Source organism: Phocoena phocoena, chromosome 1, assembly GCF_963924675.1.
Source record: "Phocoena phocoena chromosome 1, mPhoPho1.1, whole genome shotgun sequence".
Taxonomy (NCBI): domain Eukaryota; kingdom Metazoa; phylum Chordata; class Mammalia; order Artiodactyla; family Phocoenidae; genus Phocoena; species Phocoena phocoena.
The window spans coordinates 107,938,176-108,000,599 of NC_089219.1; the positions used below are offsets into that span (position 1 = coordinate 107,938,176).

General features: G+C 42.0%; 1 protein-coding gene and 6 non-coding genes across 7 annotated transcripts; 3 read left to right on the top strand and 4 right to left on the bottom strand.

Moving 5' to 3' along the window:
* Positions 1 to 7,215: 7,215 nt before the first annotated feature.
* HJV (hemojuvelin BMP co-receptor) lies at positions 7,216 to 11,574 on the bottom strand. The gene is made up of 4 exons (XM_065892626.1): positions 11,429 to 11,574; positions 9,953 to 10,157; positions 8,976 to 9,538; positions 7,216 to 8,475 (listed from the first exon to the last, which is right to left on the bottom strand). The coding sequence occupies exons 2-4, from the start codon at positions 10,047 to 10,049 to the stop codon at positions 7,852 to 7,854; spliced, it is 1,284 nt and encodes a 427-aa protein (XP_065748698.1). The 5' UTR covers positions 10,050 to 10,157; positions 11,429 to 11,574; the 3' UTR covers positions 7,216 to 7,851.
* A 16,176-nt stretch (positions 11,575 to 27,750) lies between these two features.
* Positions 27,751 to 27,822, top strand: TRNAE-CUC (transfer RNA glutamic acid (anticodon CUC)). Its single transcript has one exon. It is a non-coding gene; the product is annotated as a tRNA-Glu (tRNA).
* Positions 27,823 to 30,094: 2,272 nt separating this feature from the next.
* Positions 30,095 to 30,166, top strand: TRNAG-UCC (transfer RNA glycine (anticodon UCC)). The gene has a single exon. It is a non-coding gene; the product is annotated as a tRNA-Gly (tRNA).
* Positions 30,167 to 32,068: 1,902 nt separating this feature from the next.
* Positions 32,069 to 32,141, top strand: TRNAK-CUU (transfer RNA lysine (anticodon CUU)). The gene has a single exon. It is a non-coding gene; the product is annotated as a tRNA-Lys (tRNA).
* Positions 32,142 to 39,171: 7,030 nt separating this feature from the next.
* On the bottom strand, positions 39,172 to 39,245 carry TRNAN-GUU (transfer RNA asparagine (anticodon GUU)). Its single transcript has one exon. It is a non-coding gene; the product is annotated as a tRNA-Asn (tRNA).
* A 6,356-nt stretch (positions 39,246 to 45,601) lies between these two features.
* Positions 45,602 to 45,765, bottom strand: LOC136140857 (U1 spliceosomal RNA). Its single transcript, XR_010657673.1, has one exon. It is a non-coding gene; the product is annotated as a U1 spliceosomal RNA (small nuclear RNA).
* A 12,040-nt stretch (positions 45,766 to 57,805) lies between these two features.
* Positions 57,806 to 57,878, bottom strand: TRNAV-CAC (transfer RNA valine (anticodon CAC)). Its single transcript has one exon. It is a non-coding gene; the product is annotated as a tRNA-Val (tRNA).
* Between the last annotated feature and the right edge of the window lie 4,546 nt (positions 57,879 to 62,424).

Below are 62,424 nucleotides of genomic sequence, written 5' to 3' on the forward strand. Positions count from 1 at the left end.
ATTATGTTGTACACTTGAAACTAATATAATGTTGTATGGCAATTATACCTCAATTAAAAAAAAACCCTCATCTGGAAGCCCACATTTTGTGTTTATTGGGGTCTATTTTTCTACTATGTTGAGGAAGGAATGGAGATGTAGAAGTTGTCCAACTTCAGGGAAAGATGGGGAGAGGAGGTAAATTAATTTGTTCAGAACTACTGCAGACATATTTCTTAAGGTTGCCTTATTATATAAAAAAAATTGTTTCCCCCTCTCATGCTATCACCCATATATTTTCTTTCCTTTACTGTCAAATTTCTTAAGAGAGTAACTTATACCAGCTTTCTCTGTTGGCTAAACTTGTCCCTTTGTAGTCTCGCTTCTGCTAACACTGAAATGCTTTTCTTAAAGTTTTCCAGAGGAAACCAGAGTAGTTTCTTAGGCCTTATTTCCCTTGACTCCTATATAATTTGAAAACTGCCATCTTTTTAAATTTAAACGTTCATCTTGACTTTTGGATTTTATCCTTTTTCTCCCTTGCTAGCAATTCCTTTTTTCTCTACCCGCCCCCCCCCCCCCCCCACCGAAAGCTTTTCTCCTTGGCCCTCTCCTTTTCTGTCTTCAAGCTTTGCTGTTCAGTTTGCCCATCTGTACATCACTCAAGGAAACCTCTAGCCCGTCTTGAGATTTCCAGTTGGCATCTCAAATTCAACTTGTCTAGTACGGAGCTCATAATCTTCCCCCGTGCTCAACCTCAGTTCTTACCCTTGTTTCTTTTAATGGGACCATTATATATTCCCCTGGTTATCAAGGCATAAAGTCCTGAAATTGTCTTCAATTCCTTCCTCTCTGACATTCCCCACGTTCAATCAACTGCCAAATTCTGAACAGGCCATCTTTCCAGTGTTTCTAGAATTTCTTATTTCTTACTCCACTGTATTCACTCTGGTTCATGTCCTTGTTACTTTTGCCTAGATTATTTTAATAGCTTTTAGCTGATCTTTCTGCTATAATCTATAGACCATGACTAGTTTAATCTAACACAATTGAGTTCCTATCTGTTCCTGTGATGCTCCAAAATCCACCACTTACTGAATCAAATTCAAATGCTTCAACCTGGTATTTAAAGCCTTCACAAATTGACCTAAACCAAACTTTCCAGTCTCATTTCTCTCTACTTCCTCAGAAATGTACCCTACACATCAGCCAAACCTGAGTACTCAGTATTCCTCTAATATATCATTCTCTGCATTTGTTTATACTTTTCTTTCTGCCTGGAATGCCTGACTTTCCTCCCCATCTCTACTTTTTGAAATCCTACCCACTATTCAGTAGACAGCCAAATGACTTTTCCTGTATGAAATGTTTCCTGATTCCCAAATCCCCTCATCTCTTACCTTGTAACCAGATAGGATTTCATTCTCTTTGAATACTCCATTCCACATTGTTTATATTTCTCATATGGAACTTACATGTAAAGTTTCTTTTCTCTCCTAGGTAATGAATTCCTAGAGAGCAGGATCTGTGTCTTTTTAATTTTTTTATTCTTCATAGCATCTAGCAGAGTACATTTCATAGAGAAAATATGTTATTAACTATAAACTGCATTTGTAGACTGGGATATGTCTCTGGAGTAGAATATGTTACTAATTCAGAACCTAGTATAGTTTCTTATCAACAATAAGAAATTCAATCTCAGTTCCTTCTGCTATACTTGAACATAACCAGTCCCTCCTCAAGGCCTGTGGCCCAATTATGTATAGAGCAAGGGTGGTGAGGGTGGTGAGGTGGTGAGGGGTGATGGTTTATTTCTCTATGAGGGAAATTTGGACTGTGTTAATGTTTATAAACATGAGAGAGATGGGACATTTTGTGCTTAAACCAACTTCCCCTTTTCTGAGAAATTCTTTCTTACACAATTCAGTAATCCAGTTGGCTCAGCCCTGCCACCCAGTGGATAAATTAAAGTACTATTGAGATCCTTAGTCCATACAGAAGCTTTTCTGAGACCTGAAACTTGACCCAGACCACTCCACTGAGTGACACAGATGATTCTTTGATCCTGAGAAAGGAGCAGAGGAGGGAATATGGTGTTCGTGACTGAGAGGAAGAAATTACATATTAAAACAGTTTTCTGTTTTTTATTCATTTAACAGTACTTTCTATGTTAATAGCATTTTACAAATGTACATAGAGCTAAATATACATGTGCATTATAAAGCAATTGCACAAGCATTAGATTCTCACTAGATAGGCAGGCAGATATTTTGTAGAAAGGAATATTGCAATGTAGAGAGCTCAAGTGACTTTAACTTCATGCAGTTAGGACAAAATTCATCTAATTTATGGCTCAAAAATCTTTCCACTAGAGCATCTCTTATCCTTTAAAAAAGAAAAGAGTCATCTCCTTTGTAACGATTTCTCTGATTTCTACAAGCAGATTTAATTGTCACTTTCTTTGTATTCCTAACAGCATATTGGACATACTTATATATATTATGAATATTGATCATTTATCTGTTTATTTGTCTATTCCTTCCCACTAAACTGAGTTTCCCAAAGACAGGAACCATGTTGTCTTATGGCCTAGCATAGTTTTGGTGCTTCAAAAATTCTAGATAAGGGTAAAAGTCAGTCCGTAGAGGATTATTTTAGCCTGATCAGCTAATGTGTAACATATTTAGCCCATCCCATTGCTCATCCTTCTGGTTTTGGCTTCTTCTCGAGCACTGATGGTATTCTCCCCAGGCTTGGTCGTGGTAGATGCAGGACAGTGATCTCCATAAAGAGAAAATTAAACCGTGGCAGAACATTTTCTGTTCCAGGTGCTACAGTTTCAGCAAAGGACCTTTCGATTCTTCACTGGGGTGAGGCAGGGTTGGAGGGCAGGATGAAGAGACTGATTAATTTTTTTAAAAAATCCAGCTTAACTAGTTCCTCATAGGTAGAAGTAGAAATGCTGTATCAAAGGCCAATTACACAAAACCTTTGATATTAAAAATATTGAACCAGTAGCAAAGAATGATTCCATAATAGACCTGCAGTGGAGGCAGAATCCAGTTATCTTTCCTGATTTCTCTTTCACTTTCTCAAAGCCCACCCTCCATTCACACACAAATTTTACCTCAGAAAACATATGTAACTTATTTCTTCTTATTAACTATTAGGAGGATGATGAATAATTTGGTGTGGGAGTAGGCAGAAAAATTGAGGAAGGCCTATTATTTTCTAATGTTCTATCTTCCTTCCTTTCCTTAGTGCTGGTACAGTTTGTTGGCACTGATTTTGAGAACATGTAATTACTGGACCATGGAAATTATCTGTTTCCTTGAGAAGAAATGTGGGAAGGAACTTGCCATGAAGTATACAAGGTGGAGTGAAGTGGGTAAGAAGGGGCTTGGGTAGACCTGAGAAATGGTTGAGGTGTCCACAAGTATAAGAAGCTAAGGGGAAATGCTCAGGACGGGCCAAGGTGGAAATGCCCTCTCTTTTTAAAATCAAAATAATGTAACATAATGTAGTTAAAAATCACATAATATTTGATGCTTATGCAAAAACCCAGCAGTCCTCAGTTCACTCCACTGAGATAGTCTCTTTCAATTATTTCAGCTTTTTCATATGGTATTTACTTCATATTTCTAAATTATATGTTTCTTCTTTTGTTTCTTAACTTAGAAATATTAGACATATCTGCTCTCCTTTTTTTTTTTTTTTTTTTTTTTTTTTGCGGTACGCGGGCCTCTCACTGTTGTGGCCTCTCCCGTTGCGGAGCACAGGCACAGGCTCCGGACGCGCAGGCTCAGTGGCCATGGCTCACGGACCCAGCCACTCCGCGGCATGTGGGATCTTCCTGAACCGGGGCACGAACCCGTGTCCCCTGCATCGGCAGGCGGACTCTCAACCACTGCGCCACCAGGGAAGCCCTCTGCTCTCTTTTTGTTATACTATTTGAAATTTTAAGCATCTTACATCACATTGTATCCCTACCTTCCTGTTCCTCCTACCTCATCCTCCTTATAGAGTTATATAACAGTTTGGGCCAAATCAGTAGTCATTGTTTACATTATTATCACTGTGTAAATAGCATCAATTGTGGAGCTAAGTAGTGTATTTTGATTGTTTTGTGTCCTGAACTACCCTTTGTTTGTTATGAAGTTATAATTATTTAAGCAATTTATTTAGTTTATTATGCACCTATCCTCAGTTTATGTCTGAAATGCCAATTCTGTCAAATACTTATTAATATTTTCTCTCAAATGGTCAACCGATCAGATAATCTAAGAAATTAATTTTCTTTTTCCTGAAGGCTTGCTCCATCCCCACTGGGTAATTCTTTTTAGTCATCCGTACTATCTGCTGCCTGTGAAGTGAAGTGGAAAGACAAAACTGAGGCACAGGGTTGATGTTTTTAAACCAGAAAATGTCCTTTCTGTGATCTCCGACCTGGAGAAAGACAATCTGGAGGAAGGAATATGGTCCTTGTGATAGGAGTAGAAGAGAGAGTGTACAATATTTAAATATTCTCTTTCCTTTCCCCATCATCCTCCTCTTTTCTGTGTTTTCCTAGAAGAAGGAAATTCTGTTCTAATCTTCCTTTTTATACTGTGGTCATACTAAGCCTTCGACTGATCCACCAAAGGAAGAGGGAAATGCAGGCTACCTATTTTTTTAAATTACATATTTATTGGGTATACTGGATGTCTGATGAACTGCACATACTTGAAGTGTATATTTTCATGGCTTTTGAAATGAAATCACTGCCACAATCAAGATAATGAACATGTTACTCCAAAAAAGTTCTTCATGTGTCTTTGTAAACCATCCCTCCCTCCCTCCCCCTGACCATCGCCAGGCAACCATTGATCTTTTTCCTGTCACTATATATTAGTTTACACTTTCAATAATTTTATATGAATGGAAGTATAGAGTATGTAGTCTTTTTTGTTGTTGTTTGGCTTTTTTCACTTCCATTCTTATTTTGAAATTCATCATATTGTTGTGTGTATCAGTAGTTTATTTCATTCTATTGCTGAGTGATACTGTATGCAAGTCATTGTGCAGACACATGTTATCATTTCTCTTCTTTCAATACTTAGAAGTGGAATGTTTAGATTGTAAGGTAAGTATATGCTTTAAAAGAAACTGCCAAACCATTTTACAAAGTAGTTGTACTATTTTACATTCCCACCAGTAATATGTGAGAGCTTCACAATTTGCCAACACTTGATATGGTCAGTCTTTTAAATTTTAGCCATTCTGGTGGGTGTGTAGTGTTTTCTTATTGTTTTTTTAAAATTTGATTTGCATTTCCATAATGAGTAATGATGTTGAGCATCTTTTCATGTGCTTATTTTGAGCTACCCATTTTTAAATACTCCATTGGTAATAGGGTTAACCTAAGTTTGGGCAAAGGAAGCAGTGTTGCATGACAGGTGCCATAAAAGAATCTCACTCACCAATTCGCTATGAAATTCTTCTTAACTTACTTGAAATTCCCACACCTGAGGGACAAAGTTGTGTACTCTTTTGAGTTAAGAGAACCAATATAAGGAGCAGTTTCTAAAAAAGATGTTTTGAGTTAAAATGCCTAAGTTATCTGTAAGTGAAGACAGCAATGGATATGTTTCCTCCAATTTTCTTCCATTAGAAAAGATTGTTTTCTAGATTAGCTAAAGGTCATATAGGGACTTCCTTGGCGGTCCAGTGGTTAAGACTCCTGCTTCCACTGCAGGGGGCGTGGGTGCCATCCCTGGTCAGGGAACTAAGACCCCACATGCCTCGTGGTATGGCCAAAAAAAAATAGAAAAAAGTTACAGAGACTGTGCTTTGTGGGAATGGCAGAGTGGCTATGGTCCTTAGAGAAGGTGGAGAGACCGGAATAGAGGATGAAGAATTGCAAAAGAATTTTGAAATGGCAGCCCAGATAGGACCCCCTGTCTGGTAAGCAAGACTGGTGTGTATGTGTATCCTGGGGGAGTTTGGTCAGGTGGGTGAGACTGAGAGAAGAGGGAGGAGACAGGGTGAATACACAATTATGTTAGGGAGGGCAGGCCCTAGATAATGGAGTGCCTAAAGGGGAGACTGAGACCAGAAGCAGGGGGACAACGCTGAATGTTAATGTTCTCTCCTTCATAGTTTTGTTCAGAACAGAACTGTTACTTTCGAACATCCTGAACTAGAACAGCTTCTATTTTCAGTCTTTTCTTCTCCAAACTAGATTCCTTCAATTTGGGGCCTTTCCCACCCTTTTCCAGCTCTCCCTTTTGGGTTTCATATGATAGAAGAAGAGAATAGTTTTTGTGGTGGCAGCCACTGCCTGCAGCTCCCCTTCCCTGCCAAGCTCCACAACCGAAATCTTTAATGGCTGTTTCCTTGACAGCATAGTTTTGTGGTTTAGCGTTCGTTAGGTCTCTGGAGCCAAATTGCCTGGGTTCAGTCTCTAGCTCTACCATTTATTAGCTGTATTACTGTGGGCAAGTTGCTTAATCTTCCTGTACCTCAGTTTCCTTGTATAAAAATAGAGATAAGAATATTACCTTCCTTAGAGAGTTGTGAGGATTAAATGAATTAATAATTTTAAAGTGTTTAGGGAACCACTGGTGGTCCAGTGGTTAAGACTTGGCGCTTTCACTGCCATGGGCCCAGGTTCAATCCCTGGTTGGGGAACTAAGCCATGCCACATGGCCGAAAAAAACCAAAAAAGTGTTTAGAACATTACCTGGCAAGTTTTAAGCTCTCAATAAATGTTAGCTGTTAATTGAATTTAAACTCTTTGGCCCCACTTTCAAGGCATTTCATAATCTGGCCTCTGTCCATCTACCCTTCTATCCCATTACTTCTTGTCTACTTCATTTGAGTTTTGCTGATTTCCTCACTGAATCATGAATCTATGTATAAATCCAGATGGTGTCCATTGCCTGGGAGGTCCTTAATTCAAATCCTACCCAATCTTCAAAGATCACTTCAAATCCCATCTCCTCTACTACCTCTTATTATATCTTGAGTTCTCATCAACCGTCTTCCCGTTTGGATTCATAGTACCATAGAATTTAGTGAATAATTACACTCTCATCACTCCTTCACGTGAATCAGCTTTGTCTCCCTAATAGCCTGTAAACTTCCTGAGGGCAGAAACAATACCTGATACTTCTGAGCCCTCTTTCAGTGAAGTGAACACATTGTCTTTATGCCATCTTAAGCGTCTGTAAAGAAATTCAACATAGGCAATAAATGTGAAGAATTCATAACTTTAATAACAGATTAGTTAGGGGTGGGGATGATAGCTTCTTTCCTATCTGTGCTATTCTCCAAAGACAGAGATTCCCTTCACCAAAAATCCAGACAACCCCCACTTCATCTCTGAACCAAGAAAGCAGAACACATCTTACCCACATATTCTTATCAAATAGACTCTTCTCCTTATCATTTCCTCCTCTTTCCACCTTCCAAGAGAAAATATCATTAGATTTTGAGTTTCTGATGGGTAATGATCACCTCTTTCTCTTTCAGTTCTTCTCTATTAAAAGTCTGAACCCTTAAGTTTTCTACTGATGGTCAGGACCCCATAACCTCTAAGCTTGTAGGGGTGATCTCAGGAGTAGATGGACTGGAACAATTTGCTTACTATAAACAAGACTGGGAAAATTAGTGACAAGCCCTTATTGAGGTCTGGAATGCAGAAACCTTGCCCAGAATCCTCCCTCTGTGATCATTTCAACCCTGGACTGCAGCCTCTCTCACTCTGGATAAATGTCATTGTTTCACGTGTCTCTTAGTCCCCACTGTTTCCTTCAGTGATTCTTTACGTTCTTCCTTGCCAATCTCTATCCACAAATCACTTCTAAACCAGTCATGAGATTGCTGGCCTAGTTATTGAATGCAAAGCCACAGAACAAAGACCCCAGAAAGGAGTGGGGCTAGGAGGGTTGCTGAGGAAAGAGGAACCCCAGCATCCGAGGGGAAGAGGTGAAGTTTTTCCAAGTCCGGCAGGAAGGCTCGGGCATCCTCCAGAGCTGCCTGTGCTGCCACAGTAAAGTTGGGGTCACCAGAGATTAAAACATCAAAGACACAGGAATGGAAGTAAGCGTCTTCAACTGGCAGCCCTTCCTTGCACAGCTGTCTGGCAGTATCAATGGTTATAGCTCCCCGACGACTGCGCTCTGAGCGTGAGAGTCGCTGACTTGGAGGGCATCCCCCAACGCAGAGCTGCAAGTCCTGCTCAGCTGAGAAGGCCCTGGCCACATCCTCTGCTGCTTTGATGGAGAAGGAGAGCTGCCCAGCTGTCTGCCGAATGATTATAGTTGTGCCAATGTAGGCAGCTCGGATCTCCACATGGCTCCCAGGGTTAGCAGTTCGAATGGATAAACTTGAGCCCCCAGGTCGGTCACCTCCATTGATAGAACCATCTTCAAAGGCTGCGGGAAGATTGTCCACCTCAGCCTGGTAGACCTTCTGATCAATGCATTCCTGCATGTTCTTAAATATAATGGTGAGCTGTGAGGGCAAGAGGGAAAACAGTTTATTTTGGGCTCAGTGCATCCTACCCGCTTCCACCAGTCAGGCCTCATTACATAGTTAGGGATCTGATCCCAGCAGAGATGAAAGGCTTATCATGGTTCTCACTCCTTGATCCCTTCTTTATGTTCCAATATTGCTTTATCCCTGCTCAACCCCTCTCTTTCTTATTTGGTCTCAACCTCGGAAACTCCCACAGGAGAAGGAAAAGTTTCCTTTCTGTAACTCCTCAACCCAGGGCTCCTCAACTTTCCTCTTTCCAAATTTCTCTTCAGTGTTTTCTGCATTGGCGTGAAATTCCCACTGAGGGAAAGTGATTTACAGGAGCGAGTGTTTGGTAGGAGGGAGTGATTCAAGATGTGAGAGCGGTTGAGGAGGAGAGGGAATAGGGAGCATTGCTGAGAAATAGTGGGAACGGCATGGGAGTGGTACCCTGAGGTGACCCTGGGAGGATCTGGAGGAGCAATTGAGTCCCTGACCTTCCGGGTGGTGGTGGCGTTGGCCCCCGATGCCACGGGGGAGCTGGTGGCCTGGACAAAAAGGAAGTCATTATCCAGCAAGGGCCAAGCTCCTTGAACACGGCACGTGTGAAAGTGGTGATGGAAGCTGCGCACGTGAGGGTCCCCGAAGGAGGCGCAATGCAAGAAGCCTGGGGGCTGACCGTTCAGCCGGAAAAACCGGCCTTCATAGTCACAGGGGTCCGGGGCTGGGGGACCAGAGGAGCGCACCGGGCCTGCGCCTGGAAGGGCTGGGCCCCGGGGTGGGGGAGGGGCCGTGGGGCCCTGGCGGGAGCAGTTGTGCTGAATCATCAGGTCTTCGATGCCGTGCACAGCAGAATGGAAGGCGAGGTCCCCGCGGCAGGTGCGGGCCGTGCGCCGAGTGCAGAGCGCGTAGGAGCGGAGGGCTCGGCAGAGGCCGCTGGAGCCCACCCCTCCACCCCGGCCTCCTCCTCGAAGGGCTCCTGGTGAACCCCCACCTCTAAGGCTCAGAGTGGAAGATACATACTCAGCATTGCAGCGGAGGATCTTGCACTGAGAATGAGCTGAGGACGGAAGGGAGAGAGGATTGTGAGATGGTCCCCAGATCCCCGCTCAACCATAACTCTCCCAAACCTCATCAGGGGATTCCAGCCGGTCCTAAAACCCAACTGAGAGCCTTCCACAGTCCCCAGTGCGCAGCCGCGAGCCCCCAGCCCCCCAGCTTTCTAGTCTTGTCCTCTTTCAATCTTGCTAAGCATGTGTAAGCCCTGCTAGATCTGTTCTCCCTGTGGATCAAGGGCTTTCGCAGTGCCCTTCCCCAAGTTGAATGGAGAATAAAATATACCTATCTGAGAGTGGGGCGAGTGACTGGAATTCCTCAGCACCCATCTCTTCTCACTCACCCAAGCTCACATGCCCACCCCTACATAGCAGCCTACCCCCTAGATTCCCCAAACCCTTATCTAACCCTTCCTTACCATGTCCACAGAGGAGCAGCAGGAGAGTGAGAATGCTTAGAGTTGGGGGACTGCCATGGGGGCACCAGGGACTAGGGGACTGGCCTGGATCCCCCATACCTATCCAGCCAGGTCCCCCCAGGTTCCGGTTCTTTCCAGCTGGTGACCCTCCTACCTAGTGAATTTTGACCGGACGTCCTGTAAGGGACTGAAAAAAGAGATTTGGCTGGGCATGGGGAAAGAGAAGAGTTGAAGATTGTTCAGAATCGTGTGAAGAGAATCTCGGGAGATCAGGAAAAAGATGAGCAGACTGGAGTTTGGGGAGAATGGGGCTCCCTGAACTAAAAGCGAGGCTGTTAAGCCTCTGTGCCCTGCTCTTGTGGCCACTTTCAGGTCCCTTATGCAATACCCCTAGGTGGGGGTGGAAGAAAGGTTGAGTGAACTCAGGGGGGCAGAGTCCACTGTATTGCCCCATTCTGAGCTACCAAACAGCAGAAATGTCAAAAAAGGAGGAATCATGTGGATAGATCAGATCTCAACCATACTAGTGGGCTCCCCAACAGAATTAGGATCTGAAAATGCTTCAGAAACATACCTCTTATTTGCCCTTCCCTATCAGGAGGGGACACCCTCCAGAGGTCATTCATTTATTTCCCTCCTTTGTGTCAGAATTTTCAGCGAGAAGGGGTAAGGGTGGTATAACCATCCCTGTTCTCTGGAACGTCAGTATTCAAATGAAAAGGGAACCAGTCTCTTTCATCTACTCTAGAGAGCAAAAATTATAATCCCTCTCTCTCAGGGGATAATGGGATGCAAGCCAAGCATGCAAATAAATATTTGTTTGTAAGTCAACATTTCTTCTTGTATTTTTCCAAACCTCACTGAAGAACCACTCTTTCCATTAACCTTACCTTGCAAGTTTAGAAGTTCTCAATCTTTTGATGAGAACAGAGCTTGGGGAGGGGCTAACTCCCTTTTGCCAAACTACCCTCTCCTGGGATAAGGATACGATTGAGGGAGAGTCATGCAGGAGGAAGAACAGGATGATGGGACTAGAGTTGTGGGGAGAAATCATTTACAACGAGGAGTAACCCCCAGCCTTGGAAGCCCAATGTGAAGGGCACTGCTAAGTAGGAGCAGAATAGAAGGGTATCAGTGGCTAATCATCTCAGGCTAAATTTGGCCTTGGTGAGAAAACCACAGAATGGGAAATGTGGGACACATATTAAAGAAGGAGACCTCATCAGAAGTCTTGAGGTAACAAGATAAGAAGAGAGCTGACTCTCAGAGGAGAGACGGAGGTTTAAATTTCTAATGGCCAGAGGCCAGAAAGAAATAAGACAGAAGGAGAAATGGAGATTGGGGCACCTTGGTATGGGAGAGATCCTAGCTTTTGGACCAGAGACATCCAAGTAGATGTCATAATTTTATGAAATTCTAACTTCAATTCTAACTCCAAAAGCTTATTAGAGGAATTGCAGTTTCATTTTGACTTACTGTTTCCAGAGGTCAAACATTAGTCTGATATCCAATTCTCCAGCCATGACTGTCTACTGTCAGTCAGCTCCAGCCAGGGGATCCCCCGTCTCTTTCTCCATGTCTCCCCTAGGTCCCCAGACCGGCTGCAATCTCACTGAGGTCAGGGAACCAGAGAAGGTCTGGTGTGGGGGGAAGGGGGAGTATATGGCTGGCTGGAGTACTGGACAGCTGAGCAGGGGAGGGAGGTGGCTACTGAGTTGACTGTTTTAAAAATAGCTAAGTCCAAGATTCCAGGAGCATTGGTGGGGGTAGGGTGTTGGAGTTGGGGGAGTGGGGAGGGTAGGATTAGAAACAGTATGGAGTATAGGGTGCCAGGTGCGGGTGGGAGGACAGAAATATGACAAGCAAGTCAGATATCCAGTTCAAGCTTATATGATTCTAGTCACTGCCTACTGCAGGCAGCCCTTCAGCATTGTCAGTAATGAGCTCCTGGCCTTTAAAAATTAGAGTGGACAGCTGTATGCATTTCATTCACCACCCTCATCCCTGCTGTACTGAATATTGCGTTTAGTTTCTACAGAACATATCTAGGAGGTAGCTGACTTTAAATAAGGTGCATAGCAGAGGTAGTTCACAGCCCCTCCCCCATTTTTGTAGAGATTTCAGGACTTAAAAAGCCAGCTGTCTAAAGAAGAAATCTGAGCTCTGAGTGGTTTAGGATGAGGGTTTGTTTCAGTCTACCAGCTCAGATCCTTGCAGCTGTCTATCCCCCTACCTCCTCCATTCTCACTCCCTAGTTTATGTAGCAATTCCTCTTCCCAAGTATACACACAAACATACAAGCTCCTGAGTTTCTGGGGAGGAAGCTAGCAAAGGCAAAGAGAAGAAGGAATGGGGACAGAATTTTCTGAAGGTTAATAATCCACAGGGAAGAAGAACTTGGAGAGATAAACTGAGAGAAAAAGAGATTCAGAAAGATACTTTTGTGAAGTAGCATAATCTAGTGACCTTTTAAGATATTGCAACCAAGGAATTTAGCCATGTTGTATTTTTGCAGCCATAGGCACCAGGGATCATCATCTCTTAGTACTTGCCAAGTGAAATTAACAGAAGGACTGATTCCAAATACTGTCATTAAAGCATCTTAAGTTACTCTACATTTAATTCAGAATTTAGAAGTCCACAGAGTACTGTTCTCTTTTTTATACATATAGATCTGAAAAATTTTCTCTCCACCACATGAAGCCATATCACAAGGGCTTTTATTATAAAAATGTAAAATGACCCCAACCAAACTATCCAAATGATTTTTTTTTTTGCGGTACGCGGGCCTCTCACTGCTGTGGCCTCTCCCGTTGCAGAGCACAGGCTCCGGACGCGCAGGCTTAGCTGCCATGGCTCACAGGCCCAGCTGCTCCGCACCATGTGGGATCTCCCTGGACCGGGGCATGAACCCGTGTCCCTTTCATCGGCAGGCGGACTCTCAACCACTGCGCCACCAGGGAAGCCCCTATCCAAATGATTTTAAAACACAATAATTTGACTATGACATCCCAAGTGGGGTATACTCTAAGAAGTTAAGTAAAAACTCTATATTCTGAATTTAAATTGGAAGTATAACTCATAGTTATACTCTTATACATGGTATATACTCATAGTTATACAGAGCTCATGGTGTATTTTATCCTAAAACATATTCTAACTTTATCCTGAAAAGGCCTAGAAACAATAACCCAGTAGCAATGAACACCCCTGGTGTCCAATCTGAGGTATCTCAATACCATTTCACACTAAAAGGAACTCCTTGGAGAAATGGCTAATTTCAGGTATGGGGCAGGAATTGTCCAAGATAAGCAAGGAAGTTTTCAAAAACTGTTAGGATTCTATCAAAAGGACTCAGAAGCAACTAGAACAGTTCCCACTGGCCAAAGATGGGACAATTTGAGTGTCAAAATGGATACTATATGCAATGGATCTAAACATATCAGGTTTGTTTAAATCTACGAGTTTACAGTGATTCTTAAACATACAAACTCATTGGTCATTGTTGGAGAATGCTAGGGGAACAACTAATTCATTATGTTGAAACTGGAAAGCTGTAAGCATTTATCCTATTTTTTCTGTGGGAACACAAGATGAGGGGAAATTTTCTCTTTATAGAAGTTTTCTAGCAAATGAATGAAGAAGGAATGGCATTTTACAATATCAGCATTTTGTAACTCCTAATGAATTAATGTATCTAGTCAATGATCAATGATAGCTGTTATCCATCACAAAAGGAGAGACAAGCATGCCCTTCTGATCATAGGTGGAGTACACAATTCCACCCATGAAGTAGTCCTGCAAAAAAAAAACCAACCCCTTTGGTCTGAATCTGATCAACCGGTAGTTAGCTTACTACTTATTTAGAAGGAATACAGGAGACATAAAATGATACCTCAGAGGTGCAAATCCAGACTATGGGCATACTCTTCAGAACAAATGACCTGGGTTCTTCAACAAATAAATTGGGAAAAAAAAAAAAGACAAAGATGGAGAGAAAACCTATAGCCTAAAAGAGAATTAAGAGACATCAAGCAGTTGCAGAGTATGGACTTTATTGTATTCTAATTCAAGAAAAAATATTATGAGATATTTGGAGAAACTTGATGAACACTTACTGGATACTTAATGATTTATAAGGAATTATTATTAAAGTTGTTGATGTGATACTTTTTTAAAAGTGCTTATCTTTTAGCGATACATCTTGAAATAGTTGCAGGTGAAAAGATATGATAGCTGGGGTTTGCTTCCAAATAATCCAAGATGCGGGAGAAGTGGGTGAGGGTAAAATAAGATTGAAACATGAAGTGATCATTGTTAAAACTGGGCGATGGATACACAGGGATTTGTTATACTAGTCTCTTTCTTTTTGTAAATGTTTGAAATTTTCCATAATAAAATTTTAAAGTCAGAAGTCATCTGTGGGCCCTTTGAGATTATTGGAGAATTTTTACCAACATCCTTGTCAAAGCCCATTGACCAAAGACCACTGGGAACAAACCTGAAGTCAAAAAATTGGGTTTCTTGGGCTTACCTGGTGGCGCAGTGGTTGAGAGTCCTCCTGCCGATGCAGGGGATATGGGTTCGTGCCCCGGTCCTGGGAGATCCCACATGACACGGAGCGGCTAGGCCCGTGAGCCATGGCCGCTGAGCTTTCGCGTCCGGAATCTGTGCTCCGCAACGGGAGAGGCCACAACAGTGAGAGGCCCGCGTAACGCAAAAAAAAAAAAAAAAAAAAAAAAATTGGGTTTCTTGCTGCAGCAAGGAAGAGAATGCTGCAGTGGGACTGTGGAATCAGTTCGGTAAGGGGAAGTTAGGAGGAGCCTCTTGTAGAGACTGGGCTGCTGTTGGATGATTCTCAACTAGAGTTTAGAATAGTAAGGGCCAGTTCTGGACTGAATATTGTCAAGAAGCAGGGGTATTTCAATGGTTAGGTATCTAAATTTTTATCTAGGAGATGGAAGGATTAAAGAGGGATTGGAGCTAAAATCGGTTAAAACAACAACAAAAAGTAGCAAATATGCATGTTAAGAGGGGATGTTTGCACATTTTTGTAATTGCAGAGTGGTCTTGTCTCTGTTTTATTCCAAACAAAGTTGCAATGTGGGTCCGATAAGCTGAGAGATAATAATTGCCAACCTTGACTTCTATACTCAGCTAAAATATTATTCCAGAATCAAAAATAAGTAAAACATTTCAAACAAATTGAAACCTGAAGGAATTTACCACTAATACATCCTTGTCAAAAGAACTGTTAAAAAAAAAAAAAAAAGAACTGTTAAAAAGATTTACTACAGAAAGGATGATTTGAGCAAAGAGGATGGATTAGATGTGAGAAGAACTGGTAAACCAAGAAATGTGTGGCTAAATCTAAACAAATAATTACTGCATTTAAAAAACAACTGCTTTTGGGCTTCCCTGGTGGCACAGTGGTTGAGAGTCCGCCTGCCAATGCAGGGGACACGGGTTCGTGCCCCGGCCTGGGAAGATCCCACATGCCGCGGAGTGGCTGGGCCCGTGAGCCATGGCCGCTGAGCCTGCGCGTCTGGAGCCTGTGCTCTGCAACGGGAGAGGCCACAGCAGTGAAAGGCCCACGTACCGCAAAAAAAAACCACACACACACACACACAAAAAAACAAAAAAAAAACAAACAAAAAAAACTGCTTCTGAAAGTAGGCATAGAGGGAACTTTCCTCAACATAATAAAGGCCATATATGACAAGCCCACAGCCAACATCATCCTCAATGGTGAAAAACTGAAAGCATTTCCACTAAGATCAAGAACAAGACAAGGTTGCCCACTCTCACCACTCTTATTCAACATAGTTTTGGAAGTTTTAGCCACAGTAATCAAAGAAAAGGAAATAAAAGGAATCCAAATCGGAAAAGAAGAAGTAAAGCTGTCACTGTTTGCAGATGACATGATACTATACATAGAGAATCCTAAAGATGCTACCAGAAAACTACTAGAGCTAATCAATGAATTTAGTAAAGTAGCAGGATACAAAATTAATGCACAGAAATCTCTGGCATTCCTATATACTAATGATGAAAAATCTGAAAGTGAAATCAAGAAAACACTCCCATTTACCATTGCAACAAAAAGAATAAAATATCTAGGAATAAACCTACCTAAGGAGACAAAAGACCTGTATGCAGAACATTATAAGACACTGATGAAAGAAATTAAAGATGATACAAATAGATGGAGAGATATACCATGTTCATGGATTGGAAGAATCAACATTGTGAAAATGACTCTACTACCCAAAGCAATCTATAGATTCAATGCAATCCCTATCAAACTACCACTGGCATTTTTCACAGAACTAGAACAAAAATTTCACAATTTGTATGGAAATACAAAAGACCCCGAATAGCTAAAGCAATCTTGAGAACAAAAAACGGAGATGGAGGAATCAGGCTCCCTGACTTCAGACTATACTACAAAGCTACAGTAATCAAGACAGTATGGTACTGGCACAAAAACAGAAAGATAGATCAATGGAGCAGGATAGAAAGCCCAGAGATAAACCCACGCACATATGGACACCTTATCTTTGATAAAGGTGGCAGGAATGTACAATGGAGAAAGGACAGCCTCTTCAATAAGTGGTGCTGGGAAAACTGGACAGGTACATGTAAAAGTATGAGATTAGATCACTCCCTGACACCATACACAAAAATAAGCTCAAAATGGATTAAAGACCTAAATGTAAGGCCAGAAACTATCAAACTCTTAGAGGAAAACATAGGCAGAACACTCTATGACATAAATCACAGCAAGATCCTTTCTGACCCACCTCCTAGAGAAATGGAAATTAAAACAAAAATAAACAAATGGGACCTAATGAAACTTCAAAGCTTTTGCACAGCAAAGGAAACCATAAACAAGACCAAAAGACAACCCTCAGAATGGGAGAAAATATTTGCAAATGAAGCAACTGACAAAGGATTAATCTCCAAAATTTACAAGCAGCTCATGCAGCTTAATAACAAAAAAACAACCAACCCAATCCAAAAATGGGCAGAAGACCTAAATAGACATTTCTCCAAAGAAGATATACAGACTGCCAACAAACACATGAAAGAATGCTCAACATTATTAATCATTAGAGAAATGCAAATCAAAACTACAATGAGATATCATCTCACACCAGTCAGAATGGCCATCATCAAAAAATCTAGAAACAATAAATGCTGGAGAGGGTGTGGAGAAAAGGGAACACTCTTGCACTGCTGGTAGGAATGTGAATTGGTTCAGTCACTATGGAGAACAGTATGGAGGTTCCTTAAAAAACTACAAATAGAACTACCATATGACCCAACAATCCCACTACTGGGCATATACCCTGAGAAAAGCAAAATTCAAAAAGAGTCATGTACCAAAATGTTCATTGCAGCTCTATTTACAATAGCCCGGAGATGGAAACAACCTAAGTGCCCATCATCGGATGAATGGATAATGAAGATGTGGCACATATATACAGTGGAATATTACTCAGCCATAAAAAGAAACGAAATTGAGCTATTTGTAATGAGGTGGATAGACCTAGAGTCTGTCATACAGAGTGAAGTAAGTCAGAAAGAAAAAGACAAATACCGTATGCTAACACATATATATGGAATTTAAGAAGAAAAAAATGTCATGAAGAGCCTAGGGGTAAGACAGGAGTAAAGACACAGACCTACTGGAGAACGGACTTGAGGATATGGGGAGGGGGAAGGGTGAGCTGTGACAGGGCGGGAGAGAGGCATGGACATATATACACTAGCAAACGTAAGGTAGATAGCTGGTGGGAAGCAGCTGCGTGGCACAGGGATATCGGCTTGGTGCTTTGTGACCGCCTGGAGGGGTGGGATAGGGAGGGTGGGAGGGAGGGAGACGCAAGAGGGAGGAGATATGGGAACATGTGTATGTGTATAGCTGATTCACTTTGTTATGGAGCAGAAACTAACACACCATTGTAAAGCAATTATACCCCAATAAAGATGTTAAAAAAATAAAATAAAATAAAATTACATCAAAAAAAAAAACCGGGACTTCCCTGGTGGTCCAGCGGTTAGGAATCTACCTTCCAATGCAGGGGACGTGGGTTCGATCCCTGGTGGGGGAACTGGGATCCCACGTGCTGCAGGGCAACTAAGCCCGTGCGCCGCAACTAAGACCCGACGCACCCAAATAATAAAATTTAAAAAAAAAAAAAGAAAAAAAACCAACAACTGCTTCTGGCAGTAAAAAAACACAATAGTAACACATAAAGCAGGAGAGGAATTGTAATTAAAGCTGTCATATTGTTTGTCAAGATTTATTGGATTTATGCTTTAATTAATTATTTTAATTAATGAATATTTAAGTATGTATTGTAAGGATAGGTACCAAAATAATAGGAAAAAATAGAGCATGTTATTTCTTTTTTTTTTTTTTTGCGGTATGTGGGCCTCTCCCTGTTGTGGCCTCTCCCGTTGCGGAGCACAGGCTCACGGACACACAGGCTCAGCAGCCATGGCTCATGGGCTCAGCTGCTCAGCATGTGGAATCTTCCCGGACCGGGGCGCGAACCCGTGTCCCCTACATCAGCAGGCGGACTCTCAACCACTGCGCCACTAGGGAAGCCCGTAGAGTGTGTTATTTCTGAACCAAGAGGAGAAAAAGGGGAATTAAAATAACAAAATAAGACTAAAACTTGATTAATTCAAAAGAAGATAAGAAAGAGGAGGAAAAAAGTATAAATCAAAACACCATAATAATATCATAAGCCAAATTTTAAAATCAGGTAATTCTCACTGATCTGTAGAAAATGATTTTGGAAGTGGGGGAAGAGTGGAAGCAGGGTCAGCCATTCAGAACTATGACTGTGGCCAAGGAAACAATGAGAAGTGGCCAGTCTTAGGATATATTTTGCAGGTAAAGCTATAGGACTTACTGATGCTCAGATATTGTTCTTGAGACTAATTTTTACTACTTTTGACAATGTCTATGTTTAAAGGTAGATCATTTCTCTCATGATTCTGTTCCTTATAAAGCTTTAAACTAGTCTATTTTCTCTAAATCCATGGCTTTTGATAGGAAAAGTTTCCCTTCTCTCCTAGAAGATGGTCACTAACTCATTGTTGCCCCAGGATGATTTGGAGCATGGTTCAGGTCCTTTAGATCTTTCCCATCCCATTTACAGACCTTTCTCCTTTACCCCTTTGGATTCATTTATATTGTAGTTGTAAGTTACTACATGTTCATTCAGTGTTAGGAAGCTGTAAAGAAGCTGCAACAGGAAAAGTAGTGGAATGAACTGGATAACAGCTACTAATTTGTGTCTCTTTGTGCTAGGATAAAAAACATCCCAGCTGTGGCTGAGGGTAGTGGTACCTTTGAAAGTATAGACAAGGTTAAATGATAGGAGAAACACAGCAGAGAGTATTATGTTGCTTTTACAATAGGGGAGTAGGCTTAGAAATGGGTAGGGAGAATTGTCATGTGACACAGTAAAGCAGACCGACCTGGACAAGGGTAATTATCATAATAAAAGTAGTTTAAATAATAGCGTTGCTGAATATCTGCTGGTGCCATATGCTATGCTGAGTGATTTGCATGATAATATTTCTAATCCTTACAACAACCCCGAAAGGTAGATTTTATTCCCATTTTACAGATATGGAAGCTGAAGTTCAAAGGACCATCTTGCCCAAGGTTTACCTAATTCAAGCCCAGATTTACCTGACTCAGGTGCCAATACTCTTTGCATTATAATGTCTTTTATAGGTTCAAAGGTGGCTGAGTTTAAAGGATGAAAGGGAAAACAGAAAAGATACAGATTTAGACAGGGATGTGAGAGACAGTATTGGCAGAACAGAAAGAACAATCCCTAGATCTTCAAATTAGAATGCTGGCTCGGAGAATGGGCCTATCATTAGTAAATAAGAATAGAGACAGGCTGGCATCCAGCTTTTATATACCTAAGGAGTTCAACAAAATTTGTGTTTTGACTCATTTAAACTATGTTACAACCCTTAACTTATAGCAGTATGCTAAAAAAAAAAAGAAGATAATCATTTGATAGCCTCTTTATTTTGTGTCAAATGAAAAAACAAAAACAAGAAAACAAGATACAACAAGGGGTTGTTTTTTTTTTTTTTTGTGGTACACGGGCCTCTCACTGCTGCAGCCTCTCCTGCCGCACAGGCTCCGGACATGCAGGCCCAGCCGCCCCGCCACATGCCGGATGCAGGCTTCTCGCGGACCGGGTCACAAACCCGCGACCCCCGCATCAGCAGGCAGACGCCCAACCACTGCGCCACCAGGGAAACCCACAAGACACTTTTTCAAATTCATTTCAGATAAAGGCAGTGATGGTTATGGTGTTCAGTTGTTATGGGTATAAGGGCCTACTTGATAAATTCACCTTGTAATAAAAGTTTGCGGGACTTCCCTGGCGGCGCGGTGGTTGAGAATCTGCCTGTCAGTGCGAGGGGACATGGGTTTGATCCCTGGTGCGAGAGGGTCCCACGTGCCACGGAGCAGCTGGGCCGGTGTGCCACAACTACTGAGCCCGCGTGCTGCAACAACTGAAGCCCGCGGCCCTAGATCCGATGCTCCACAACAAAAGAAGCCACCGCAATGAGAAGCCCACACAGCGCAACGAAGAGTAGCCCCCACTCGCAGCAACTAGAGAAAGCCCGCGTGCAGCAACGAAGACCCAAAGCAGCCAAAACAAAACAAAAGTTTGCCTCTTTTGGCAGCTTGATGTGTTTCCTTTTAAGAAGCGATGGGAATTATATAACTCATTTTCTTTTTCTTTTTTACTGTTCATAAATCCAGAGGTAAATATAATGCTCAATTATAGTATTTATATTAGCTCAGGTTTTTGCTCTATAGTTTGTGTTTTCTAAAGCTTTTGAATCTTCTATTTTTATGTTAGCTGTTTGTTGTATTTGGTTACAAGTGAGGTGTTTACTTTTAACACCTCACTTCAAATCTCTTTTGGGAAAAACGTTCCCCAAATGTAAAAGTAAATCAAATATCTTTGGAAGTGTGAGTTTAAATTTAAATTAAATTAAAAAGCATTCATTTTTTCATAGCTTGGAATTTTGCCATTTTACTCATTTGGAGCTATTATATAAAGACGTATTGTTTGTGCCACCTTTACCCACACATTTGATGTTTTTATCAATTCCTGCAAAGGTGAAGAAAGCGGTGCTTACATTTCCCTGTATGAAGGTGAGAGTTCCAAAAATAAAATGTTTCTAAAATCTAAGACTGCCAACACAGTAAAAGATAAGTTTCCTCTTGTTGAACTGATTAGGAGGTTGGCCGTGTGAGATTACTTGGGATTGAGAGTTTATAAATTAATGGTTCTGAACTTTTGGGGTCACAAACTCCTTTTGAAAACCTAATGAGAGATATGGGCCCTGTCCTCAGAAGAATGCTCAAGTACAAGTACTTGACATTTCAACCACAATTTCTCGGGGATATATATGCCTCTTACTAGAAGGCTAGAATAGATAAGACGTGACTCCTCTTTACTGTGATAGCACAGATTCTTAGTCACCACCTAGGCAGGGAGCCTTTATTGTGGATAGCAGTAAGAGCAAGGTAGACACTTGCTAAATCAACCTTGAGTAAGTCAGTCGACACGTAGCTCAAAGCAATAATAGAATCATAGGCAAACAGATTCTGCTCTTCCTGCTCCAAGAGTATTTTGCATTCTCTTTGAAGCAATTCTATTATGGTCATCAAGTAGTTCTAAAAAATACCCAAGTTGCTGAAGAATATCCCCTACAGTATATGCCCTCATAGATTTTGTTTTGTTTATTTGGGTTTATATTAATTTCTATCTTGAGGTCTTATAGAAGGGGAACTCTCTATTAACTATTTGGGTAGAAAATTCTGTCATGTTGCCATAAAGTGTTTTTATGTTTCATGTTTCTTTTGTGGTGTGTGCAAAGTCCTGACCACTAGCACACTATTAAAAAGACATTATTTATTTTTTATGGAGCCAACCACCAGAGGCTCCTGGACTCTATGGAAGCCGCAGATCTTCTAACATCTGAAAAAAGGATTATCCTTTTGAATGTGAAGGTGAATGTGAGTAACTGAGAAAAGGTAGAGCAGGCTGTGAAAGTAATGAAAAAAGAGAGATTAGGGTTCAAAACATATTGAGGTGTGTCTTAGGGACCTTGAGGGTAAAGCTGCCTTCAGTGTTTCTCAGTGGGGCCTTAATGACATTATGGGAGGGACAATTTTTTGTGTGTGTGGAGCTGTCCTGCCCAGTGCAGTACATTTAGCATTCTTGTCTCCCATCCCCTGTCAAATGCCATCTGCATCCCCAGTCATTGTAAATTTTTAATGCCCCTACATATTTCCAAAGGCCTCCCAGGAGGTGGTACCACTCTGGTTGAGGGATACTACTAGATATTCTTAATCCTAGGTGGTCTCACACTACCATGACCTAAACTGGTTTAGCAGAAGTCTTTTCACTGTATGGACTATCCTTGCTTTAGCAAGATACAGGACATTTCCATCACAAGGATCCCCCACGTAGCCACACTCACTTCCCTCCAATCTCCATCTCCACATTAACATCTAGCAACAACTAATCCATTCTCCATTTCTAAAATTTTGTTATTTTAAGAATGTTATATAAACAGGTTACAGTATGTAACGTTTGGGGATTAGCTTTTTTTACTCAGCATAATTCTCTGCGGATTCATCCAAGTTGTGTGTATATCAGTAGTTTGTTCCTTTTTATTGCTGAGTAGTATTCCATGCTATAGATGTACCACAGTTTCTTTAACCATTCACCTGCTGAAGGACATCTGCCTTGTTTCCAGTTTTTGGCTTTCATTAATAAATTTGCTATAAACATTTGTGCATAGGTTTTTTTTGTAACATCTTTATTGGAGTATAATTGCTTTACACTGCTTTGTGCATAGGTTTTTATGTAAACATTAGTTTTTATTTCTCTGGGATAAATGCCCAGGAGTGCAAATTCTGGTTCCTATGAAAATTGCATATTTAGGGGTTTTTTTAATAAACTTTTTTAAAAAAAAATAAACTGTTTTCCAGAGTGGTTGTACCATTCTACATTCCCACAAGCAATGTATGAGTGATTGTTTCCCTGCATTATTCTCACCAGCATTTGAGGTTGTCATTATTTCTAATTTTAGCCATTCTGATAGGTACGTAGTGATATCTAATTGTGGTTTTAATTTGTATTTCTCCAGTGGCTAATGATGCTGAACATCTTTTCATGTGCTTATTGCTGTCTGTATATCCTCTTGGGGAAATGTTCCTTCTTGACTTTTGACCGTTTCCTCACTGGACTGTTTTTTATACTGTTGAGTTAGAGAGTTCTTATATATTCTAGACAATAGTCCTTTGTTGGGTATGTGGTTTACACATATTTTCTCCCAGCTAGCAGCTTGTTTTTCACTCTCATAATAGGGTCTTTTGCAGAGCAAACATTTAATTTTGATGAAGTCTACTTTATTGATTTTTCCTTTTACGGATTGCTTTTGGTGTCAAAACTTTGTCTAGCCTTAGGCCATGAAGAGTTTCTCCTATGTTTTTTCTAAATGTTTTATACTTCACATTTAAGCTCTTGATCCACTTTGGAGTTAGTTTTCGTATAAGGTATGAGACTTAGGTTGAGGGTTTTGTTTATTTGTTTGCTTTTTGTTTATTTGTTTGCCTATGGATGTCCAATTTCTTCAGCAATATATATTGAAAAAGCTATTTTTTCTCCACGGAATTGCTTTTTCACCTTTGTAAAAAACAACATGAGTTGGCATACTTGTATGGGTCAACTGCTGGGCTCTCTATTCTGTTTCATTGATCTGTATATTTATTTTTCTGCCAGTACCATACCATCTTTACTACTGTAGCCTTTTAATAAGTCTTGAAAATGGATAAGCTGATTCCTCCCACTTAATTCTTTTTCAAAACGTGTTTTAGCTATTCTAGTTGCTTTGCCTTTCCATACAAGTTTTAGAAGAATTTTGTCTATATCTACAAAAAAATCTTGCTAGGATTTCCCCTTTACTAAGTTTTAAATTGTGGTAAAATACATAAAACATAAAGTTCACAATTTTAACCATTTTAAAGTGTACAATTCAGTGGCATTTAGTACCTTCGAAACGTTGTACAACCATCCCACTATCTAGTTCTGGAATGTTTTCCTCACCCCAAAAGGAAGCCCTGTTCCCACTGTGAAGTCAGTCCCCAACCTCCGGCAATGACTGATCTGCTTTCTGTCTCTGTGGATTGGCCATTCTGTACATTTCATATAAACGGAATCATACGATATGTTACCTTTTGTGTCTGGCTTATTTCATTTAGCATAATGTTTTCGAGGTTCATCCAACTTGTAGCATGTCAGTACTTCTTTGTTATGTCCAAATAATATGCCATTGTATGTATATACAACAGTTTGTTTATCCATTCATTCATCCATGGGCATTTGGGTTGTTTCTAACTTTGGGCTATTATGAATATCATGCTGCTATGAGTATGCACGTACAAGTATTTGTATGAGTACCTGCTTTTAGTTCTTTGGGATCTACCTAGAGTGAAATTACTGGACTGTATTCTATGTTTAACATATTGAGGAGCCTCCAAACTGTGTTCCACAGCAGTTGCAACATTTTACATTCCTGCCACCAGTGTATTAGAGTTTCAATTTCACCTCATCCTCACCACACTTGTTATTTTCCATTTTTAAAAATTACAGCCATTCTGGAAAGTGTGAAGTGGTATCTTACTGTGGTATTGATTTGCATTTCCCTAATGACTAATGGCATTGAGCATCTTTCCATGTGCTTGCTGACCATTTAGATATCTTCTTGGGAGAAATTCTATTCAAATCTCTTGCTCACTTTTTAATTGAGTTGTTTGTCTTTTTTGTTGTTGAGTGGTAGCCCCTTCATTCTTAAAGGATATTTTTGCTGGATATAGGAATCTGGGTTGACAGTCTTCTTTCAGTGCTTGAAAAATTTGTGCCACTTCTCTGGCCTCCATGGTCTCTAATGAGAAATGTGCTGTCATTCAAATTGTTTATCCATGGTGTGTAAGGTGTCATTTTTCACGGATTTCAAGATTTTTTTCTTTGTTTTTAGTTTTCTGCAATTTGACTATGATGTGTCTTGGCATGAATTTGTTTGGGTTTATCTTCTTTGGGGTTTGCTCAGCTTCTTGAATCTGTAGGTTTATCATCTGCTAAATTTGGGGAGTTTTACTCATTATTTCTTTTAGTACGTTTTTCAGTCCTGTTCTTTTTCTCTTCTCCTTCTGGGAATCTGATGACACAAATGTTAGGTCTTTTGTTATAATCTGACAAGTCTGTGTGACTCTGTTCTTTTTTTTTTTTTTCATTCTATTTTCTCTGTTGTTCAAATTGAGTAATTTCCATTGTTTTATCTTTCAAGTCGCTGATTCTTTCCTCTGTCCCCTCCACTCTGCTGTTGAGCCCATCCATTGAGGGGTTTTGTTGTTATTGTATTTTTTAGTTATAAAATTTCCATTCAGTTCTTCTATTTCTTTGCTGAAACTTTTCTTTGCTGGGACTTTCTATTTTTTTGTTTGTTTCAAGTATCTTCATAGTTGCTTGTTGAAACATTTTTATGATGACTGTTTTAAAATCTTTGTCAGATAATTCTACCGCGTTGATCATCTAGGTATTGTCTGTTTTCATTCAGTTCAAGATCTTTCTCATTCTTGATATGATGAGTGCTTTTTTATTAAAGCCTGGACATTTAGGACTCTGGATCATATTTAAACCTTCTGTTTCAGTTGGCTTCTTCTGATACTAATCAAGTAGAGGAAGTGGGGGTAAGGTACCTTGTTACAGCCAGGTAGGTGTAGGAATCCAGGTTCCCCACTTAGTCTCCATTAACACCTGAGAAGAGGGGCTCCTCATTACTGATGGGCAGGGGTAGGAGTTCCACCTCCCTATATGGCCTCCACTGATACTGGGAAATAGGAGTAACCTTGTTATCACCAGGTGTTGGTGAAAGTACGATTCTCTACCATGTTTCCTCTGATACCAATCCAGCAGTGAAGAGGAGACCGCTTCTTTACTGGCCTGCTGAGAGGAAGTCTAGGTACCCCATATACCTAGACTTTACTAGGTATGGGTAGAGGTGAGCCACAATTCTTTCTGTGACATTTGGCTGGAGTAGAGCAGTTATTATCTAAAAGTTTTCTATTTTGCTAGGCTACCTCTTCCCTGGTCCTTTGGCTAGAGAGAGCAGGTTTTGTTGTTGTTAATGCTATTGATACTTCCTAGTTTCTCATGTTACTGAAAATTACCGGCAGGTGGCAGAATAGCTGATGAAAATGGACTGTTCACCAAAACATAAGAAGGCTGATTTCCTTTGTGACATAGGGAAATAAAATCTATTACCTTGCACCCACCCTGGATACAATCCCAAGATTTTGTTCTGAGGGTTAGATACTCTTTATCAGCCTTTGAGTACAGGTAGCTGCCCAGTGGGAATAGAGCTGGAGTAAAAGGAATGGGCTTTGTTAGGCTCCTTGGTGACATATGACACCAGGATTACTTGGGTTTTGTGAAAATAAATGTCTAGCATTTAGTTACTCTTCTCCCTAGGAAGGTGGAGATTGGATGACTGGAGAATTAATACTTTCTTTAAACAACATTGATACTTTGAAAGCGCAACAAAACCCCCAGAAACACCCCATATCCTATCACTCATTTTTTCTATCAGGCCCTGCTGATATGTCCACATATATGATTCAATTTTTTAATTCTCGTTTTCACTTATTGTCAAAGGTGTTTTCTGATGTTAGTGCATGGGGGTGGCTTTTTAAAATTTATATTTGAACTCATGTGCAAAGAATTAATCACACTGCAGTCATCTGACCAAAAAAGGTCTGAGGGGAGGCTTTTGTTTGTTTCATTTTTGGTTTTCTCAAATTTTTATTTTGAAAAATTTCAAACCTACAGAGAAGTTAAAAGAATAAAATATTGAACATTCAATTACCCTTCACCTAGATTCATTGTTAACATTTTGCCATATTTGCTTTCTTTTCTGTCTCATATAAAGCTAATTTGCAGACATTGATGGGTATGGCTTTCAAGGTTCCTTTAGTCTAGGTATGCACCCCAGTTTTCTTTTCTTTCTCCTCACTCCCTCTCTTCCTTCTTCATATTTGAAAATTTTGAAGCTCCAAAACTCTTTCTTTTAGTTTCCCACCAGCGAGTTGTGCTCAGATCCTGCTGACCACCAAGCACCCATAGGCTGAGTCACTTTCACTTGTCTGTAATATTTGTTTTGGCCAACAGAGTTTGGCTTAAATTTACACGAGATGGAAAAAAAAAAAAAAAAAAAAAAAAAAAGCTGCTATAGGACCAGGATCTCCTAGAGTTACTTACACGACAACCTTTATATTCCTTAAGGAAAAGTTCCTAGTCAATTTGGCAAAGCCCAGTTGGAGACCTCTACTTTTCTGCTGATCCCAATTCAGGAAATCACTGCAACTACAGGAAGCTGAGAGTTTCCTATTTGTCCTTCTATCTTTTCTCCAGACATTTGTCTCTGGTCTTGGGAACTGCGATCGTGTGTACACGATCCTCCCTCAGCTCTGGGAGCCATGCAGAGGAGTTCTCTCAAGGGTTTTCTACTCCAAAAAAGAAATACAAGGAAAAGGTAGCTTTGACGTGGGGAAGGCCCAGTAGTCAAGAATCTCAAAATCTAGGTGGTTGAAACAATGTGTCACAAAAAGGGTGGAGACACACGTTGGATTAGCCTCATACATTCTCTGTCGCATGACTTTTCAACGTTCCCTGGTGGTCTAGTGGTTAGGATTCGGCGCTCTCACCGCCGCGGCCCGGGTTCGATTCCCGGTCAGGGAAAGAGCATTTTTTTCTACGTACACAATACTTTGTGTTCGTTTTTCTTCCTACAAAATACTTTTAATGACAGTTCCTATAGAACACTTTTAATGATTAATTTTGTTTCTTCTACTCAGTTGCCACATGGGTGACCTTAGCTGAAATACAGGAAATGCAGGAAAACATAAAGAAAAAATCGTTTACCATTCTACCAACCACCGGTAGCTATTATCCAGTTTTTGAAACAGAAAATGGAATAATGCTGTACATACTATTTAATTATCAGCTTTTTAAAAAAACATCTTTATTAGAGTATAATTGCCTTACAATGGTGTGTTAGTTTCTGCTTTATAACAAAGTGAATCAGTTATACATATACATATGTCCCCATATCTCTTCCCTCTTGCGTCTCCCTCCCTCCCACCCTCCCTATCCCACCCCTCTAGGTGGTCACAAAGCACCGAGCTGATCTCCTTGTGCCATGCGGCTGCTTCCCACTAGCTACCTATTTTACGTTTTTACCAGCTATTTTTAAAGTTTATATATTTCTAACACTTTCCAGTAGAAATAAATACACTTCAGCAACATATTTTCTTTCAATTTAATTATTTAATTTTTGTAAAGGTAATATATTTACATGGTTTAGGATTCAAATATCCAAAAAGGCATAACTGATAAACCTACTTTTCACCTCGGCCATCTAGTTTTCTTCTAATAAGGCAGCCAGTAGTAAGTTTCATAACTATATTGTAATATAAGTATGTTGTAAATATAAAATATAAATAGATTGTAAATACAAGTACATGCATACATACGTATATATTTAAGTACGTTCCCCTCCCTCGCACAAATGATAGCAATCTATACACACTTTTCTGAACTTTGCCTTTTTCACTTAATTTTAGAAATAGTTGCAGATTACACATGAAGAGCTTCCTCATTCTTTTCTATGGCACATAGTATTCCATTATATTGATATTCCATAATTAATCAAACCAGCTTCCTATTGATGACACTTCGGTTATTCTAATCCTTTGCGGCCATAAAAATAATCTTCTACATATGTTATTTTGTACGTGTTTAGAATAAATGTCCAAGAATTAAAATGTTGGTTCAAAAGACATGTGCATTTGTGGATGGGTAGTGCCAATATGCCCTCCTTAGAGGTCCTGCCAATTTATACTCCCACCAGCAATGTACAATATAAAAAAAAAAAAATGTGGGTTTTCATCAAAATGGATTTCATCAATCGTATTTCTGGACTTTTAGGTTTTTCCCCCCTAAAATTTTGGTTTTACAAATAACACTGATGAACATCTGTGTGAATACATCTTTGTATATCCTTAGGGATTGCTTTAGGATAAATTCATAGAAGTGGAATTACTACTTCATATCATATATTAGATGGGTTAAATAATTAAATGTAAGAATTGAAACAATTTTTTAAAATCGGTGGATAATTGTCTTATTGGGCTGGAGAAGACTTTTTCAAGGTAAAAGCAAACACAGAAATCATAAAGGATAAAACTGATAGGTTAGACTACATAAAAACAGAAAACTGCCCATCTGAAAATCCTATAAATAATATTAAAAGACAAATGCCAAACTAATATGTAAGTAATATACATATAATATAAATTACCCAATAGCAAAAATCGACAAAGCGTATGATTTAGTAAGTCCCAAACTAATACAAATAATTAGTAAGTTTATGAAAAATGATCAACCTCAATAGTAATACAATAAATGCAAGTTAAAATGAGACTCCAAATTTTTATGTTGCACTTTCGTAAAGATAAAAAGAGTGATGATATCTAGTTGCCTGAGGTAATTTGGTAATACTCATTGAAAAGTGAAAATTGGTGATATCGCTCCACACAGCAATTTGGCAATATGTATTCAAAGCTTTAAAATGTGGGTTATCTTTTCAATGGCAACTTTACCTTTATGCATTCGTGCTGAGGAAGTACTCTCAAATGCGTAACGATATGTGTACAGAGATAACACTCGCATTAAGGCCTTAACTCGTCCACTTGATTTCAGAGGCTCCCTTCAAAAGACAATAAACTAGAATTGATGATTTTCCTTCCCTAAACCTCTGAAACGACTAGAAAAACTACCACAACATTATCAATATAATCATAGGTAAAATTCTAGAGATCTTTTTTTCCTCTTCGTCCTTTGGCTTTGTGTTGAATAGTTCTCTTAGCACGAATCCCTAAATATGAGACTTTGGTCGGAGCAAACCATGACGAACTAGTCATAAGGATACAAACGGAAGTTTTTCTCGTGTGCGTTGGTGGTATAGTGGTGAGCATAGCTGCCTTCCAAGCAGTTGACCCGGGTTCGATTCCCGGCCAACGCACGACTGATATCTTCTTTTCTCCGGAAGCTCGAGTAGAGCAAACAGGGGGATAAAAAAAAGCCTTTGACCACCCATCCGTCCTCAAACTCTGAACCTTCTGGGAGACTCTACCGTGAGCGAACCTCCAGACTTCATGCAGCTACCAAGGCAAGCCCATCTGCTGCGTTTGGCCTCTTGCTTCGCACCAGTTTACGATAGTTCTCCTTTTGGGGGTCTTTAGGGAATGTCAGAAATGGAGGCTGATCGGATATGTTTTTCTGAATACTCGGAGGCGACTTAGATTTACTAAAGAGTCAGAATAAGGAAGTCAGCCCAAGACTCCGAAGTTCCTGAGAGAGCGCGCCAAGGAGCAGTGAGGGAAGCAAGAAAAATAATAATGGGGGACCTCACGCCGTTTAGCAGCTCACCAGCTTCGCTTCTCTGGCGGTTCCAACATTCGGGCGACAGAAACCTCAACTCCAGGGTACAAGGCGGAGATGTAAATAGGAAAATCCTCGGGTTGCCTAGTGGGGGCGGCTTGATTATTTTGGAGGGGAAAGAGAGAAGTGGCTTGAGGAGGGCGACTGGGGACGCGGTCCCCGAGCTGCAGGCGACGCTCTCAGACCTCGTCGGGACTGGGTGCGCCGCCGTCCAGCGGAGGGGGTGATGATGGCGCGGGCACGGCGGGATTCTGAGACCCAGATTCGGGTGTCAGGGCTTCGAGGTTATGGGTGGAAACGTTTGGGATTCTAACCTAGGCGAATCACGCGAACTAAGCAAAGAAAGCTGCGGCACCACTTAGACAATCCTGTTTGTAAAGACATTAAATCCAACCGCAGTACGCCGCCTTGGAGGTGGCGCGCCGTGATCGTATAGTGGTTAGTACTCTGCGTTGTGGCCGCAGCAACCTCGGTTCGAATCCGAGCCACGGCATGCGATTGTAGCTCACCTTGGTGGCCTCCCTTTTTGGAACCCTTTAAAGGTTAAAAAAAGCTTGTAATCCGTCTTTGCTCAAGGCTGTATCGCAGAAGTGCACTCTACGAATTATATAAATAACCGTCTCCACTCAGCTCACTCCGCGGCTCTCCCACCTAAGCGAATCTAACCAGCCCTGGCAAAGCTGCTTCAGGGCGGTGTGGAGCGCCTCGGAGCAGCAAGCAAGGCCTTCCTTCACCTGAGCAGAGGATAGAGCCCTTCGCTGGTGACTCCGGAACTCAGCGCCTCTTCCAGAGGCTGGAGAAATGAACGTTTTGGAGAGTGGAGTGAAATCTCCCGCGAGCGCCCACGCCTGAGGTTCTAAATCCCATCCGACTTTAAATCTCAGTGGGACCTTCAGGTCCCACAAAATTTTAGTATTTAAAAACAAAATCGTGCCCCCAAATGAATAGTCAATTGGACCTAATTTCCGACGGACGCGTCCTTCAGCCTCACCCCCACCCCATCCCCTGGTGGTCACGGTTTCGGGGGGGGAAAGGGTTTCGGACCGAGAAGAAGGAAGAACGAGGCTGCAGCACCAAGGTCCCGGGAGCACAAGTCCCCGCGCCCCTCCTACTTCTCGCGGTAGTTTGCGCCTCTCATCCCCATTCCCTCGCGCTTTTTCGCCTCCTCTTCTGGATTCCGGGTCCTAGAAACCGGGTTCTCCAAAAGAATTTGCTGTCCAAAAGGTCTCAAAACCTGTCTAAAAGGAATTTGAAGAAACGTCGAGGTTTCAGGACTAGTGATTCCCGCGCCCTCTGCAAGCTCTTCTAGCCCCGTGCAGTCCCATCACTCTAGAAGCCTGGAGTTTCTCGGTGACAAAAGCTAGTGCTGCGTTTAAAATCCTGGAGCCAGAGAACTCTTTCAAACTAAGCTGTGTGTATCTTTGACCGTGCAAGCTGTCCCTCGACAGAAATTATATTCCTGTAAGAAGATTTCTAAAGCAGCGCCCGGCTAGCTCAGTCGGTAGAGCATGAGACTCTTAATCTCAGGGTCGTGGGTTCGAGCCCCACGTTGGGCGGTACTTGTTTTTCCCCGCCTACCTCTGTTTTATTGAATCTTCTCGTTAGCTACCAACTGAACCAGCAGCTTCTAAATAGCCATTGTGGTCACTGTTGTTTTAAACTTCGGTAAATTGTTCCAGAAATCGCCTCTACTCGCCCCAAATCTAGCAAAGAAGAGGAATCCGGGCTACCGATTCCAGCATCTCAGGTTGAGACCAGGGGTCACAGATCTACAGCTGCCCGAACCCAGGCTCCTCCGAGGAGGCTCCTCCTCCTCCCCGCGGGGCTCCCCCTTCGTCCTGCCTCGACTCTGCTCCACTGAGAAGACATCTTAGGACATGACCAAAAGGAAACACTTTCGTTCTCTTCTCGTCTGCGGGAAATTTTGGATGAAGTGTTGAAGGGCCTTCTTAAGTAGTTAAAATGTTCTCCATTAGGTGCTAAGGAGCGTGCCTTTGCTTTTTAGGTTTTGAAACGTTCATCAGCCTCAAAGGGCTGTAAAATACAACTAGTTTAGGAAGATCTCGAAACGAAAAAGAGGAGAGGGCGCTGGAAATGGAGCTGAGGAGGAGGGACGCGGAAGAGCAAAGAAAGGGGGAAGTACGATAGGAAGGGGAGGGAGGAGCAAGGACGACGGCCCGGAGCTGGCAAGTGGAGAGATTGCAGCGGTCTCATCAGATGGATGTAAGCGGACTCTCTGGAGCGCTGCGCCCAAGCGTTTCGAGTTAGCTATTGATCGACCGGAGAACTCTGTTCTACCCCGAAGGCCTGAAGTTGTCTGATATTTGTTTCTGCTAAATCTCTCATTCAGTGTTGGGATGAGTGGTGTGAGTAAAGTGGGTTTTCAAAGTGAGTGGAAGGAGAGTTTGTCCCCAGTCATCAGGCTTCTCCACCACAACGCGGACACTCGCTTTTAACTCCTCATACAGGTCTTTCCCATATCTCCCTAAGGATCATTTACCAGTCCTACTTTTTTTTTTTAAGTTTGTAAATGTGCTTTAATCTCCTTTGTATATCCCGCCAACCACCTCCAAAATCATCAAAACACTAGCCGATTATTCTCAAGGTGTTGTGCCGGGACAAACATCACCAGCATCATCTGGAAACTTTTGAGAAACGCAAATTCTCAAGTCCTACCTCAGACCTACAGATTCAGAAACTCTGGAGGTGGACCCAACAATCTGAGACTTAAGCTCTCCAGGTGATTTGGATAAATGCTCGAGTTCAGGAACCACTGCATTAGGGCAACTTCCTTTCCTATCAACCAAGATGTACCATGTTCTTGGGTAGGAGACTCAACGTCATAAAGATAATACCTCTCTTTAACTTGGTGTCTGAATTTAACATAGTTTTCATTAAAATATCAAAAATATTTTTCTTTTTTATTCAAACTGGTCAATATAATTCTAAAGTTTAAATGGAAAAGTAAGCAGTAATACTCAGGAAATTCTTTTTTTAAAAGAACAATAAGGAAGGGTTAACCTTATGAAATATTAAAATACCATAAATTATAATGATTAGAGCAGTAAAATATCGTGTATGGGTAAACAACAATTAATGGGACAGCACAGAGTCCAGAAATGGACCAAAATACATGAAGAAATGTAATACATTAGAAAGAGGGACTCAAATCAATAATTCTAATGACCAATTTTTTAATAACTAGGTAGCTGTCAACAGAAGGGCTGTGACAAAATAATGGGAAAAAATAATGGTCAATGAATATCATACCCTTTACATAAGGGTAAATTCCAAATTGATCAAAGATTTAAATAATAATGAAAAGGAACATAAAAGTTCTTGTAGACCCATGAAACAATTATTTTATTATCTTGGGGTGTGTGTATGTGTGGGAAAGCCTGTTCTAACTATGACACAAACTCAGAAGTCCTGAGAGAAAATATTGATGAGTTTGACTATATAAACCAAATGGAATCTGCATAAGCAAAGTCCAAAGACAAATGACAATTTGGGGAAGTATTTGCAACTCACATTGTGTTTAAAATCCTCCATTTTGAGTTAATGCTTTGGCATATCAACATCCTTCTCACAGCCCTAATTGTGAATGCACACTCAAAAACAGCTGAAACACCCTGATAAGCAACCCAACCCCTGGACTCTAACTTTCCCCTCCTCCATCCTCTTCTCCCGGCCCCGCCCCCCTTCCTCCTCCTCTTTCCTTCCTCTCTTTCCCCAACTTGGTTTGCTTTCCTTAGACCCCACTCAGGACCCCAGTGAAGGCTTTGGCCCACAGGTCCTGGCTCTCACTGCTCCCCACCTGTTCAATTGAACACACTGCCAGTTGGACTCCTGTGTGGCCCTGCGCATGCCCGCGGTGACCCCCTCTGGGACCTGTGAGTATAATAAACTTCTCTTCTGGTTCTCTTCCCTTCCTGTGGAGGCACCAAATTTACCATACCATGCTAGACATCTACATTCTTAGAACATACATCATGTACAAAAGGCTAATTTCCCTAATATTTACAGAACTATAAGCCAATAAGAAGTAAGCCAATAACCCAATAAAAAGTAGCAAACATATAAAGAATAGAAAATATAAAAGGCTATTGCCCATATGAAAAGATACTTAACATTCAACATTACTATTAATGAAAGTAGTGCAATTTAAAACTAAGTTGAGATAATATTTTCAACTATAATATGGTAAATTTTTTAAAGTTTAATGTGTTGGAGAGTTAATAAATATTGTTAAAGAGAGGGTAAATTGGTTTAAGTTCTACAGGGTGTTTTGAACAATATCTATCAAAAATTTAAACTTTTTTTTAACTTCAGTAATCCACATTTAGAAGTTTATCCTACAATATTCCTATACTTATGTGAAATTAAGTGTATACAAAGTTATTCACGGAGCACTTTTTATTATGCAAAAGATTGTAAACTCTCTAAATGTCCATCAGTTTTGGGGGTGACTAAATAAATGACAGTACAACCATACAATGAAATATAGTTCAGCTAGCTGTAAAAAAGAATGAGGAAGCTCTTGAGGGGAGATTTACAGAAATTGGTTATAATTCAGTAATAAATACGTGGAAAACTAAGCAAATGGAAAAGTAACATAATTGTTACTGCCAAGGGAAGATTATATTCAAAAAGTGATCATGTTAAATTATGTGGCTTCTCTGTTAATAGTTTATATATTAAAAATAATAATCATTGATCTCATCAAAATTAAGATATAAGTATATTGATGTATTAGGGTTCCTTCCCCAGAAAAACAGAACCAATAGAAGATACACACGTATGTATATAGAGATTTAGTTTAAGGAATGGACTCATGTTATTGTGGAGGTTGGTAAATCTAAAATCTTCAGGGTAGGTCAACAGGCTGGATAGCCAGGGAAGAACAGATATTGTAACTCTAATCCGAAAGCAGAGTCTGGAGGCAGAACTCCCCCTTCCTCTGGGGACCTCAGTCTTTTTCTCTTAAGGCCTTCAATGGATTAGATGAGGCCCACTCACATTATGGAGAGTAATCTGCTTTACTCGGAGTCTACTGATTTAAATGTTAATCTCATCTAAAAAATACCTTCCCAGAAACATCTAGACTGATGTTTGACCAAATATCTGGGTACCATGGCCTAGCCAGTTTGACACATAAAATTAGCCATCACAATTGGGAAGATGGAGGAGTGGGAAATGTGTGTGTGTGTGTGTGTGTGTGTGTGTGTGTGTGTGTGTGAAGTGGTAAGTGTAGGGGGAGTACGGAAAAGAGAGATAAAGTGCCTAAAACTAGAAAATCAAGAATTAACTATATATATATATATATTTTTTTTTTTTTTTTCTGGAAGGCGGGCCTCTCACTCTTGTGGCCTCTCCTGTTGTGGACCACAGGCTCCGGACGTGCAGGCTCAGGGGCCATGGCTCACAGGCCCAGCCGCTCGGCGATCGGCAGGCGGACTCTCAACCACTGCGCCACCAGGGAAGCCCGAGAATTAACAATATTTGTCTACAGAGACAGAGGTGAATAACAAATCACTAATTAAAAGAATTTAAAGAAGTTACTTCTAGGGAGTAGGAAATGGGGGAGAGTTTCAGGGACCTGTTGGTTTTCATTACTGAGTTTATGAGTTTGACTCTCTAAACTATGTGCATATATAAGCTTGATAAAAATAAATACTAAATAAAAAAAGCTTTTTCTATGTTGTAGTTTTTCAAGTATTTTACCAAACTGTTGTCTTTTGAATTTTGTAGGGGAATGGCTCAGCTGTGGCACCCAGGTGACCTTGTATGTATTTGCACAGGCCACACCAGCCAAGGCTTGAACTAAAACTATTCTGAATCTTACCACAAGGCAGAGCACCTTGTGATTGTCCCAAAGCAAGAGAGGATGGGAGGGTTGTGGAGAGTGCCAGGAGACAGCTTCCATTCCCCTCCCTGTCTACCCTGGGACAGTTTCTCATTGCCCTTCAGGTTCTAATCACATATGAGGCATTCTGCTCACCTCCTCGTCCCTTCCCTGGGGACAGCTGCAGACTGTAAAACTACTTAGCTGCAGTCTAGAATTGGCTTCTCAATAACAGGTATCCCACAACTTGCATTGTAGTCACTGACCCCTTTTGTTTCAGTGTCATCCCTTTGGATGTGTGGGTTGAAGGCCCAGGAAGTCTATACCTTCAACTACTCTTCCTTTTGCTGTCTATGTAAGTAATAAACTTTCTGAATCTAAAAGTGACTTGTTATAGCTTTACAAGCTGAATCACTCAGGCCTTGGCTTTGCCAGATGTTGAGTGCTTGCTTGATTTTTTGCTAAACGAATTCTTAAACTTTTTATGTAGCTAAATGTATTAAACTTTTTCCTTAGGGATTTTGAGTTTTGTCATGCTTAGAAAGGATTTTCCCTACAAGACTAAAAATTTTTTGAAAAAATTTTGGGGTATTTTTTGAAGGAAGAAAGGTGTAATTATTCTTCTGCTTATGAGCTGAACAGAGATGCAATGAGCTCCCAGATAACTTTGTGGCACATTCCCTGAGGCTCTCTGAAACCCAGACCTGCTGAGGACTGAGAGGGTTTCCTGGGACCTCCCAACTCAGGAACCCTGGGCTCTAAGAGGGGGATGTAGCCACTAAACAGATGGTGTGACATCCCAGGCCTAGCAAGAGTGGAGAGCAATTACTAGACCTGATTGGGCAAGGGGAGAGAGCTGTTCCTGGAACCTGGGAAAGTGATAGTTGTAGGTAAGGCTGTAACTGTAGTAGAGTGCCACTAAACAATAACTGTGGTCTTGGGGGGTGGTGGAGAACACAACTACTGCCAACCTGCAGGAAATAATTACCCTGACCTCATATTCCTCCTACACTCCCATTCCCAGTTAGTGAATCCCATTGGCTGTAGCCAGCAAGAAGTCAGTGGGTAGAGGAGCCCTTTTGCACAGTTCAAAAAGATTAACTTTCTGGGGCATATAATAGGATGGAAAATGATGAGAATGTATCTGGAGGGACAAATGCAAAATACTCAGCAATTTTCATTCTTGTGATTAAAAAAAAAAATCCCATATACTCCCTCTCCTCCGCCCACACTGCTTCCCCTGTTATTAACATCTTGCATTGGTGTGGTACATTTGTTACAATTGATGAACCAATATTGATTCATTATTATTAGCTAAAGTGCATAATTTCCATTAGGGTTCATGCTTTGTGTTGCATAGTTCTATTCCTGAGATTTTAATTGTGAAAGCATCTCATTATGAGGTGAGTTTTAGTGTCAAATAGGTTTTTCAAAAAAGGTTTTGTATTTCCTGAATTCTTTCATTTATTTGACATCTGTTTGTTGTCTTTAGACCTGTATGATATCTGGACTGGAGATATGTATGCATGTATTTGATTCCATCTTTTTTCCCTCTGATCATTATAAACCCTAGGTTAAATTTTCTTCCAATCATTGTTTGTCAGAACCTTATTTTCTTGTCAGAGCTTTCCAACTTCATTAAAGCAAAGTTCTATAACTGGTATATGTTTTTCATACCATAGCTAGAGTCTCTTTTCCACAAAAATGCTGGTAATGTGAATGAAATTTCAAAATGCAGGGGTTTTAGTTTCTTTCTTTTCGTTTTTGTTTGTTGGATTAATATCTGTGAATTTCTAGCTCAGATCAGACAAGCAGACAATGGAAGAAAGAAGCAAAAGAAAATCCTTCGGAACCTCTGGATCATGATGCTTTAAGAAGTTCACAGAGATTGTTGCTTGCCCAAGCTCCCAGAGGAAAGGCTGTGAGTGTGGTTAATGGCCTGCCTCGTGGCTTCAGCATCCTATAGTCAAGTCTGAGTTACAGCTGGGTTTGTCTGAGGTTTTTAATATATACTTATAAAGTAGGTGACTACTTTGTTATAAAAATAATAAAGTCATGCCTGTTGACTTTATTGAAAATAAAATTGTTTTATTTTATTAAAAATAAAATTGTTTATTAAAAACCACCAGGTTGGTATTATTTGGCCTTTGGGAACTGGGAGCTTGAGTAGTGGAGGTGAGAATTTTCTCAATGTATGTACCTTTCTATAATCCCTTGATTTTTCTATTCACACACACACACACACAGTGCCTCCAGGAAGAAAGAAAAGAACTGCTGGACAAGTTCTCTCCCACCTTCATGTGACTGTTAAGTCTGTGCAATCTGGTCACCATAAAGGCAGTTTAGACACTTGAGGAATGTCTCTCTGTGTTACCACCTATTCTGCACTGAATGTTGTCCATCCCAAATTCCTATGTTGAAGCCCTAACTCCCCAATGTAATGGTATTAGGAGGTGGAGCCTTTGGGAGGTAATTAGGTTTAAATGAGTTCATGAAGATGAAGCCCCCATGCTGGGATTAGTACTTATAAAAACAGAAGAGACACCAGAGTTTCCTTTCTCTGCCATGTGAGGATGTTGTGACAAGGTCTTCTGCAAGCTGGGGAGGAGGCCCTCAACAAGAACTGAATTCTGTCAGCACCTTGATCTTGGACTTTACAGCCTCCAGGACTGTGAGAGGTGGCGAATAGATAACCTAAAGTTGCAAGTAGCTAGCAAGGACTTCGAGGAAGCAAAAGGTGACGTCTCTGGGTGGGTTTGAACCACCAACCTTTCGGTTAACAGCCGAACGCGCTAACCGATTGCGCTACAGAGACGTGAGGGTGTACTCCCCATAACTCGTTTCCTGATTCAAGAAATTGTTTTCCAACCTCTGGCTGGGGACATCCTTAGATTCTCATATTCCGGAAGCCGAGGGTGCGCGCGGGAGACATTGAAGCCAAGAGTTGGTGTCATCGGGCACGTTTGGACATCGATAGAACGTTTGGGAGTCAGCTAGGGGACTCTGACCGCCCAACGCCAGATCGATAGCCTTCCCACCTGCTCCCCGCCTCAACAGCCGCCCGGCTCCAGGTGACGACCGCAGCCTCCCGGGCTGAAGTCCACGTTACCATTCTTAGCTTCGCTCGCCGTGAGTCCCCACTTGACCCTGTGGGCGCGCGTGCGAAGGACACGAACCAGCTGTGCCCCCACTGCGCTGCCCACGTTCTGCGCCTCTCTCTAGATGTGGACTCCAACCGGCAAGACCTCAGAACTGCTCGCGATGCAGCCCGCCCTCCAGGACAGGGCCTCGCACCCAGTAGGCACTCAATAAATGCCCGGTGAAGGATGCATTCTGCCGCAGGGTTTTAGGCAACCAAGAATTACAGTGTGTGCTTTAAGCTTTTAGGCCTACGAGTAACTCCGGAAACGGAAGGCTGGAAAGGTTTCTCAAAGCCGGAGGCGCTTTTATTCCCGCAGCTGACTGAGAACAAGGCAAAAGTCTTGACTTTGGACACGTGCGTCCCGGGACCGAGCGGAGTTCCCCACCCTGGACTACGACTCAGCCTCGGTCTGGGGTCGTCCGTCCTGAGGGGTTGAATAGGGAAAGCTGAGGAAGAGGAGAAGAAAGCGAGTGGGAGTGGAGGCAACCCAGTGACGGACGGGGAGAGAGCGAGCTAGTGCTCTGGCCACTGAAGGAAAAGGCGAAAAGTAAACGGAAAATGCCTATTTTCGTTAAATAACTTTGATTACCCTCCCCCTGCCTCCTCTTTGTCAGCCACCGCGCTGACCATGATTGTGTACTGTTGGATGCTCTCGAATCCGAATGACTGAGGTTCCTCTTTGAAACGCTTGGTTAAAGACCGCAACGCCGTGAGATGTCACCGGAGTCCAGATCTCGGAGCAGGTGGCGAGGCGCCCCCGGCCCCGCGCCGTAGGGGGCGCACAATCCCCTGCTCACCGCTGGAGGGTGAGACAGGACTCCGACTCCGCCCCAGCCCTCCGAGGCCGGGAGTCGGCTGCGCGCCTCCTCTCCCCCTTCCCCTGCGCCCTGTGCCTTGCGGAGGAATGCTGAAGAATGTTATCCAACCACTTGTACTGTCGGGTAGAGGCACTGTCAGAAGCAACCGTAGAGAGATACTGATAAAAATTCTGAAGAACAGAACGTCTGAGTAAGCTTAATCTCATTCCTGGAGCAGACTGAGTAATGCTGACTGTTTACTAAAGGTAGGATGATGACAACTGTAGCTTTAATCCCACATAAATAGAGCTGGAAGTCCACAATAGCTTTGTAGTCATGTGCGGGCTACCTGCAAGCATGCACTCAGGTTTTTTTTCTCAATAATAAACTTAGCTAATACTCAGTTGGTCAACATGAGTGCTCCTTTGAGTCTTGATTTCTTATTTCCCCAACAGCCCCACAGAAGAGGTGGAGGATGTACAGGGCTGAAGCACCGAAAGGGCACTTGGCGCTGCCTGAATTCTCCCTTGTGACTGAAGACCTTGGAGAAAAGCATTCACGATTGTCGTGGAAAGTTAGAAAATTCCAGTAACAGGACTAAGGAGGTGGATCCGGTAAACCTCGGTGGGACCTCTTGGGATGAATTGGAAAAGACCCTTTTATCCTGGACGTCCTTTCCATTGAAGTCTGGGGTTCCATCTGAGCGGAAATGAGCACAGGGAGAGGCCGTTGTAAAAGTCCCAGAGGAGGGCGGAGTCGCTCCCTTAACCCGACCCCACCTCTGCGCAGCAGTTTCTACCCACTACCCCGGTTCCTCCTTGAAGTCGGAAGTAGGACGATCGTAGGCCTGGTCCGTGACCTACTGCCGATGAGCCCTGGGCTGGAGGAAATCCGTTAAACTCTCTACAAACCTATTTCCTCATCAGCAACTCGCCGTGGTTGCCTTCAGTCTTGGCGCAGACATCTTCCATTTGGGCAACTGATACCAAGCTGGTAGGGAGAAGAGAAGCTCACGGCTTTTCGTCTTCCTGCTAGCTCAGTTTGTAGCGTGCACGACTTCTAATTTCAAAGGCTTGAGCATAGCCCAGCTTCCAGTGCGTTTTATTTGGTTTTCTTTGGATTAGTATCCGCAGTTGCAGGGCTGTACTGCTCCCCGCAGTGGCCACGAGAGGGCACGTGGTCCTTCTCCTTGGAACTCCGTCCCAGGAACCACTACTTTGTCTCAGTTTGGTTAGTATAGAACAGTGATGTCCAGTAGTTCTAATTCCTCTGAGACCGGCAGAACCCAAGATCTCTTATTTTTCACCACCTCAACTTTAGGGTCATCTTGGGTCGAGGCACGGGAGGTTGACTGTGTAAGCTCAGCCTTCCTGCTCATTCTATCAGACTGGGGAAGCCTCACAAAGAAAACTGTATTTGATTCAACATACTAAAATTCATCATTCTCACCCCAGGACCTAGAATAGTGGATATAAATAGGAGATGTTCGATAAATATCTTTTTTAATAAAAAAATTCATTATTCTGAGAAGGGTGTGCAGGTTTCAGCAGATCACCAAATGAGTTCTTGGTAGAAGAAAGATTAAAAACCCAAACATATGGAGAGAGACATTGGTGGGACGAAGACCCAGGCCCCGGGTACAGCCTAAACACAGGCAGGGTAGAAGTGGGAAGGAAGACTCAGAGGGAAGAACGGCAGAACTGGGAGGAGGAAGAGGAAAGGGGAGGAAAGAGATGGATTCAAAGGAGAACTGTATTCACTGGTCTCTGGTTATATGACAGCTGGTCTCTCTGGGCTTCCCCAGGCAACCATTGTCTTTTAAGGTAGCCTCTCACCCTTCCACCCATATGATTCTGGGAATTCTAGCATTTCCTATTAGGTCTACGAAGCCTACACCAAGTCCCCTCTACCGGGACCAGTACTGGTCCCTTACAGATAGTCTTTTACTAATCCTTTCTTTTGTGGTCCTAGGACAGCCTGTAGGGGAGGCAAACTTCACCTCAACCCTCTTAGGGTCTCCAGCTAGACCTGAGAATTAGATTGACATAAGACAGATTAAGAGGAGGAAAACATCCAGATTTTCACATGTACATGGGAGCTCCAATAGGAAAATGAAAACCCAAAGAAGTGGCTAGGCCTAAGTATTTTATATACGAGGTTGAACAAAGAGAAGTGATCATGGAAAAGTAAAACACATTGGAAGACTAAAGGAAGATACGAGTTATTTAAACAAAGTCTGTTTGTGTGGATTTCTCTCGGCCTTGACTTCCTGTCTCTGGTGACAAGAATGATTGTACTTGCTGTTTTCCAAATGCTTTTAGCTCAAAATAATTCTTATGCCAAATTGGCATACTTTGGAGTGGCATATAGTCAAAGCATTGGAATATAGCCAAAGAACAGGATCCTCAGCCCAGATGTCCTTGTGGTGCTGGGGAGTCACCATGCTGAAAGTGAATCCAGCAAGCCTAGATTGGTTTAGTTGTGCTTGTTAATAAAGTAAAAACAAAATCCTTGGACCAGGTCATTTTAAATGTGGAAAACAGTGTTCAAATTATTTAGACATCAGTAATGCGTGCGATTAAAACTTAATTTTAAGGCACTGAAAAGAATCCAGGACTTCCACCTACAGCTATAGTATAGTAATGCCACCAGTTTAGTCTTCTTGCTGTAAACAACTATAAAAATGGACAAAATATGTGAAGCACCTGTTATAGACACTGGACAGAGGCAGTGCAAGACTATGATTGCCTGAGAGAGGGTTGTGGAAATGACCTGATTGTGGTATATAGCAAGCTGGAATCCCAGCAGAGCATGGCGTTCACACCGAGCTAAGGTAGATATCAGAGGACAGCTGAAGCAACTGGAATCTGCAGAGAACCAGAAAGGAGAAGACAGTTTACAGGCTAGTTTTCAGAAATCCATACTGGGTCTCCTGCCAGTCATTTGCTGAGTGCTGGGCTGCTCATGTGTGGAGAGCTACTACCAAGGCTTACCGGACAACAGATGCTACAGGATGGAAAACAGAACAGAGATCTTAGAAGTCTCTGCTGGCAACATTGGAATTCAGGCTTTGTTAACGACTCTTTACCACCCTGAGCATCCAGTTGATACTCCAGAAAGGCTGCTCTAGGAGTAAAGACCACAACCTAGTGTGAAGCCTACTCTTGATCCTCCCTAAAACAGGATAAAACCAAGACCTGACAAGATGAGCAGGGTTTGGACGTTGAGTCACACCAAAGAGGGCTTTGGGAAACACCCTGGACTTTCCTCAGATCTACTGAGAAACCATTAATCCAGTCCTACACATGTTCAAGGTCACTGGCCAGTAATCAAAGTGCGTAGTAGAACAAATGTTGATACTCTTTGGAGGAAGATATCAGAATCCAGAGTCTCTACATTGCATCATTCAAAGTGTCCAGTAAACTATAAAAAATACTAAACATGCAAAGAAACAGAAAAACGTGACCCGTTCAATACATATTCTTAAAAAGGAAAACAAAGCAGGTAAAAGAAACCAACTCCAAGATGTCTCAGATGTTGGATTTAGCAGACTTTAAAGCAGGGTTGCATTTTATGTGTGGTTCAGCAACGTGGGTTCCACTCATCATGGCTAATCTAGCTACAATCACTAGTGGTGCCCAAACAGTCAACAGCAGAGAACAACTCCGCCCCTGATAATGACAGCAGTCCCTAAATCGTTGAATAGAGACAACTAGATGTTCACATTTATCTGGCTGAATTTTATTTGTTGATAGTAGCTAAGAAGACAGTTATAGATATCACTGACAGTTGCAGAAAGGAGGTCCATAACAGGTATAAATATTTCCTTATTATATTACTAATAGTTTTATATGTATCAACCAATATTTTTCTCTTTTCCTCTTTCATCTCACTACCAGCTAACAAAATCTGTTGCTAGGAGTTAACTTTTAATCGCAGTATTTATTACAGCATACCTAAGGTAAAAAGAATGTGACTCTGCTGGAAGAACAAAAAACATTCAAACTTTACCCTCTTCTGTGGAAAAATTGGCATGTTTTCACTGTTTGAGATAAGCATAATTTTGTTATTGGCTTTGTTTGAAAGTTAAGAATGGCTACCAAAGGAGGAAAAGGAAAAGATATATAAATATAGATATCTCCCTGTATATGGATGTCAAGTGCAGAAGATGTTTTTTGTGCAAGATTCGTGTCAATATTACTAGGCTAGAAAAAAATCTCCCAGAACTCCCTTTTCCGCATAGTTCTGGGTTAACTTCAACCATAGGACATCAGCCGAGACTTTGAAAACGGAAATGGAAGTGGCTACCACATTCATTTGGACCCTGAAAAGGTTAGAGAAGTCACCAGCGCTTTTTACTACTTGCACATGCAATTTATCAGCTGATAACAGGCAGGCTTGCAACAACCTAGAGCTCCTCTCACATTTCTTCCTACTGCTCTGAATCGTTGACCCAGCAAGGTGTTCAGCTTCTGGCAAACAGCAGTAACAAAACACTCTTCTCGGCCAACAGCAGTAACAGAACACTCCTATTTTTAGACTTTGGACACTAGAAGTAGTAACAGACCGACGAGAATTCCAATTTTTCTTTTCTTGATAACTTCATTGAGTTTCCTGAAGCATCTGCTCACGATCCTGCAAAACTTTCCTTGCCTCTGATCTCACGCAAGTCTGTGTGGTAAAAAGCAAAACTTTCCAGACACAAACGTAAAACAACTGAAATTTCCTAAATTTTAAGGTGTAACAAGGAAGCACAGTGAAACTGAAAAAAAAAGAACTCAGCATACATACCAGAACAAAAACTCTTCTTCACTTTCCACGCCCCGATACGTTGCATTATCAGACATCGGCCCTCTCTACTACCTTCCAGAAACACAGCAGAGAACTGCAAAAAAAACTGCAAAAACTGAATCTTACCACTTACGGGTGTTAGTAGTATTATAACGATCTACAGCTATTTCCCCTTTCACTGACAGTCACTGACTTGGCTCATTCAATTACCTAAAAACAAATAACACCCCCTCCAAAATAAAACGAAAACGTACTTATGGAAAATCAGTAATACCCCACTCACCGTACTTCAGTTGCTGTACCTTAAAACACACAGTTAAACCCACAGTTAAACCTCAGGTAACACTCACTGACACTGTCTGGTAAAATAGACCACAATCACAGCTCAAACTACTTCCAACAAAACTAAAATTGACGCTGTTTTTCATATGTCGAAATAACCAGGGGAAGGCGCGAACACAGTCCCCCACTACCACAAATTTTGCAGTCGAGTTTTTCACATTTGGGGAAATCGGAGGAGTCAACAAATTCGAAGTACAACGGCTAAGCCTCAGGCTGGGAAAACCACCTTCGCGATCATGATATTTTCTCTGCCAGGTAAGTATGAATTATGCTTCCTCGGCCCTGACACACCCTCAGACGCCTTATACTGTACACACACGGTCACTTTCCTCCCCGCAGCCCCGAGCCTTCCTGCCACTTCCAGACAGCTGATCCATGCACTTGCAACCAACAGCCCTCGATTCACTTCCACACTACGGGAGATTATGTCGTCTTTCACCACCAGATCACGAACCAGCAGACGCTGCGCTGAGATATCTACATACGACACGCCCCATCCGTCAAGCCAACGGGAATTACCGCTCCCATCCAGCCCACGCCCCGCCCTACTCCGCACCTCCCTCCTCCCACGCCGTCCAGCCAAGCCTACCAGAGGGCGGGCGCCCTCTGGGGGAAGTGACGTCGACCGCTCGCTCTTTTCCTCCCACCCGCCCCCACCCGCCCCCACCCGTTGGGGCCGTGCGCTGGTGACTGGGTGCATATCCTCCGTCCTGCCGAGCATCTGTCTGGCGGCCTGCTGAAGCCTGAGCACCTTTTTGAACTGTAACGGCTTTCAATGCGCAGAATAGAGAACATTTAGGAGTCCAGGGGAAACCGGTTCCTTTCAAATACAGTTGCCTTTGTGATGTACTATTGTGTGTACGTCTAGTAAAACGCATTAACCATTATGACTGGCGGTGAACTCTATTCCATCTTGAAAGTTCAATTTCATTCATCGGAAATTTCATTCATTTTATTTCCATTTTCAGGTGTTGTTTTGATAATATCTTCGAACAGATCTTAACATCTATCTACTACCCTCTGTCTTACTGAGACAGGCTGGCACCTGGGACCCTTTCCTGCAGTGTTTGCACCTGGACAAACTGGGGCAGAAGATAGATGGGCCCCAGGCTGAGCAGTTGGAATCCGTCCCCTGTGGACAGATACTCCAAGGTAAAGCTAATAGCAGCAGCAAGGTGGAGCTGAGTCCTACTTGGATAGAATATCAAGAGACCACATATTTCTTATTCTTGAGGTCAAGGAGACCTCCCAAATTATACATGCTCAGAAAGGTTCCTCTGGGGTCAAAAGGGAGGGAGGGAGCCACTCCATAATAGGTGATGTCAACCTCCCCATAGGCCTCTGGGCCAGAATCTATCTTGGCAAAAAGATGCACACGCATGTCGGGAAGGGCGCTAGGACAGGTTAGGTGTGAAAAAGAATCGAGATAATTGGCTAAAGGTAAACAAAGACCCAGAAGAAATGCCCTATATAAGTGAATTGAATCACCTCTCTGGTGCGCTCTTCCTCATTTGGGAGGATGGCCACACCCTTTATCTCGGGTGTGTATCTCTGCCTTGCTTCCGTCTTAAACTGTTTCTCTGTGTGCCCTCCCACTTGTGCTGTGGCTCTAAAAATAAACTTTGAACCTGTTTTTACAGTTTTTGCCTCCTTGAAAAATTCATTTTTCAATATGGGCAAGAGCCAGGGCAACTTTGCTTCTAGCCCTAACCCCTTGTGGATTGGTGGCTAGGATTCCTGCTTTTCACCCAGGCCAGCCACGTTCAACTCCTGAGCAGAAAACAAAGATCTCAATTCAAGCCACCACTGGCTGCTATCTCCTCGAGATCAAAACGTCTCCTCCTTCAACAAAATACAAAGAAACAATATGAGACTAAAAATAACTGCGTGCATGCTCCGTTGGGAAGAATTATGAACAACAAGATACAAAAAGACCAAAAACCTAACTGCCATCTCTGAAGAGCTGGTAGCAAAAATAGGGAGCTGCACATGCCCCCTGCACACAACACCACCAAATGGATGGGCAAACCTAAGCCACTGCCCAGCCCAACCCCGGAACCCACCCCTATCCTGGCCCCATATAAGGAACCAGCTGGCCGCTGCCCCTGGCCCCCACCTCCAAGCAAGGGAACCTGTTATTTGTTTTCCTGCGTCAGGGATCGCAGTAAAGCCTTGCCTGAATTCCTTGTCTGGCCTGTTATCAATTTCTATTCATTAAGAAAGGCCAAGAACCCTTGGTAAACAAATAAGCTGAAAGCAATCAAACAGCTAGTCCGGATAGGTAAATTTGGTGAAGATGACTAATTAATCAGGTAAACGCTTTTGGCTATGTGTGGATGCTCCAAAAATTCTTCAGAGTTTAATGGTGAAATGAATGTGGCGGCTTCGGCTTTTCTTTGTGTACGACCTGCCAGTGTCCTCCCTTTGGCACCTGTGAGTTACTTCAGCCTAATTGAACTACTTTCCTCATCAGAATTCCTCAATTTCATATACCCTCCCCCTTCCTTGACATATTGATTCTTAACAGAGCAAGATTTCTTCGTGAACACTTTGCCGCAGTATGAACAGTGGAATGTCAGCTTAGGGTCATGGTTGTGAGCAACATATAAGTAAGTACTCAGACATCCGATACTGAAGGGAAGCCAAAAATCTGAGGACAGCAAAAATATCCCAGTAACTACTTTGAACTTACTTTTCCTCCTAACCCAGGACAAAGCAGAAGAAAAAGTATCAACATCACTTTAACAATAACCAAGTGGCATTAAACTTTTAAAAACTGAGGCATAATATGCATAAAGTACAAAGAGTAACAGTTCCAAAACCATTACCAGTGTACACCAACCTGAATAACCTGAATAACGAAGCAGTACCCAGACTAAGGTATGGAAAATTACAAGGTCACAAAAGGCTTCCTTATGATTCTTCCCGTGCAAGAGCTCGGAGTAATCACACACATACCCCTCCCAACCTCTCTGCCTGTTACTTTCACATAAATAGAATCACAAGAAAACACGGGGTTTGAGGGGGGGAGGGGCATGGGTCTGACTTCGACTCGATATTATATCTATAAAATTTAACCATATTTTTCATGTAGTTCTTTGTCTCTGCATGTATTCCTTGTAAGAATATAACCCTACATAGTTTTCTACTATTGAACACTTCAGTTGTTTCCAGCTGAGGATATTCTGAAATGGTACTAACCTTCTTTTACAAATTTTGTTGGACATACACGTTTCTCTAGGGCACCCATTCCAACAGCCAGCACGCAGACCCAGGCACTTTGTCTCCAGAGCCCTTCCCCTTGGCCACCATGCTCACGGGTAACTGAGAAAACTTCACTGAGATTTGCATCCCTTCCTTGTTCAACCTCCAAGATTTCAAAAGGAAAAGAAGATTGAAAGGTAGGCCTACAAAACTCCCCAAACTAGTTAATGAAATGAAGAAGAAGAAGAGGAGAAAGAGGACACAGGACCTTTGGAGAAGCCACAACGTTAGACGCAGAGAGAATGACGATGAGCTTGTTAAACACATACTAACTGGAAACTGTCTATTTAAAGACTAAGAAGGACCTATCTTCCAACAATTGAAGGCCTAAACTTTCCCTTTCCATGGCAGTCTCCACCCAAGAATACATTTCAAAGCTCCCAATATAGTGTATACAGATGTGAATATGAAAATCATACTTCAACACTAGTAGTGAAGAGATTATTTTTGAATTTGGTTTATTTTTTATACAGCAGGTTCTTATTAGTAATTTTATACATATTAGTGTATATATGTCAATACCAATCTCCCAATTCATCCCACCACCACCAACCCCTCTGCCACTTTCCCCACGTTGGTGTCCATGTGTTTGTTCTCTACAGCTGTGTCTATCTTTCTGCCCTGCAAACAAGATCACCAGAACCATTTTTCTAGGTTCCACATATATGCGTTAATATACGATAGTTGTTTTTCTCTTTCTGACTTACTTCATGGAGTAAAGAGAGTTTGAATGAGTTAGCTCACATGGTTCCTAATAAAAATGGGAAACAGTTATTAGGAAGTTGTCATTAAAAAAGACAGGATTTATAAAAGAGCCAGAAGTGAGAAGAGAGGAAACACACACACACACACACACACACACACACACACACACACACACTCACACACACAAAGCCTGAGAAAGGGGAGTTTTCCCTTTCCTTGAGGAACAGATAGCTGAAAGCCATCAAACACCTAGTCTGGACAGGTTAATCTAGTGACGTTCCGAACTAACAAGGTAAACGCTTTTGGCTATGTGTGGATGCTCCAAAAATTCTTCAGCGTTTAGTGGTGACGTGAATGTGGCGGCTTTTCTTTGTGTACGACCTGCCAGTGTCCTCCCTTTGGCACCTGTGAGTTACTTCAGCCTAATTGAACTACTTTCCTCATCAGAATTCCTCAATTTCATATACCCTCCCCCTTCCTTGACATATTGACTCTTAACAGAGCAAGATTTGATCATGAACACTTGCTTCTCTCTTTGCCGCAGTATGAACGGTGGAATGTCAGCTTAGGGTCATGGCTGTGAGCAACATATAAGTAAGTACTCAGACATCCGATACTGAAGGGAAGACAAAAATCTGAGGACAACAAAAATATCCCCGTTAGTACTTTTAACTTACTTTTCCTCTTAGCCCAGGACTAAGCCGAAGAAAAAGTATCAACATCACTTCAACAATAACCAAGTGGCATTACACTTTTAAAAACTGAGGCATAATATGCATAAAGTACAAAGAGTGTACAGTTCCCACACCATTACCAGTGTACACCAACGTGAATAACTGATGGAGCAACCTGAATAACTAAGGTGTGGAAAATTACCAGAGCACAAAGGCTTCCTCATGACTCTTCCCATGCAAGAGCTCAGAGTAATCACGCACATACCCCTCCCTACCTCTCTGCCTGTTACTTTCACATAAATTGGATCACAGGGCAGGCACTGGGTTTGGGGGCCTGGAGGGGCATGGGTCTGACTTCTTTCACTCAACATTATGTCTATGAAATTTAATCCAATTTTTCACACAGTTCTTTGTCTCTGTGTGTATTCCTTGTAAGAATATAACTCTCCATGGTTTTCTACTGTTGGACATTTCAGTTGTTTCCAGTTGAGGACATTCTGAAATGGTATGAACATTTTTTTGTGACTTTGGTTGAACATACACATTTTTCTAAGGCACCCCATTCCAGCAGAATAATGCCAATGTTGACTTTAAAATTAATACTTTTAGGGGCTTCCCTGGTTGCGCATTGGTAAAGAATCTGCCTGACAATGCAGGGGACACGGGGTAGAGCCGTGGTCTGGGAAGATTCCATGTGTTGTGGTGCAACTAAGCCCGTGCACCCCAGCCACTGAGCCTACGCTCTAGAGCCCGTGAGCCACAACTACTGAGCCCTCATGCCACAACTACTGACACCTACGTGCTGAGAGCCCATGCTCTGCAACAAGAGAAGCCACCACGATGAAGAGTAGGCCCCAATCACTGCAACTAGAGAAAGCCCTCGTCCAGCAACGGACACCCAACGCAGCCAAAAACAAAGAAGCAAAATAAATGCAAAAAATTTATAAATATAAAAATAAATAAAAGTTGGGGTTTTTTTTGTTTTTTTCCAGCAAAAAGTGTTTATTCAGGAATAGCGGAAGAATTGCAATTCAGGACAAGCAAGCTATAGCAAAAGCCATAGGCAAGTCCCACAAAGGACAGGAAAGAAGCTTACTTTACAGAGAAAGAGGAGGGAGCTGAGGGAGGTTGTTTTGAAACCAAGCCCTTTGAAGAAAAGTGAAAGTTCAGGGTGATGACGGTTTCTCATTGCCAAGTTGCTGGTTTCCTGCAGGAGATGCAACGTACATGTTTTTCTGTTGGAGCCTGTAATCGATGATTCTTTCCTATTGATGCTTCTTCTGTCTGGGTCTGTAACTGATGATACTTTCTGTCTTTGGATTTGAGTGGTACCCCATGAGAGCTCCCACTTCTGGTCTCCCGACTTCATTTTAGTGACGTTTCCCTTTATTAGTTTTCAAACCTGTCACAAGGAATTTTGAATTTTCTAGTTTAATCTATTTTAATGTTTTAGGAGACTTACTACATCAAAATATTATCATTACAACCTGTGGCCCTAGCAACTTTCAAGTGTTCAGTAGCTACATGTGGCTTGTACCTATCATATTGGAGAGCACAGGTCAATGGTATAGCACAGCTAAAAGTACGATTTCTGGGCCACAGCATATAACTGTGTATGTATGACTCTCAGTTGATGGTGCCAAAGTTATTTCCAACCTGTTGAACTTTTTTATACCCTTTCCAGAAATGAATAAGAATTTCCAGTGCTCTCCATCTTGTCAACATTTGGTTTTGTTTGTCCTTTTATGTTAAAAGTAAGCTTTATTGAGGGGTAATTTACATAGTAAAATCTGCCAACATTAAATTATTCTACATTCTTTTCAATGATATCATTTCTGTGCAAAGCTGGATTTTGGTGCTTGCTGTGATAAAAAGCAAGGGCCATGCAAAAAATGAATGTGTAACGAGAAGCAAGGAGGCGCTTTGAGAAGGTTTCAGAAGCTGTGCAGTGTGCATTAAGGTTATGATTCTGCCGTGTCAGAGCAGTGAAAACACAAGCCACTCTACTGAACTTTTGTCAAGAGAACACATAAGAATAGCCACAGCACCAGCCGCAAACCTACAAAATATAGAAATATATGTGAACCCAAAAAACAACAGTATTCCCCAACGAAAGTGCTGATGTGAGCCAACCTATAAGGAAATTAGGGCAAACTGGAAGGACAAAAACAGAGAGAATTTTCAGGCAACCAAAGATGATTCGTTAATTAAATCAATTTAATGTTAGTCAAAGGATTAAAGTTAACTCTTGAACTTGCAATTTAAACTGACACATGATGGAACATGACAATGTTGGAATCATATATTCGTATATATGGAATCACATATTAGATGACACCTAAAAATATTTACCAGAAATTGTAAGTGGCATAATTGAGTCGTCTGGTTTCTAGAATTACAAGTAGTCATTCCTCTTTAAAGATATTAGTGTATTTAGTGTACTTGACTAGTATATTTAATATACTTCAACAGATAAATTTAAATGATTAGACGTTGAAATCTTAGTGAATATGTTTGCTTATTTAACCGGTACAACCAGTATAGGAAATTTAGGAAGTCCAACTTAACTCAGATGTTCAAACCAAAATAAAGCCAAGACTTACATACTAGAATATTATACTACCATTATTTTCTACATTATAAGATAATCTGAAAATATATTTATAGTCATTTTTAGACCAAAATTATTAAACCAATCTAAGTTTTGTGAGTAACCTCGATAAAAACACACCACATGACATAAACATTTTAAATGTCATTATATATAAAATGTATAAATTATTTAAATTGCTTAAAAGTATAAAGGGTCATCTTTGTAATCAATTTCACTTCATTTCTCACTGTTGTTCCAAGTAATCAAGACCATTAATTTAATCTACGGCTAAATCTGTTATTGTTCCTTGTCACCAATTCAACAACAAAATTTTTCCTTATATAAGTACCACATTGAAAACATACGTAGTAAAGCGTTTTCCCCTGTAATTCTTAATTTTCTTATTTTAAATTTATGTAAGTGATTATTACTATTCTGAAATTAATTGGGGAATTAATTTTTAATTCATTTAAATTTTCAGAGGCCTGTTTTGTCTATTGTCTCCCAAGGAAGAGAAAGTATATTTATTGTTTCTGAGAAAATATACTTAAAGGAAAAAAAAATTAATCAAACTAGTGGGCATTATTTAACGTGAAAGCAGAGGCAACGATATGGATTAAGAGCAATTGACAGTGAGGGAAACAAAATGAAATAAGTCAGCCACATTAGGTCCTTGAAGGAAGCTCATTAATGAAAATCGGAGTACTTCTGTGATATGCTTTTGAGTCTCCAGGGCATGTATCTGTGCATGACATCATTGCTCCTCATCCATCTGTATTAAGGACTCAACTGGCTTACATTTCTGGAAGGTTTAAATCTTGACTTGTAGGGTTGTCACAAGTGCTCATGTTGCTGACTTTGTTGCTTGTTTGTAATGATATAAATGTCTTTCCTCTGCTTTCTGTAGTCTGATTTAAGTAATCCCTAAAGGACATTTGTTTGAATTTTTTCAGTTATTCAGAGACTTGAGTATACCAATGAAAGAAAGCTGCGTATTCCATCCTAAAATTTCTATATTCTTCCTGTATTACTCCCCTTTATTAATGTGGAGCTCCATATGAGGGAACCATTTCATTCATATTAAGATCATCCTTATTGTAGCTCCTACACTTTTGCAGTTATTGACAAGGATTGCCTTGGCCCATGCGGTTTTTACCAAATAGAGGAAAGACAAGAGGTGGACAGCTTCTCACTGCTGTGGTGTCACATAGCAGGAAATACCAGAATCCTCAGGACAAGTATCAGATAAGAAAGACTCATGGTCCAGATTAGCTGTCATCTTCTACCTAACAGGGAATAGATCCCTGTCAAACACCACCCAACAGGGATTATCCCCAGAAGTTCACTTCCTAAAATTAAAACCAGAATCCCGCACTGAGAGGAGAAATTAGTGATGCACAAATGAGAGAGAGAGAGAGAGAGAGAGAGAGAGAGAGAGAGAGAGAGAGAGAAAATCCTTGTCCAGTAACCACACAGTACGAAAAAGCCAAAATACTCAATTTCTGCGCATGAGATTTAACAGAACAGAGCAAATGTGAGCTAATAACTCTAAGGATCCAGGTCTGAAGCAAGAACCTGTGGGGGGGCAGGATTCTGTTGGCTCCCACGATGTGTCTTAGATGGGCTAAGTTTTATAGTCACATCCAAAAAAAAAAACAAACAAAAAACTGACAAGGAATAACATAGAAACACTTATTCCCCTTTTTATACGAGGAAGGACAGGCATTAGATTGTTTTCATCAAATTAAAAGTATAAGCAAATTTTATAAATAAAAGAGAAAAGGGGAGAAGGGAAAAACCTCTGGGATCAGCGAGATTCTTCTCTTTGGATAAGTTGCTTGGCAGGACGTTACCAAAGAGGTCATTCTGGGCAGTCTTCTCTGGACCCTGTTGACTAGGTCAGCAGAGAAAACAATTCCAGTTCTTGGAGGATTTAAAAAATATTGAATGTTGAGCTTTCGAACATATGCAATAGAATATCTCTGTGTAATGCCCACAATGTCCCTCTGTTGTCCTTCCCCTTACTTATGTCGGGAGGGCACTGCTCCCTTTATTAGTTAGACTATCATAGAGAGATGTATACAAAGATTGCTGTGTTGGCAAGTAAATGAAGAAAGGGACATTGAAAGACTGGAAAATAAAATGGCATATGCTTCAGTCCCACTTCTGTGGGAGGAAAATCTGAAGGATTTACCAACATTAGAAACATTAAAGGTAGCACTTGCACTTCCAGTTCCCTACGCTATGGAAACACCTGCACAAGTGGTCAGAGGTGTGTGTACGATAACGATGGTTGCAGCATATTCGTCATCGTGAAGCCATGAAACCAAGTAATACACAACCATGGAAGAAAGGCCTTTATCAGAAACAATGCAGAGGAGAATTATGATGATGGGTTCACTGCTGACATCATTCATAGAACAAGTACTAACGTTCACAGATGAAAAGTTTAAGACACATAAAATATTACTTTCTTGTCCAAGTCTATAGACTTGGCCGAATAAAGACTATCCCACCAGACCGTAGATTTCTGGATCTCTTTCAGGAGTCCGTAAGTTAGGCAAGTATAGAGTCCAGTAGAGACGACAGACAATAGAGCTGGGAAAAGGAGTGTGGCCCAAGACTGGCAGCAGTCGTGAGGTGGACAGGACCCCGAACGCAGTTCGGTAAACTTTGTGGGAGCAGATGTACAGGTAATAATCAGCATGGAACACCGGGAATGGTAATCAACACGGAAAACCTTGAATTGGTTCTAAAACCTCTTCCACCGTCCCTGTGTGGGCTCGAACCAAAAACCTTCCGATTAACAGCCTAACACGCTATCCCCCTGAGCCACAGAGACAGCAGCACGTGACTCTTCTGGACTCTCTATGGAGTAGACACTTACTAATTCCCAAGGTGTGCCACCTTTCTCGCAGGAAAATGGTACCGCTTCCAAAGCCTCGGAAGAACGGACGGTTTAGAGAGTTAATCACACTGGACCTGAGACTGGGTCAAGGTCAGGAAAAGACAACAGTAAGCACTATTATCATAGGACAGCCACCCTTGCAGACAATTGTGACAAGCACTTGAGAATACTCCCCCTGCCTTTGACGCATTCATTTCCCATCTGCTCCTCTCATCCTCCCACTCACTACAGGGAAGGATTCGTCACCTTTGTGTCCTGTCAGAACCCTTTACGCTCCCTGCAGGGCACAGAGATCCAGGCAACAGCCAAGGGGCAGCTGCACTTCCCCGAAGGGCCTTTCCCGAGGTAGGCGGTTCCAGCGCGCAGGCTGACCCAAGACCCCACTGCCCGCCAAGGCAACCGGGAGGAGACCGGAGGGCAGCCGGTGCGGGGGGATTCCTACTAGCACAGAACGTCTCCTGCCTGCACTTCGCGGGGAGCTGAATAAAACTCCTCCTGAAGCTTCTCTACAGCCTGAAGAGAACGGATTTCAGGTCCCTGAAAGAGCAAGGGGGCGTCCCCGCGAGGACAAAGGCTTCCCCTGGTCTTGGAGGACAAGTCCCGCAGAAGCTGGCTTTGAGAGACACGCCAAACGAAAGGAGCAATCTTGAGTGGAGATGTCTGCAAGGAACTCTCAAGTGGTGTCGCCATTCTTATATACGGAGAGAGAGTGAGAAACCCAACGTGGGAAAGTGTTTACTGTGCACTTACGTATAGAATATACGATGTTAATACTCTTGCAACATTTTTGTATGTTTCAAAGGGTTTGGGTTTTGGTTTTTAATGAACTTTTGGAACTCGAGTCCCCGATGCTCTTGGGATGAAAACTCTGTAAGTAAGTCTTCGGGTTTGTAACATGCAGGGAGAAAAGAGCCGAGGCGAGAGCTGGCCAGCCCAGGCTATTCATTACATCTCACCTCCTCCAGCCTGCGCGATGTCAAGGACCCTGAGGCCGGGACTCACCGGCATTTGGGGACTCGGTGCAGAAGCTCTTCTGCATCTGAACCTTGAAGTAAAACACAGCTCTGCTAGGGGCAGGAAGAGGAAGATTCCTCCCAGTGGACATGCTGAAGTGGAAAAAAACGGGGGGGGGGGGGGGGGGGGGGGCGGGAAAAAGCTTCCCTGACCGGGAATCGAACCCGGGCCGCAGCGGTGAAAGCGCCGAATCCTAGCCACTAGACCACCAGGGAACCGCTGAGGACCTTTGACTTAGCATCTCCAAATGAAAATTGTAAAACTAAAGATTACACTTCAGAGACTCGGAGAGCAGGAACGGAGATTTCCCAGAAGCCCAGGGCTGAATGCTGCTGTGCAAGGCTCCCAGCCCTTGCCCGGCTGCTCATCGCTCTTCACATCTGCAGTCCTGGGCGACGCTGTAGGCTCTGAGACAGGACACAAGGTCCGTCCTGGTCTAGCTTCAGTGCTGTGTGCTGTCGAGCCAAGGTCATGCTCTCTTTCTGAACCTCGGTTTTCTCTTGAGTCAGGTGCCAACTGCGATGTCAGCAGGTGATGGGCGGATCCGTCCACTTGCTGATGTCTGCCCTGGCCCCAGGGGCTCTCCTGGTTAACGGCACCGGTACGGGCTCCTTCCCCTCCGCGACCAGCTCAGTTCGTGGAGCCTGACATTGTTCATTTCCGTGTCTTTGGCTCGAGTCCCCGGTGCACAGCTGGGTTCGGTCTCTTTTGTTCCGTCACGCAAATCAAACTGTTGCGTTAAGTGTGCCGAGGTGGGGGAAAGCCAAGTGTGAAGGGATGAACTTGTGTGAAGCCAAGCCAGGGATGAACTCCTTGGTTTCCAGAGACATAACTCGCGTGAACATGTGCAAGACATTTAGGCGCCTGCTTAAGAGGTGAGGGGATTTCCGGATGTAAAAATGAGCCGGTCAGCCTTGTCCTTTGCGCACTTGGGTCAGCTGGCTGTGGCCTGGACTCCGCAGTGACTCAGAGCGGAGAAAGGAGGGCTGGCTCCTAGCGCTGAGCAGGTTCTCAGGCAGCAACGGAACTCCTGGCCTGTACCTTGGGGATGGAAAATGCAGCTGCGCCCACTGCCTCAGCCCCTGCCTTTCGCCCGTTTTGCTTTTTTGAAAAGGAAGGTTAAAGTTTCAGAAAGGAAGAACGTTTGTTTCCGCCCGGTTTCGAACCGGGGACCTTTCGCGTGTGAAGCGAACGTGATAACCGCTACACTACGGAAACACGGCAGGTGCTACAGCTTAATGACACACCCCTGAAATTCGTAGTTCCTGCCACTACTGTCCTAGTCGCCAACTTTTTAAACTGAAGAATGAACTTTGAACCCCCAGATCTCTCAGGCAAGGAGTCAGCGGCTTCCAAGAGGGCGTGGTTTTAGGGTTCCGAGCCTGCCCTGAAGGGAGGACCCCTCGAGCCTTCCACAGTCGGCCTTTGGGCTCCCGCACCGACCGCAGAGTTTTCGGATCCACAGCTACGCCCCCGAGTGCAGGGGTCGCCCCCGCTGACTCCTCAGCTCCCAGAAGCCGCGGGAGCCGGGGGTTCGCGCAAGTGCCCTTTGGGTCTAAGGCGAAAAGGTAGAGAATTAGGTTCATTCCAGTGAGCTTCTCTCTCTCTGGAGCTGATCCTGTGGGCCCCAGCTGCATTTCTCCAAAGGCTTCAAACAGAATTCCTTTAATCCACACTTGACTTAGTCGTTGTAAGGGTGAATGCTATAGCTTGCTACAAACACCCCGTCATAACTGAAGGAGGAAATGTACAACTTCCAGGTAAATTCTATTTACTTCCTTTGATTTTTTCAAACAACAACAACCAAAGAGACATGTCACTGGGACATACTTGCACTTTTCTTATAATACTTAAGGGTATGTCTGACTATCTACGAAAAACTCTTGCTATAGAAACATGTGCAAGAGATTGTCTACCATGAGCTAAACAATCGTCATACCTCCCCAGGGTCCAAGAATCTGATGAAGCTGGATCCAGTGCCCCACTGCCTTTAGATCACCAGTTAGATGACCATCCAAACCAACCAGTTTTCCAGATGCAGGTCACTAATATGAGGGAGAAGAGGTCAGCTAAACATTTAAACAATCGTAATTTACTCTGGGGAATGTTGAAGGTCAGCAGTGGTACAGTTAGAAGGGGAAATAAAAGACTTCACAATAAGGATAATAGCCGCTGTCTCGAGCTTTACTGAGTGACCAGCACTATTCCTCAGTGCTTTACTGTGGAATAACTTACTAAGTCCACATAAAAACCCTGGAAGATAGTGTAGGACTTTACCACCCCTTGTTGCAGATGAGAACACCGAGGCACTGAAAAGCTGAGCTAACCTTTTTGGGGTCTAACCCCCGTGACAGTGAGAGCCAGCAGTCAGACCCAGGCACTTTACCTCCAGAGCCCTTCCCCTTGGCCACCATGCTCACGGGTAACTGAGAAAACTTCACTGAGATTTGCATCCCTTCCTTGATCAACCTCCAAGATATCAAAAGGAAAAGAAGATTGAAAGGTAGGCCTACAAAACTCCCGAAACTAATTAATGAAATGAAGAAGAAGAAGAGGAGAAAGAGGAAACAGGACCTTTGGAGAAGCCACGACGTTAGACACAGAGAGAATGACGATGAGCATGTTAAAACATACTAACTGGAAACTATTTAAAGACTAAGAAGGACCTATCTTCCAACAATTTAAGGCCTAAACTTTCCCTTTCCATGGCAGTCTCCACCCAAGAATACATTTCAAAGCTCCCAATATAGTGTATACAGATGTGGATATGAAAATCATACTTTAACTTTAGTAGTAAAGAGATTATTTTTGAATTTTTATTTTTTATACAGCAGGTGCTTATTAGTAATATTATACATATTAGTGTATATATGTCAATCCCAATCTCCCAATTCACCCCACCACCACGAAGCCCTTTGCCACTTTCCCCACGTTGCTGTCGTATGTTTGTTCTCTACAGCTGTGTCTCTCTTTCTGTGTCTCAAACCGGTTCATCTGAACCATTTTTCGAGGTTCCACATATATGCGTTAATATACGATATTTCTTTTCCTCTTTCTGGCTTACTTCAAGCAGTAAAGAGACTTTGAATGAGTTAGCTCACATGGTTCCTAATAAAAATGGGAGACAGTTATTAGGATGTTGTCATTAAAAAAGACAGGATCTATAAAAGAGCCAGAAGTGACAAGAGAGGGGACACACAAACACACACACACACACACACACAGACGCACACTCACACAAAGCCTAAGAAAGGGGAGTTTTCCCTTTCCTTGAGGAACAGATAGCGGAAAGCCATCAAACACCTAGTCTGAACGGGTTAATCTAGTGACGTTCCGAACTAATCAGGTAGACGCTTTTGGCTATGTGTGGATGCTCCAAAAATTCTTCAGCGTTTAGTGCTGACGTGAATGTGGCGGCTTTTCTTTGTGTACGACCTGCCAGTGTCCTCCCTTTGGCACCTGTGAGTTACTTCAGCCTAATTGAACTACTTTCCTCATCAGAATTCCTCAATTTCATATACCCTCCCCCTTCCTTGACATATTGATTCTTAACAGAGCAAGATTTGATCATGAACACTTGCTTCTCTCTTTGCCGCAGTATGAACAGTGGAATGTCAGCTTAGGGTCATGGCTGTGAGCAACATATAAGTAAGTACTCAGATATCCGATACTGAAGGGAAGACAAAAATCTGAGGACAACAAAAATATCCCAGTAAGTACTTTGAACTTACTTTTCCTCCTAGCCCAGGACAAAGCCGAAGAAAAAGTATCAACATCACTTTAACAATAACCAAGTGGAATTAGACTTTTAAAAACTGAGGCATAATATGCATAAAGTACAAAGAGTGTACAGTTCCCACACCATTACCAGTGTACACCAACGTGAATAACTGATGGAGCAACCTGAATAACTAAGGTGTGGAAAATTACCAGAGCACAAAAGGTTCCTCATGACTCTTCCCATGCAAGAGCTCAGAGGAATCACACACATACCCCTCCCTACCTCTCTGCCTGTTACTTTCACATAAATTGGATCACAGGCCATGCACTCGGTTTGAGGGCCTGGAGGGGCATGGGTCTGACTTCTTTCACTCAACATTATGTCTATGAAATTTAACCCTATTTTTCACGTACTTCTTTGTCTCTCTGTGTAGTCCTTGTAAGAATATAACACTACATACTTTTCTACTGTTGGACATTTCAGTTGTTTCCACTTGAGGATATTCTGAAATGGTACGAATATTTTTTTTGTGACTTTTGGTGGACATACACTTTTTTGTGGACATACACATACACCCCATTCCAGCAGAATAATGCCAGTGTTGACTTTAAAAATAGTACTTTTGGGGGCTTCCCTGGTTGAGCATTCGTTAAGAATCCGCCTGCCAAGGCAGGGGACACGGCATCGAGCCCTGGTCCGGGAAGATCCCACGTGTTGTGTAACAACTAAGCCCATGCACCCCAGCTACTGAGCCTACGCTCTAGAGCCCGTGAGCCACAACAACTGAGCCCTCATGCAACAACTACTGATGCCTGCACGCCAAGAGCCCATGCTCCACAACAAGAGAAGCCACCACGATGAAGAGTAGCCCCAACCACTGCAACTAGAGAAAGCCCTCGCCCAGCAATGAAGACGCATCACAACCAAAAACAAATAAGCAAACTAAATATAAAAACTTTATAAATATAAAAATATATAAAAGTTGTGTGGGGGGGTTGTGTTTTGTTGTTCTCCAGCAAAAAGGGTTTATTCAGGAATAGTGGAAGAATTGCAGTTCAGGACAAGCAAGCTATAGCAAAAGCCATAGGCAAGTCCCACAAACAAAGGACAGGAAGGAACCTTACTTTACAGAGAAAGAGGAGGAAGCTGAGGGAGGTTGTTGTGAACCCAAGCCCATTGGAGAAAAGTGAAAGTTCAGGGTGATGACGGTTTCTCATTGCCAAGTTGCTGATTTCTTGCAGGAGATGCAACGTGCATGTTTTTCTGTTGGGGCCTGTAATCGATGATTCTTTCCTATTTATGCTTCTTCTTCTTGAATTTGTAATTTAAGCTGACACATGTTGGAACATGAGAATGTTGGAATCATATACTCGTATATATGGAATCACATATTAGATGATACCTAAAAATATTTACCAGTAATTGTAAGCGGAATAATTGATTCATCTGGTTTCTAGAATTACAAGTATTCATTCCTCTTTAAAGATATTAGTATATTGAGTGTACTTGACTAGTATATTTAATATACTTCAACAGATAAATTTAAATGATTAGATGTTGAAATCTTACTGAATATGTTTGCTTATTTAACCGGTACAACCAGTATAAGAAATTGAGGAAGTCCAACTTAACTCAGATGTTCAAACCAAAATAAAGCCAAGACTTACATACCAGAATGTTATACCACCATTATTTTCTACATTATAAGATAATCTGAAAATATATATATAGTCGTTTTTAGACCAAAATTATTAAACCAATCTAAGTTTTCTGAGTAACCTCGATAGAAACACACCACAGGACATAAACCTTTTAAATGTCATTATATATAAAATGTATAAATTATTTAAATTACTTAAAAGTATTAAGGGTCATCTTTGTAAACAATTTCATTTCATTTCTCACTCTTCTTCCAAGTAATCAAGACCATTAATTTAATCTACAGCTAAATCTGTTATTGTTCCTTGTCACAAATTCAACAACAAAATTTTTCCTTATATAAATACCACATTGAAAGCATAAGTAATAATGCATTTTTCCCAG

Excerpts from the sequence above, each read along its gene's own strand:
- HJV (XM_065892626.1), bottom strand. The coding sequence starts at position 10,049 with ATGGGGGATCCAGGCCAGTCCCCTAGTCCCTGGTGCCCCCATGGCAGT. Across the intron at positions 9,539-9,952 it reads GCTGCTCCTCTGTGGACATG|CTCATTCTCAGTGCAAGATC; the intron begins GTAAGGAAGGGT and ends TTCCGTCCTCAG. Across the intron at positions 8,476-8,975 it reads ACGCCACCACCACCCGGAAG|CTCACCATTATATTTAAGAA; the intron begins GTCAGGGACTCA and ends TTGCCCTCACAG.